At 42.4% G+C, this 72,089-nt stretch overlaps 2 protein-coding genes across 3 annotated transcripts in view; both read right to left on the bottom strand.

The window, feature by feature from the left end:
* Positions 1-2,121: 2,121 nt before the first annotated feature.
* Positions 2,122-46,959, bottom strand: ift22 (intraflagellar transport 22 homolog (Chlamydomonas)). 2 transcript variants are annotated; one of them, XM_069884918.1, is made up of 5 exons: positions 46,793-46,919; positions 42,138-42,220; positions 37,852-37,941; positions 19,189-19,391; positions 2,122-2,735 (listed from the first exon to the last, which is right to left on the bottom strand). In XM_069884918.1, exons 1-5 carry the CDS (start codon positions 46,829-46,831, stop codon positions 2,587-2,589), a joined length of 564 nt encoding a protein of 187 aa, XP_069741019.1. In that variant the 5' UTR covers positions 46,832-46,919; the 3' UTR covers positions 2,122-2,586. The 2 variants fall into 2 exon arrangements, with proteins under 2 accessions (XP_069741019.1, XP_069741018.1); XM_069884917.1 differs by lacking the exon at positions 42,138-42,220 and having other exon boundaries at positions 46,793-46,959.
* Positions 46,960-66,783: 19,824 nt separating this feature from the next.
* patl2 (PAT1 homolog 2) overlaps positions 66,784-72,089 on the bottom strand; it is a 39,666-nt gene continuing 34,360 nt past the window's right edge. The window contains exon 17 of the mRNA XM_069884913.1: positions 66,784-66,870. The gene's annotated coding sequence lies outside the window, so the exon portion shown is untranslated. The remainder of the gene's footprint in view (positions 66,871-72,089) is intronic.

Raw genomic sequence — 72,089 nt, forward strand, 5'->3', positions numbered from 1 at the left:
ATTTAGTCATAAATTTGGTTACGTTGTTCTTTCTGCTAGTCTTTTTTCCAGTTTTATCTATCTTTGAGTCCAAATTAAGGTTAAAGTCCCCTCCTATCAGTATATTCCCCTGTGTATCTGCAATCTTCAAAAAGATATCCTGCATAAATTTTTGATCCTCTTCATTAGGTGCATATACATTGAGCAAATTCCAAAATTCTGAATATATCTGACTCTTTATCATTACATACCGCCCTGCTGGATCTATTATTTCCTCCTCTATTTTGATTGGTACATTTTTATTGATTAATAAGCTACTCATCTGGCTTTTGAATTATATGATGCTGCCATTGTGCCCCACCCAGTCTCTCCTTAATTTCTTGTGTTCCACTTCAGTTAGATGTGTTTCTTGCACGAATGCTATTTCAATTTTTTCTTTCTTCAGTAAATTTAACAGCCTCTTCCTTTTGATTTGGTTATGTATTCCGTTAATATATATATAGTTCAACATGGCCATTTCATACTTTGTTTACCTTTCCTTTCCGTTTCCTCATCACCACCTTTCCCCCATATCCATTTCTGTTTTCTTTTTTTGAACACACTGTAAGACAACACTTCTAAAACATAAAATATTTCCACTATTCCCACATCTTATTCCCTTTACCCCAATTGTCCCCCCCCCCTCTTTGAGCTGCCCCTTGACCCTTGCCGGGCAACCACAACTCCCCTCTCCATTTGGATTGTGAACCCGCTCACAAGCGTCAACTGATTTCCCAGTGACTGTTATTCTCTCCCACCCAACCCCCTCCAGAAAAGACTTTTATCTTCACATATAACAAAGCTCACCCTCTTTATTCCCCCTTCCTTCCTTTCTTCCCCTCCTTAGTTCTTACTTATACATTATTTACCTTCATTATATGAAGTTTGTCGTCATTCTTTGTTCTTGTTAAATCTCTTCATCTCTTTCTGTCTTGCAGGGATTCTGCAAATTCTCGTGCTTTCTCTGGATCCGAGAACAGTCTGTTTTGCTGCCCTGGGATAACTGTTTTAAGCACCGCTGGATATTTTAACATAAATTTATAGCCTTTCTTCCATAGGATCGATTTTGCTGCATTAAACTCCTTCCTCTTCTTCAGGAGCTCAAAACTTGTGTCTGGGTATAAAAAATTTTTTTGACCTTTGTATTCCAGTGGTTTTTGGTCTTTCATTTTTTTCATTGCCTTCTCCAATATATTTTCTATTGTTGTATATCTCAGGAATGATTCTTGGTTTTTGTTGTGGCTGTGGTTTCGGGGCTAATGTTCTGTGTGCCCTTTCTATTTCCATCCCTTCCTGCATTTCTGGCATTCCCAGGACCTTGCGGATCCATTCTTTTATAAATTCTTTCATATCTTTGCCTTCTTCATCTTCCTTAAGGGCCACTATCTTTGTATTGTTTCTCCTATTATAGTTTTCCATTATATCCATCTTCTGAGCTAACAACTCCTGTGTTTCTTTAACTTTTTAAATCAGTTTCTTCCAATTTTCTTTTTAAGTCGTTCATTTCCATTTCTACGGCTATTTCTTGTTCTTCCACCTTGTCTAATCTTTTCCCTATTTCTGTTATGACCAGCTCTATTCTACTCACTTTTTCTTCTGTACTTTTCATTTTTCTTTTTATTTCACTAAATTCTTGTATCAGCCATTCTTTTAATACTTCCATATATTCTTGAAAAATTTTTTATCTATGTCCTGTCCATTCACTTTAGGAGACCACACTTCTTGACGCTGGGACAAGTGATTCTTCTGATGGGTTTTGAGAGGGAGAGTTTGAAAGAAAAGTCAATAGGGAAAGGTAAAAAAAAAAGATAGAGAAAGGGAGGGAGTTACCCGAAAGAGGACAAGCATCATTCTAATTTCGAGTGAATTTTTTTTCAACCTGTGAGGTCAGTTCGGCTCCTAAAAAATTTCAGATAAATGAGTATTTTCTGATTTGTTTTGGATATCCTCACTTATCCGAAAGATAAATGAGGATTTTTGGAGAATCTGATTTCGGATAATTGGAGTTGTATTTTATGTTTGGTTTAGTAGGCTATTACCTGGCTATTGTCAGTTAAAATAAATCTTCAAAGAAACATGCAAATTCAAAGATAAGACAGACAGTTTAAACAGTTGGAAGAGGGTACGGATCATTTATTCTGTCATCAACACTACATTTCACTTCAATCATCCAGCAGTTTGGACAATCACATTCAATCTGAATACATGAGAGACTGCAGATGTTGGAATCTGCACTAAACCACACCTGCTGGAAAAGGCTTCAATCTGAATCTGTTCAGGATCTCCATACTTTGCATCTTGGGCTTTGAAATTCAGAATAGGTATAAAATGTATTCCTTGCATGTCCAATTTATTGCCTACCCATCATGGAAAGTATGCAAGTGTTTGGAATCACTTTTCTTGGCCATTCAGACAGCTGCAGGCAAAAGAGAATGGGCTGCAGATGATTCTGCTAATTCCCCTGTGTGAGCTAATGAAGGGGAACAGAGCTGGAAATATGCCCATAAAGCTTGGATTTGAATTGAAACTATCCCATTCAGAATCATTGGAAATCCCTCAGCGGTTTTCTCAAGTGATGATTGACATCTCTTCTTTGTCTCTGCTTTCAGACAAAGAGCTGACAATTGTTCCCAGATACTGACGGAAAGCTGCACGAACTTCTTCTGGGTCCTCTTCTAGGTTTGAATGGATTAAATTCAGCTTGTTTAGATGGTGAGCTAATGGAGAAAAGGCAAAACTTGTTATGAGCAGAAACCAAATTCCCATTACAAGTCAGTGATACATTCATCAAGACCCAATCATCTCGGCACTTCCCTGACCATCAAGTCAAACAGCATGAAATGGGCCCTTCAGCCCAACTTGTTCTTGCTGACTAAGTTGCCATTCTGGGCTTGTCCCAATTGATGGCATTTGGTCCATCCCTTACCTATCCATAAATCTGTAAACCATTGTATCTTAACCTTTCAGTCTATATAAAAAAAATGTGGCTTTGTCATTCTAATTCTTCAATATGTGAAATTTAAGACAGACAGGATCAGCTTTGTCACCATCTGGGGATAGATTCTCACAAGTGATTTCAATTTATTCAATGAAATTCATTGTAGATGAATCCCCTTATTTTCTGGACAGTCCGGTAAAAATGTGGCTCTTAAACAGCAGTAGATGGCAGAGACAGAAGAAGATGGAGAACAACAGAGGGCTTAGCTGTTCAACCTCTGGTCAGCTGCATGCCACATTTTGAAGGCAAGACACAAGGGATACTTTTGGAGCAGCAAAGAGCATGTGATGCAATGACAGACACTCCAGGTCCTCTACACTTGGCTGTAAAGGGAGTGGAGTCCAAAGATTGGAGTACAGCTTAGTCGTGAGCAACTTGGTTGGTTGTCTTGGTGGTGATCTCCATGCATGGAAAGTATGGCCATCGACACTAAAAGATAACCATGTAAACATATGCACCCAGGGTCTTACCACAAGAATGCCAATGTGAACCATATGACAACCGCATGGTTAGAGTAGCGGTGAGCACAAGTATAGCTGGGACCCAAATGGGTACCTATTGCCACCCTTTTGATTACAGTACTAGCAACTAGGGTTCAAATCTGCTTCTATGTTCTCCCCATGACCTTGTGGGTTTCCTCTGGGTGCCCTGGATTCCTCCCACGTCCCAAGGATGTCTGAGATTAGGAGGTTAAATCGGGTGTATTTGGGCATTGTGGGCTCATGGGCTCTAAATTTATGAACAGTATCAAATGTTCTGACATACCACAATAGCTCACTGCTAGTGTGGAACTCTGGGCGGGGGGTGGAACAGGGGGTAGATGAGAAGGCTGATGGTGAGAAGGACATGGAAGAAAATTCTGATCAAAGACACGACACAGCCTGCCCCCGCCCTATCACACTTCGCCAATCTGGATGCTCCTCTTGTTCTGATAGACACATCAAGTGACATCAATGGCATGGAGCTCATAGGCTCCAAAACCCACAACTTTGACCAATAACCTCATCTCAGCAGGCATCTAAACAGTTCTATCTCAGATGAAGCCACAGGGCTGCACCATATACAAGCTTCAAGCAATGAAGATTTGCATTTGTATTAAGAACAAGTTTTTCCTATTATAAGATTACATCACACAACTTTCTGGCTGGTCTTGCAATGACTGGCACTCAACGTCCCATTAGTTTATTGGCTGGGACTTCAGGAGGTCAGATGACTCTGGTCCTTGCCCAAGGAGCATGATAATTCCACGATTTGGCAGTCTCTCTGAGCAGGCAGCAGTGGTGATGACAGCATCCTGTGTTCACCAGCAGAAGCACGTTGATGGAACGAGTGCACTTGCAGTTAATGAGACATTCTGAGTGGTCCAGATTTGCAGACTGCCATAAACGTACACATGCCAATGTTCAGCACGGATGGAAAGCCATTCAGAGCCACAATCCCAGGGTTCTTCATTCCCACAGCCTCTTATCACAAGCAAAGTTGAAATAATTGTCCACCTACAGAATGCAGGGCCATGATCATGATTGGACCAATGGTAGATGCAACCAAAATGTATGCTGCAGCACACCCGGAGAGATAAAATATAGACTGCTCAATGCAGCTCAGAGTTGTTCCTCACAGAGAGGAACATGCTAGTCCACCAGGTTGAAACAAAAGATCTCTGAAAATGACTGTCTTCAGCCTTATGGTTTTATGATTATATTCAACTATTCCTGATTAACGAGGAGGAAAAACATATCTCATAGCCATTACTTACTCAAATACAAAATGATCACACTGAAAAATAGGCAAGTTTGAGGAATAGAGCTGTCACACATATTGGGGCCTGATGCATCAATTGTGATCTGGTCAAATGCCAGTTTAAGGGCTATGACCAGTCACAGTCAAACTGATCCTCATTAATCAGGCTATGGATCTTGGCCATATTGGCAATCAGGGATTGTGGTTAGCCTTAAGGTCCCAATGTTACCCCTTTACCCTTACCCCAGCCTGTTGACTCTCTCATCTCACCCCTAACTACCCTCTGACCCCCCTCAGTCCACCTCCCGCCTCTGATTCCCAAACCCTCCACTCCTCCCTCTGACTCCCCAACTCACCATCTCCTCTCTGACCTCCCCAACCTTCCACCTCTCCCCTCTGATCCTCCCAGCCTTCTCCCCGACACCCTCCACCTCACTGACCCCTCTCTAACCCCTGCCACAGTCTTTATTATCCCTCTGGTCTTCCCCTCTGAGACACAAAGCTCTGTCCTCAGTAGAGGCCTCACCTTCATCCCAATTCGCCCACACCTCAACGAGTTCCACAGATGCTACAATTCCAAACTCCTCTTCTGTCTATCTCAGTGCTGGCTTCCCCTAGGATTCTCCACACGCTGCCTCCCCACCTCCATCTTGAAGACCCCTTCCCCGCATTAAGCTTTCTTCCTGCTCTTGGACACCTTGTTCTGGTCTTTTACCTGCTCAGGATCTTTATATTTTCATCAATTGCTGAGACATCAACCATCTCGAATTCACCACCTCCCTCTCTTATTCCAATCTCACCCTCTCAGAACACTCTGCCTTCCACTTTCTTCACACCAATCCCAACCTCACCATCAAACCTGCAGACAAGGGCGGTGTTGTAGTCTGTTGCACTGACTTCTATCTTGCCGAGGCTAAATGGCACCTCTCAGACACCTCCTCCAATTTACGCCTTGAACAGGATCTCACCGAAAAACATTAAGCCATCATTTTTGACCTCATCACTTCCAGTTGTCTCCCTCCCACAGCCTCATTGTTTCACAACCCCTGCACAGCCTGGTTCTACATTCTACCCGAGATCCACAAACCCAATTGTCCCAGGAGACCTATTGTTTCTATATACTCCTGCTCCAGTGAACTGGTACCATCTTACCTTGATTCCATTTTATGCCCTCTGGCCTAGTCCCTTCCTCACTCCATCCATGATAGGCCCTCCACCACTAAAGCTCCCCTTCCCTTTATTGGCTACAACTAATTCGTCAAAGGCAAAATTTAAACAAGTCCATCACTTCAACAACTCCTAATTCCCTGGACTTGACTGCCTCATTTTCACCATGGACTGCCAATCTCTATACACCTGAATGCCATTCCTCCTACATTTCTTTCTCAACAACAGGGTGACACAGTTGGTGTAGCAATTAGCGCAATGCTTTTCAGTGCCAGTGATTGGGATTGGGGTTCAAATCCCGCATTGTCTGTAAGGAGTTTGTACGTTCTCCCCACGTCTATGTGGGATTTCCCCAGGGACTCTGGTTTCTTCCCTCCGTTTGAATGCACTGGGGGTGTAAATTAGGCAGCACGGACTCATGGTCCGAAATGGCCTGTTACTGTGCTGTATTCTAAAAAAAGTTTTTTAATTAAAATTTTGTTAAAATTTTAAAACTGACCCCCTCCCCCACTATCCTCCTCTGGCTGGCTGAACCTATTCTCACCCTCAATAACTTCTCCTTTGATTCATCCACATTCTCCGAATCAAAAGGGTGGCAATAGGTACCCATTTGGGTCCCAGCTATGCCCACCTTTTTGTTTTGGCTTCATGGCCAATCCATACTACAATTCTGTACAGGCAAGGCTCCGAACACTTCCTCTGCTACAATGAGGACTACATTGGTGTTGCCTTCTTCAACCATGCTGAGCTTGTCACTTTATCCACTTTACTGCTAACTTTCACCCCGACCTCAAATTCACTTGGTCTATTGCTGGCAACACTCTCTCCTTGTTAGATCTATCTCCAACCAATCAACTCCCAGTTATCGACGAAACCTCTTCACACCCTGTAAATTCTATTCCTCTCTCTCAATTTCTCTGCCTCCCAGGGTGAGGCCTTCCATTCCAGAACATCCCAAATGTCCTCCTTCTTCAAACAATATGACTTCCCCCTCTACTGTTATCAACTCAGCCTTAACCGCTTCTCCTCTAGTTCCTGCACATCTTCTCTAGTCCCCTCTATCCTAAGATGCAACAAAGACAAGATTCCCCTTGTTCTCACCACCATCATATTGTGGCGGCACACATCTCTGTGAGCAAACCGGCCCTGTTTGTACCGCTGCTTTTGTGGGGCAGCTTCAGAAATGGCCCCGTCAGGGCTTACTCACTGCCTCATGGCTTAGGCCACTGCTCGCGCCCTGGGCCACGTGATGACGTCACTGCTGCACGGAGCGGAACTCCCGTTGGCTTTAAAGGGGCGCGCGCAAAATTCAAATAAACAGTTATACTGGAAACCCTACCGAGCCTAGTGGTGTTTTCTGTATGTAGCAGCCACTACATTGGTGACCTTGATGAGTCCAGACGATATGTGGACTCCAATCATGGACTCTTTGGCAATCAGTACTGTTTCAGTGAAGCTCCCTCCCTTCTGGACCCACTTGCCCCGCACGTGGGTCAGGCAGGCGGAGGCTCAGTTTCGACTCGGAAGATCACCTCAGACTCCACCATGTTCTACCACATGGTGAGTGTCAGCTCCCTTCCTTCTGGACCCACCTGCCCCGCATGTGGTTCAGGCAAGCAGATGCTCAGTTTCGACTCCGGCAGATCACCTTGGACTCCACCATGTTCTACCACGTGGTGAATGTCATCGATGAAGAGACAGAAGCCAGAGTGGACGACCTGATCCATGATGCCCCCTGAGGAGGGCAAGTACATCACCTTCAAAACTCTCCTCAGCACCTTCAGGCTCTCCCGTTGGCAGCGCGCGGCCAGGCTGATGCACCTCAATGGCATGGGGGACAGAGCCCCGTCTGCATTGATGGATGAGATGCTCGTACTGGCAGAAGGTCTCAAGCCCTGTCTGATATTTGACCAAACCTTCCTCAAACAAATGCCAGAAGACATCCAGCTCCTGCTAGCGGACGAGGACTTAGGTTGCAGCCTGCGCCGACATGTTGTGGCAGATGAAGAGGGAGAGCAAAGCTACCATGAACCAGGTCACCTGTCCTTCACCCAGCCGACCACAGCCTGCCCCAGAGTGAAGATCGAGGAGCACCAGTTGACCTGGTGTTTCTATCACCAATGCTGGGGAGCACTAGCTCGCAAATGCCGCCAACCCTGCTCGTAGCAGGGAAACGACCGGGCCAGCCACCGCTGATGGCTGCGACGGCTGGCCATATGAACAACCTTCTTCACGTGGTAGTCAAAACCAACGGTTGGCATTTCCTGGTGGACACCGGGGCAGAGTTGAGCGTGCTGCCCCCGACCGCCCTTGAGACCCGCACGAGGCCCGACCCTGCACTGATATCAAGACCTTTGGCACACGGACTGTTCAAGTACACCTCGGGCAGGACAAATACTGTTGGAAGTTCCAACTGGCCACCGTGAGAACTGCATTGTTAGGGGCCGACTTCCTTCGGGCGCACAGCCTGCTGGTCGACTTGAAGGGCAAGTGGCTCGTGCATGCCCGCACCTTCCAGACCCTCCAAATTGAGCCATCCAACGCGCACAGGTCAGGGATAGCAAACATCTGCACACCCAAGGACGAGTACTCCCATATCCTTGACGAGTTCCCCGCCATCTCACGGCCACAGTTCACCGCCTCCATGCCGCAACACGGCATCCGGCACATAGGGCCCTCCGCTCCACGCCAAGGCCAGACGACTGCTACCCAAGAAGCTGCAGTTGGCGAAAGAGGAGTTCTCCTGCCTCCAAGAGTTCAGCATCGTCCGCAGGTCGGACTGCCCCGGGCATCTCCCGTGCACATGGTCCCCAAGACATCTGGGGGTTGGCACCCGTGCGGGGACTACTGCTGGCTCAACGATGCGACTATGCCCGATCGCTACACCATCCCCCACATCCAAGACTTCACGGCCAACTTGCAAGGCGCCAAGGTGTTCTCCAAGGTCGACTTAGTGAGGGGCTACCATCAGATCCCCGAAAAACCTGATGATATTGGCAAGACCGCCATCATCACCCCATTTGGCCTGTTTGAATTCCTTAGGATGCCATTTGGCCTGAAAAATGCAGCCCAAACCTTCCGGCGGCTGATGGACGCTGTGAGCAGAGACTTGAACTTTGTGTTCATCTATCTCGATAACATCCTCATTGCCAGTCGAGATCACTATGAGCACAAGACCCACCTCTGCACACTCTTCGCCCGCTTTGTGGAATTTGGCCTCACCATCAACGTGGCCAAAAAGTCGCTACAATTTTTGGGCCATACCATCACCGTGGATGGGGCAGCACCGTCGCAGGACAAAATCAGGGCCATACAGCAGTTCCCCACACCGGACACCCGCAAGGGCCTGCAAGAGTTCACCGGAATGGCCAACTTCCACCACTGTTTCATCCCGGGGGCTGCATGTAGGGAGAGGAGAGGAGAGGAGAGGAGAGAGGAGAAGGACAGAAAAGAAGAGTCTGGGGCAGGTAAGAAAACTTTTTTAAAAGTCTCTTACCAGGGTCTGCGGGGAGGAGTCGGCGTCAGAGGCGGCCATTGGTCGAGCGAGCGTACAGGAGAGTGTGACGGGAAGGTAAGGTCTTTTTAAAGACTCTTACTGGGGACAGAGCCTAGCAGTAAGAGGAGAGGAGAGGAGAGGAGAGAGGAGAAGGACAGAAAAGTAAAGAGTCCGGGGCAGGTAAGAAAACTTTTTTTAAAAGTCTCTTACCAGGGTCTGCGGGGAGGAGTCGGCGTCGGAGGTGGCCATTGGTCGAGCGAGCGTACAGGAGAGTGTGTAGGGGTTAATTGGTAAAAGGCCAATAAATAAGAGGGACAGCAAGCGGCCCAGCGAGTGAGTGGCCCAGTGAAGGAGTGGGACTTCCTGGCTTTGGCTCATCAGGCTTCGGCGAAAGCAGGCGGAGAGAAAGCTAAGATAGTCTTTATTACTACTTCATTGGGGTAAGGGATGAGTGTTAAGGCTGTGTGTTGTCGGGAGTGCCGGATGTGGGAGGTCCTGGAGTCTTCCAGACTCCCGGATGTCCATATCTGCACTAGGTGTGTCGAGCTGCAGATTGTCAGGGACCGTGTTAGGGAACTAGAGCTGCAGCTCGATGACCTCAGGCTAGTTAGGGAAACAGAGGTACTCATAGACAGGAGTTACAGCCAGGTGGTCACGCCAGGGCCACGGGAGGATGAAAGGTGGGTAACTGTTAGGAGAGGGACAAAAGAACGTAAGGTGCCAGAGACGAGCCCTGTGAATGTAACCCTCAGCAATAAGTACGCCTCTTTGAGCACTGTTGAGGGCGACATCAAGGTTGGGGGGAGTGACAGTGGCTGTGCCTCCGGCACGAGGTCGGCCCCTGTAGCTCAGAAAGGGAGGGAAAGGAAGAGGAGGGCAATTGTGGTAGGAGACTCCATAGTTAAGAGGACGGATAGGGGATTCTGCGGACACAGCAAGGAGAACCGGATGGTGGTTTGCCTCCCTGGTGCCAGGGTCCGGGATGTTGCTGCTCGTGTCCCGGATATCCTAAAGTGGGAGGGACAGGAGCCAGAGGTTGTGGTACATGTAGGTACCAATGACATAGGGAGAATTAGAGAAGAGGTCCTAAAAAGTGAGTACAGGCAGTTAGGTAGGGAGTTAAAAAGAAGGGCCGCAAAGGGGGTAATCTCTGGATTACTCCCTGTGCCACGTGACAGTGTGAATAGAAATAGAATGAGGTGGAGGATTAACACGTGGCTGAAGGGGTGGAGTAAGGGGCAGGGTTTTAAGTTTCTGGATAACTGGGACCATTTTGGGGGGAGATGTGACCTGTACAGTAAGGACGGGTTGCACTTAAATCCCAGGGGGACCAGAATCCTGGCAGAGGTATTTGCTAGGGCTACTCAGGATCCTTTAAACTAGAATGGTTGGGGGGAGGGAACAAAATAGTACAGAGCAGTAAGGAGAAGGTTAGAATGCAAACAAAGAAAGTTTGTAGTAAGTATTTGAATATGGATGGGCAGGTGATAGAGAAGGGAAATGCTCTGGAAGAAGATGAAGGGCAATTGGCAGGAAAAGTAAATAATGTTGTTATTAAAGATGAGGGAAAACAGGGATTAAAAATTGGGAAATCTCTGAAATTCATATATTTTAATGCCAGGAGTATTGTAAAAAAGGTGGATGAGCTGAAGGTGTGGATTGATACTTGGAAGTATGATGTGGTAGCGATTAGTGAGACATGGTTGCAGGAGGGATGTGATTGGCAACTGAATATCCCTGGGTTTCGTTGTTTTAGGTGTGATAGAGTCGGAGGGGCAAGAGGAGGTGGGGTTGCATTGCTTGTCAGGGAAAATATTACAGCGGTGCCTAGGAAGGATATATTAGAGGGCACATCCACGGAGGCTATTTGGGTGGAACTGAGGAGTAGGAAAGGAGAGGTTACACTTGTAGGGGTGTATTATAGACCACCCGGAGGGAACCGAGACCTAGAGGAGCAAATCTGTAGGGAGATAGTAGATATTTGTGATAAGCACAGGGTTGTAATTATGGGAGATTTTAATTTTCCACATATAGATTGGGAAACACATTCTGTGAAAAGACTGGATAGGTTAGAGTTTGTGAAATGTGTGCAAGATAGTTTTTTACAACAATATGTAGAGGTGCCGACCAGAGAAGGAGCAGTGTTAGATCTACTGTTGGCAAATGGGATGGGTCAAGTGACGGAGGTTAGTGTTGGCGAGCACTTCGGGTCCAGTGATCATAATGCCATCAGCTTCAATGTCATTATGGAAAGAGAGAAATCAGGGCCAAGGATTGAGGTTTTTGATTGGGGAAAAGCTAGATTTGAGGAGATGCGAAAGGACTTGCAGGGTGTGCATTGGGACAATTTGTTTTATGGGCAGGATGTAGTAGAGAGATGGAAGTCTTTTAAAGATCAGATTTTGAGAGTGCAAAAGCTTTATGTTCCTGTTAGGTTAAAAGGAGGGGCAAAAGGTTTGAGAGAGCCGTGGTTTTCAAGGAATATTGGAAACTTGGTTCGAAGAAAAAGGGAGGCGTACATTAGATATAAGAAGCATGGAGTTAAGGAGATGTTTGAAAGGTACATTGAATGTAAGAGGAATCTTAAGAAAGGAATTAGGAAAGCTAAAAGAAGGTACGAGAAAACTATGGCAAGCAGGGTGAAAACTAATCCAAAAGAGTTCTACAAATATGTTAATGGTAAGAGGAAAGCTAGAGACAAAATTGGTCCCTTAGAAAATCAGAGCGGAAAACTGTGTGTGGCGCCTAGAGAAATGGGGGAGATATTGAACAGTTTCTTTTCTTCGGTATTCACTAAGGAGAAGGATATTGGGAGATGTGAGATAAAAAAAGCAAATTGGGTAAATATGGGGAATATAGAGATTACAAAAGGTGTAGTTTTAAGGCTTTTGAAGAATATAAAGGTGGATAAGTCTCCGGGACCAGACGGGATCTTCCCCAAGACATTGAGAGAAGTGAAGGAGGAAATAGCAGAGGCTCTGGCGGTAATTTTCCAAATGTCATTAGATATGGGGATAGTGCCGGAGGATTGGTGCATTGCGCATGTGGTTCCGTTATTTAAAAAGGGTTCAAGGAGGAAGCCTGGCAACTATCGGCCTGTAAGTTTGACGTCTGTGGTAGGTAAATTAATGGAGAAAATTCTTAGAGATAGTACTTATAAACATCTGGATAGACAGGGTCTGATCAGGAGCACTCAACATGGATTTGTGGGAGGAAGGTCATGTTTGACCAATCTGATTGAATTTTTTGAAGAGGTGACTAGGAATGTGGATGAGGGTAGCGCAGTGGATGTTGTCTATATGGACTTCAGTAAGGCCTTCGATAAGGTACCACATGGAAGGTTAGTTAGGAAGGTGCAGTCTTTAGGTATAAATTTTAAGATAGTCAAATGGATTGAACATTGGCTGAAAGGGAGAGGCCAGAGAGTGGTAGTGGATAATTGTCTGTCAGGTTGGAGGCCGGTGACCAGTGGTGTGCCTCAAGGATCTGTATTGGGCCCATTGTTGTTCGTTATATACATTAATGATCTAGATGATGGGGTGGTGAATTGGATTAGTAAATATGCAGACGATACTAAGATAGGTGGAATAGTGGATAATGAAGAAGGTTTTCAAGGATTGCAGAGGGATTTGGGCTGCTTAGAAAAGTGGGCTGAAAAATGGCAGATGGAATTTAATGCTGATAAGTGTGAGGTGCTTCATTTTGGTAAGAAGAATCAGAATAGGACATACGTGGTAAATGGGAGAGCATTGAGGAATACAGAAGAGCAGAAAGATTTAGGAGTAACGGTACATCGTTCCCTGAAGGTAGAAACTCACGTGAATAGGGTGGTGAAGAAGGCTTTTAGTATGTTGGCCTTTATCAATCATTGCATGGAATATAGGAGTTGGGAGGTGATGTTGAGATTGTATAAGACGTTGGTGCGGCCTAATTTGGAGTTCTGTGTGCAGTTCTGGTCGCCTAATTATAGGAAGGATATAAACAGAGTGGAGAGAGTGCAGAGAAGGTTTACCAGAATGTTACCTGGGTTTCAGCATCTAGAGTATAGGGAGAGATTGGACAGATTAGGTCTTTATTCTTTGGAGCGTAGAAGGTTGAGAGGGGATTTGATAGAAGTATTTAAGATTATGAAAGGGATAGACAGAGTGGATGTGGATAGACTATTTCTGTTAAGAGGAGGAAAGATTAAAACAAGAGGACATGAGTTAAGAATTAAGGGGCAGAGGTTTAGAGGTAACATGAGGGGGAACTTCTTTACTCAGAGAGTGGTAGCCGTGTGGAATGATCTTCCGGGAGAAATAGTGGCGGCGGAGTCAATTGTATTATTTAAGAAAAGGTTGGACAGGTATATGGATGAGAAGAAGATGGAGGGTTATGGGCATTGTGCAGGGAGGTGGGACTAGAAAGGGGTGTTTGGTTCGGTGCGGACTAGAAGGGCCTAATGGCCTGTTTCCGTGCTGTAATTGTTATGTTATGTTATGTTATGTTTAATGCATCCACTGTTTGCCCTGATTGCCTCTAAACAAGACACTCGAGTGGTCGAAAGAGGCCGAGACAGCCTTTGCCCAGATCAAGGCCGCTATCACAAGCGCCACCTTTACTGCACTCTCCGTGGACGCATCCGCCACGGCCATCTGAGGCATCCTCGAGCAAGAGGTCGACGGGTAGCGGCACTCCCCTGGCATTCTTCAGCCAGCACTTCTGACCACCCAAGCTGGAAGTACAGCGCATTCGACCGAGAACTCCTGGCCTTGTACCTCGCTATCAGGCTTCTTCCTGGAGGGTAGACCATTATCCGCTTTCACAGACCACAAACCACTTGCTCAGGCCCTTGCCATGGCTAAAGCATGTGCCTCTTTAAGGCCAACGGGAGTTCTGCCCCACTCAGCAGTGACGTCATCACGTGGCCTGGGGCGGGAACAGTGGCTTAAGCCATGAGGCAGAGACTAAGCCCTGACAGCGCCGTCTTCTGCAGCTTCCCCGCCAGCATGGCGGTAGAAACGGGGCCAGTTCACTCACAGAGATGTGCGCCGCCACACAATCCCTGGTCAGCATGTCAGCAATGGCACCTTTCCCTATATCTTGGAGTTCACCTCCGACACCGGGCGAGTAAGGACAATGTTGTTGCCGACATGCTCTCCAGACTGACCATCCACAATTTTTCCCCCTGCCCTGAACTACGCCCAATTAGCTCAGGCCCAAAGGGACGACGAAGAGATGCAGGCACTCAGAACCGCCATCACCGGCCTGCATCTAGAGGACCTACAGTTGCCGGGCAACCACAACACGGTCTTATGTGACATCTCCACAGGCTCGTCAGGACCGGTAGTGCCCTCACAGTGGAGGCAGGAGGGATTCTGGGTGATCCATGACCTGGCCCATCCCTCAGTCAAGACAACGGTGTACAGGGTGGTGGAATGCTTCGTCTGGCACGGGTTGAAAAAAACAAGTGGTCCAGATGGGGAGGAACTGCACACATTGCCAAGCATCCAAGGGACAGTGCCATGTTAGAGCCCCGATACAGCATTTCAACCCACTGGCCAGGAGATTTGACCATATTCTCGTCAACATAGTGGGTCCCCTACCGGTGTCCAGGGATGCCCGCTATATCCTGACCGTGGTTGACCAGACAACGAGGTGGCTGGAAGCCATCCCCCTCAGGGACACTTCCGCTGAGTCCTGCGCCAGAGCCTTGCTTGCGAACTGGGTTGCACATTTTGGCATCCCAGCCCACATTACTAGCTACAGGGGTGCTCAGTTCACCTCCGCCCTTTGGGGGCATCTGGCGAACTACTTGGGGGATAAAGCTCCATCACCCCACGGCCTATCATCCCCAAGCGAACGGACTCGTAGAACGTTTCCACCAACACCTCAAGGTGGCTCTCATGGCGCGACTGAGAGGACCCAACTGGGTAGTTGAACTGCCATGGGTCCTGCTTGGCATCCGAACGGCATGTCTACGGTGCACTGCTGTCGTTGCCAGGGGAGTATCTTGGAACAGATGCCGGGCCGGAAGGTGAGACCCTGACGCTTCTCGTGGACTTCCACAGCAAGCTCGCCTCGTTAACTCCCCCACTGCCAACCTACCACAGCAAGCACCTGGCGAATGTCCCCAAAAAGCTGGATTCAGAGGAGTTAGTTTTTGTCCAGCATGGCCAGTACCCAGCCCCCCTGCAACGCCCATACGAGGGCCTGTACAAGGTCCTCCAGCGATTGGGCAAAGCCTTTACTCTGGACATTGGGGGCAGGGAGAAACTTTTCACTGTCGACCAGTTAAAGATGGTGCACGTGCAAATGGCGCAACTGAAATGGAGGGGTTGACTGCCAAAGCAGCGTGACACGCAAGCCGGTTCTGGGTGGGGGGGGGGGGTTGTGTGGCGGCGCACATCTCTGTGAGTGAACTGGCCCCGTTTCTACCGCCGTGCTGGCGGGGAAGCTGCAGAAGACGGCACTGTCAGGGCTTAGTCTCTGCCTCATGGCTTAAGCCACTGTTCCCGCCCCAGGCCACGTGATGACGTCACTGCTGAGTGGGGCAGAACTCCCGTTGGCCTTAAAGAGGCACATGCAAAATTCAAATAAACAGTTCTACTGGAAACCCCACCGAGTTTAGTGGTGTTTTCTGTGTGTAACAGCCGCTACAATATTATCTATCCTCCACAATTTCCGCCAGAACAGTTCCAATAGAACTATTTAGATGCCTGCTGAGATTAGAAATCAAAATTTCCACTAGGCCCCTCCCCCATCTCTCTCTCCCTATCCCCGTATCTTTTTTCCTCCAGCTTCCCATCCCCTTTGCTTCCCATCCCCTTTCTTCCCCATCCCCTTTCTTCCCCATCCCCTTCTACCCATATTAGCCTACGACTTCTTGCCTTTTGGACTATGCTCCTCCTCCTGCCCCTTCCTCCCTTCTTCTTCTCCCCCACCTTTTCATTCAGGTGCCTGCCTGCTTTTTGCTTATACCTGATGAAGGGCTCAGGCCCGAAACATTCCTTTACTTCCTATGGTTTCTCCAGCATACTTGCGTGTTGCACCACAATCATAGACTTTACCGTTGAGCACCTATTTCCATACTCTGATCTAATCTCTTTTTTGCAGGACAATCTCTCATGACATCCTTTCACATGCCAAGAAGTGACATGCCAAGAAGTGACTGCTGCTATTAACTTAGAAGTCTATATCTTGTGGCTTACCATGCAGTGGTCAATCTGATAAAAAAAATCCCCGAAGAATGAAGTGGGCACTTCCCTCATACTTTCTGGGATTCCTATTGTGCAAAGGGTTTGGATGGGGTAGGATGTCTTAAGTATGTCCAAAATATTTAAGAGGGCCCTATTAGAGAGGTCACAATGCTGGACCTTCTCTTGGGGAATGAGGTAGGGTAAGTGATTGAGGTGTCAGAGGAGGAGCTCTTTGAGACCAGTGACCATAACTCTATTAGTTTTAAAAGTTATGGGAAAAAATGTTCTACAACATCTGGTCCACAAGTTAAAGTCCTACATTGGGGGAAGGCTCATTTTAATGGCATTAGGCAGGAACTTGCAAAGATTCAGCTCTAGGGAGAGGTAGCGCAGGATATGGCTTTATTCTTGAAGCGCAGGAGGATGAGGCGTGATCTCATAAATCATGAGAGGAATAATCAGTTGAACACAAGAGTCTTTTGCCCTGAGTGAGGGAAATCAGTAACCCGAGGATGTAGGTTTAAGGTGAGAGAGCAGAAATTTAGCAGGAACAAGCTGCAGGGGGAGACATTTAAGACAGGTACTATAGATATTTGGATAGGATTGTGAGGCTAGTCTGGGGCATTTTGGTTGGAATGAGCAACTAGAGCTGAAGGGCCTGTTCTCACGCTGCAAACTGATTAGGATTGGATGAGGCAAGAGGAGGCTTTTAAGAGAGCTAAGGAGAGTTCAGGGCGGCATGTCCCAGTTAGGGTGAAAGACAAGGCTGGTAGAATTAGGTGAGCAGTAGATATTGAGACTCTCATGAAGGAAAAAAGAGTCAGATGTCAGGTATAGGCAGCAGAGATTAAGTGAATCCCTATGATGAGTAAGGGTGTGTAAGAGTTCTCTTAAAAGGAAACAAGGAGTACCAAGAGGGGATAAGCCCTAACTTTGGTAGATAAAATTAAGGAGAATCAGTAAGCAAAGGAGTAACTAGGGAAAGAATAGTGTTCCTTAAAGATTATATTTTAATTAAAAAAAACTATTTACAGCATGGTAGAAGCCAATTCCTGCCATTTAAACCCATACCATCCAATTTCACCCAAATTAACCTACAACTCCATACGCTTTGGAGGTAGGATAAAACCAGAGCCCCTGGGGAACACCCACACAAACATGGAGAAAGTACAAAAACCTTACAGACAGCGCCAGATTTGAACCCCAGTTGCTGGCTCTGTAATAGCTTTGCACTAACAAGGTCATCCACGTGGAGAAAAGAGAGGTGAGCGAGATGATTAACGAGTATTGTTCATCTGTATATGCGGTGAAGAAAGATGTGGGAGCTAGGGAGCTCAGGGATGTGAATAATGAAGTCTTAAAACAGAAGTTGATGTGACAGACATTTTAAATTGCATAAATATGGATAATTCACTTGGACATTGTGGAAAGCTAGGGAAAACATTTCTGGAGCTCTGGCAGAGATATTTGTATTATCATTAGTCTCATGTGAGGTGGCAGGAGACTGGAAGATAATCTTGTGCCTTTGTTTAAGAAAGGCAGGAATGAGAAGTCTGAGAATGACAGATTGATAAGCCTAACAGTAGAGGTGAGCAAGTTGCCGAAAGGGATTCTGAGTGACAGAAGATAGTGTCTCATGATCTTGATTTAGTTGTTTCTGATGAATGACGAAAAAGATTGGTGAGGTTGAGGTATCCAGGTATATAGTTCCCTGAAAAGGGTTATGTAGGTAGATAGGGTGGTGAAGATGGCATGCCCCTTCATCTTCAGGGCTTTGAGTTCAGGAGTTGGGTTGTCATGTTACCACTGGCAAAGATGTTGGTGAGGCCACACTTAGGAATATTGCATGAAGCCCTGGTTGCCTTGCTATATCAAGAATGTCATTAAATTGGAAAGGATGCAAAAAAGATTCATGAAGATGTTACTGGAACACGAAAGCTTGTGTTACAAGGATACTTGAGGAACAAAAGGTCTTTATTATACAAAGTGCACCCATCTCTGGATACATGCCCACTATTTGCAAAACGTGGTTTTCCTTAGTGTTATTATCCTCTTCACCATCTCAATGGAGCAGCTGGATAAGCTGGAACTGTTCACTGTGAAGCGTAGGAGACTAGTTAAGGTAAAAGGTTTATAATATGAAGAGTGGCATAGCAAAGGTGGGTGGTGACAGTCTGTTTCCCAGGACAGAGGACAACACAGGTGGACGGCAAGTTGGAGAGATTTAAAAAGAACCCAAAAGTTGACTTTTTTATCCCCTACCCAGGATAGTGGGTGATTGTGTACTTCATACAGTGACTAGTTTAGATGGGCAACACTTGGCATGGAGGAGTTGAACCCAAAGGCCTGTATCTGTGTGGTACAGCTCTGTGTCTCTTAGCACATCAGTTAGCGCTGCTGCTACACGGCTCCAAAGACCTGGGTTCCAACCTGATCCAAGTTCCACACAACAAGCAGTATGTAGTTAAAAACATTTCATGCAAAATGCATTTACCAAAAAAGGCTCTTGCACAATTTATTCAGTGGTTTGGTCTATTATCAGACTTTGATCGGAAATTGTTGGACAATTGATTGGATTGCACATCACTTACCCAGACCTGGCTGACCTCTGCCAGTCGCTGAGCTTGGTTTGTGGTGAGCAATGAGAAGACATTGAGAGTCTTGTAATCGTTGTTGCTGAACAAAGTGGGAATAGAAGGTCTCAATCTCTTTCAGGTGGCTGGGTACATCCACATTAAACACAATGATAACTCCATTGGAATCTTTCATCAAAGCAGGCCAACAAGTTTCAAACCTTCAGAATCAAAGAGAAATGTGTGAAACTTAATTTTGACAAGGTCTGAAAGAGAGCAAAAAGCAAGCTTCAATAATATCCAAACAGATTTCCAATGAAATGTTACAGAATAACATAACTAATAAAATGGAATACAGGGAATCGCCAAATTAGAAATGAGATATGTTCCTGCAATTGTCTTTAAGTCAAATTTGTAGGTAAGTCAGAGCAGATATATACGGTTCTTATTTAGCGACAGTTTGTCTTACTGCTGTAAAAAAATAGTTTGGATAGAAAAAAAGAAAAAGAGATCATGATTAAAAGTTAACACTTACTCTCATTCCATTGATGTCTTGAATTTTTTCTCTTCTTCTTTTTTGGCTTGGCTTCGCGGACGAAGATTTATGGAGGGGGTAAAAAGTCCACGTCAGCTGCAGGCTCGTTTGTGGCTGACCAGTCCGATGCGGGACAGGCAGACACGATTGCAGCGGTTGCAAGGGAAAATTGGTTGGTTGGGGTTGGGTGTTGCGTTTTTCCTCCTTTGCCTTTTGTCAGTGAGGTGGGCTCTGCGGTCTTCTTCAAAGGAGGCTGCTGCCCGCCAAACTGTGAGGCGCCAAGATGCACGATTTGAGGCGTTATCAGCCCACTGGCGGTGGTCAATGTGGCAGGCACCAAGAGATTTCTTTAGGCAGTCCTTGTACCTTTTCTTTGGTGCACCTCTGTCACGGTGGCCAGTGGAGAGCTCGCCATATAATACGATCTTGGGAAGGCGATGGTCCTCCATTCTGGAGACGTGACCCATCCAGCGCAGCTGGATCTTCAGCAGCGTGGACTCGATGCTGTCGACCTCTGCCATCTCGAGTACCTCGACGTTAGGGGTGTGAGCGCTCCAATGGATGTTGAGGATGGAGCGGAGACAACGCTGGTGGAAGCGTTCTAGGAGCCGTAGGTGGTGCCGGTAGAGGACCCATGATTCGGAGCCGAACAGGAGTGTGGGTATGACAACAGCTCTGTATACGCTTACCTTTGTGAGGTTTTTCAGTTGGTTGTTTTTCCAGACTCTTCAGACAGCTCCAAGAAAAGTGCAGAGAACAAAACAAAGGACTCTACATCACCTTTGTTGACCTCACCAAAGCCTTCGACACCGTGAGCAGGAAAGGGCTTTGGCAAATACTAGAGCGCATCGGATGTCCCCCAAAGTTCCTCAACATGATTATCCAACTGCACGAAAACCAACAAGGTCGGGTCAGATACAGCAATGAGCTCTCTGAACCCTTCTCCATTAACAATGGCGTGAAGCAAGGCTGTGTTCTCGCACCAACCCTCTTTTCAATCTTCTTCAGCATGATGCTGAACCAAGCCATGAAAGACCCCAACAATGAAGACGCTGTTTACATCCGGTACCGCACGGATGGCAGTCTCTTCAATCTGAGGCGCCTGCAAGCTCACACCAAGACACAAGAGAAACTTGTCCGTGAACTACTCTTTGCAGATGATGCCGCTTTAGTTGCCCATTCAGAGCCAGCTCTTCAGCGCTTGACGTCCTGCTTTGCGGAAACTGCCAAAATGTTTGGCCTGGAAGTCAGCCTGAAGAAAACTGAGGTCCTCCATCAGCCAGCTCCCCACCATGACTACCAGCCCCCCCACATCTCCATCGGGCACACAAAACTCAAAACGATGTCTTGAATACCGCAGGGGCATTCGTGAGGTAACATTATGTGCATGCGCTAATTGGGGCATTTAGTGTCAATGCCACCTCAAGGAATTCAAGTTTATTAACATCTGATTGTACAAATACAAGTGTTCTCTGGTCCTCTGTGCAAAAACATGCAAACACAAACACACATACAGACAAACAATACATATGCAGTGTTTATACACATACATAAAAATATATAAATACTGTGAAATAAATAGTCTTGGAGGGTTTTTATGCACAGTACATCAGTCATTCAGCAGTATATCACTGCCCGTGGGAAGAAGCTATTTCTCAGCCTGGTGGTTCTGATACTCCTCTATCTCTTTCCTGATGGGAGTAGCTGAAGGATGCTGTGTGCGGGGTGGAAGGGATTTTCAACGATTATGCAAGTGCTCTCAGTAGATCACGTTGATTGTGTGTAGTGGGGGGGGGGGGGGGGTGAAAAGGAGGCAGACCCCAGTGATTCTCTTGCTTATGATCCCGTGGGTTGACCTTCTGATCCAATGATCTACAGCAACCACACCGCCTGTGATGCAGCCGGCCAATGCGCTCTCAGTAGAGTTCCTATAGAAAGTTGACAGGATGGTAGTAGGTAGCCTTACCCACCTCAGTCCTCATAGAAAGTGCAGTCTAGATGTTTTAGATGTTGTGAGTTGAGGATAAGTCACTATAGACGACACTTACAGGTTCTTGTATTTCCTAATTTCAAAATGTGTCATCTTCAAGGAAACGTGAGGACGATATTCCGAATTACTATCTTATTAATCCAATAAACCAAACTTTGTAGATGCAGCTTCATGTGGGATTAATTTGTTGATAAAATGGATAAACATTTTGCATAACTTTGCATTAAGATTTTCATAACAAAGCATTCAGCGATATTTAAAGAAATAATGATATTCAACTTTAAAGAGATATACAAGAAGAAATAAATCAAAATAAGATGAATTCAAAGAAAATTATCTCAACCTCATGTCTCTTTCATAATTTATCGGAGAATGAAATGCAAGCTCTTAGTCTGCGCGGATATTATGACATATTACATCATAGTCACTATGGTAACACTACAAACAATACTTTTTCTTAAAGAGATGGGCACAAAATTAACTACAAATCAAAAAACACAAGATTTTAACCTTTACATTCCGACCCCTAATTATTATAATAGACATTAATGACTAATATATAATAATTACTATTACAGATACAAAAATAAATATGCTAAGTATAAGATTAGATATCAAAATTTTCTGCTTCTTGTAAAAGACAGATTTTAGTAATAGGTCGATTTAAGTAACCAGTCTTAGTTTTAATCTGCATTTGCCGAACAAAACCTTCCTTGTCCGGAACTGTTTCCATGATTTTCCCCAGCAACCAAGAATTTCTTGGTGCAGAATCGTCCATGATAATTACAATGTCTCCACATACAAAATTGTGATTAGCTTTAGACCATTTTTGTCTCTCTTTTAATAATGAAAGATATTCTTTAATCCATCTTTTCCAAAATAAATCCACAATAAACTGTACTTGTTTCCACCTGTGTCTCACATAAATATCTTCTTTCGGAAATTTACCTGAACGCATTAAAGGTTTAGATTTAAGAGGTAAGAGATGATTTGATGTAAGTGCCTCGATGTCATTTCAATTAACAGAAATTTTAGTTATTGGATGCATATTTAAAATAGCTTCGATTTCACACAATACTGTCTGAAGATTGTCATCATTCAGTATTTGACTATTCAAAATGGAATTAGGAATTTTCTTGATTGATCTAATCATTTTTTCCCCACACACCCTCCATGCTGTGATCCTGTGGGTGGGTTAAATATCCAACTAAGTTCTTTGTGAAGTAATGCATCATGAATTTGATGTTGATTCCAATTTTGAATTGCTTTTCATAACTCTAGTTGAGCTCCTGTAAAGTTAGACCCATTATCAGAATGTAATTCCTTTACTTGACCAAATCTGGTGATAAAACGTCGAAGAACATTGATAAAAGAGTCTGTATCAAGCAATGACGCTACTTCAATATGAATTGCTCTCGTCGTCATACAGGTAAAAATAGCTCTGTATCATTTTTCCACACTTTTTCGTTTTACTTGCAAAGGACCAAAATAATCAACTCCCATATATGTAAATGCGAGTTCATCAGGTGAAACTGTCTTGTGGCAAATCCGCCATTGTAGATGTCCAGGTTTAGCGTTTGTTCATCGACAATTAACACATTTTGATATAATTCTTTTGATCAATGTTGAAGCACCAAGTATCCAATATTTCTGGCGTAATTCTGTTATTACCACCACCATGACCTGTTTTATCATATCTCTATTGATTAGTATGTGAAACCTTCTCAGTCTCATTAATTCTGTAAGTCACAAAGGTACAAAGTCTCATGGTTTTGTTATTAATGTATTTAAGCAGTGATGTACCATCAGTCCAAAACATAGAATCTGCTAACTCCATCTGTAATTCTTCTTAACACTGTTCATTTTGCTCGCCATCGTAGCGGCAGTCAATTCCATTCGAGGTATGGTGACTGACTTTAATGGAGCCATTCTGGCTTTTCCCATTACAAATCCACAATGTACTCCGATGCTGTTGGTTTGTAGATAACACTTCCCAGCTTCTAATATTTCCCAATCTTCCAAGACAAGTAAGCATCGATATTCCGAATTGCATCTTAATCATCCAAATAAATCAAACTTCATAATTGCAGCTGTGAATAGCTTTAATTTTCCGTTGATAAAAGCAAATAAACATTTTCATAGCTTTGCACTTCATAACGATGAGTAAAACAAAGCATATTGTAAATGATAACGATACTCAACTTCAAACAAATATAAATGATTAATAATGATAAATTCAAAGAAAAGTTTCTTCAAAGCTCATGCCTCTTCCAAGGTCATTCCAAGAATGAAAAGAGAACTCCTGATCTGCTCAGATATTATGACATATGATGTCATAGGAACTATGATAACTATACAAAAACAATTAATCCTTAAAGGAAAAGTACAAAAAAAACAACCATAAATCATAAACACAAGGTTTTAACCTCTACATGGTTATTTTGTAGAGGAACTAAACAGAGGAACTACTGGCATGGTCTTTGCCCTCAGACAGCTCCAAGAAAAGTGCAGAGAACAGAACAAAGGACTCTACATCACGTTTGTTGACCTCACCAAAGCCTTCGACACCGTGAGCAGGAAAGGGCTTTGGTAAATACTAGAGCGCCTCGGATGCCCCCCAAAGTTCCTCAACATGGTTATCCAACGGCACGAAAAGCAACAAGGTCGGGTCAGATACAGCAATGAGCTCTCTGAACCCTTCTCCATTAATCCATTAACAATGGCGTGAAGCAAGGCTGCGTTCTCGCACCAACCCTCTTTTCAATCTTCTTCACCATGATGCTGAAACAAGCCATGAAAGACCTCAACAATGAAGACGCTGTTTACATCCGGTACCGCACGGATGGCAGTCTCTTCAATCTGAGGCGCCTGCAAGCTCACACCAAGACACAAGAGCAACTTGTCCGTGAACTACTCTTTGCAGATGATGCCGCTTTAGTTGCCCATTCGGAGCCAGCTCTTCAGCGCTTGACGTCCTGTTTTGCGGAAACTGCCAAAATGTTTGGCCTGGAAGTCAGCCTGAAGAAAACTGAGGTCCTCCATCAGCCAGCTCCCCACCATGACTACCAGCCCCCCCACATCTCCATCGGGCACACAAAACTCAAAACAGTCAACCAGTTTACCTATCTCGGCTGCACCATTTCATCGGATGCAAGGATTGACAACGAGATAGACAACAGACTCGCCAAGGCAAATAGCGCCTTTGGAAGACTACACAAAAGAGTCTGGAAAAACAACCAACTGAAAAACCTCACAAAGATTAGCTTATACAGAGCCGTTGTCATACCCACACTCCTGTTCGGCTCCGAATCATGGGTCCTCTACCGGCATCAACTACGGCTCCTAGAACGCTTCCACCAGCGTTGTCTCCGCTCCATCCTCAACATTAATTGGAGCAACTTCATCCCTAACATCAGAGTACTCGAGATGGCAGAGGCCGACAGCATCGAATCCACGCTGCTGGAGATCCAACTGCGCTGGGTAGGTCACGTCTCCAGAATGGAGGACTATTGCCTTCCCAAAATCGTGTTATATGGCGAGCTCTCCATTGGCCACCGAGACAGAGGTGCACCAAAGAAGAGGTACAAGGACTGCCTAAAGAAATCTCTTGGTGCCTGCCACATTGATCACCACCAGTGGGCTGATATCGCCTCAAACCGTGCATCTTGGCGCCTCACAGTTCGGCGGGCAGCAACCTCCTTTGAAGAAGACCGCAGAGCCCACCTCACTGACAAAAGGCAAAGGAGGAAAAACCCAACACCCAACCCCAATCAACCAATTTTCCCTTGCAACCGTGTCTGCCTGTCCCGCATCGAACTTGTCAGCCACAAACAAGCCTGCAGCTGACGTGGACATTACCCCTCCATAAATCTTCATCCACGAAGCCAAGCCAAAGAAGAAAAATACCAGACAGTACCAAAACCACCTTCACTTACGTCAGCAAAATGGTGTAACTGAGCAAATGTGTTTTAAAACATCTGTTGACTTCAAAACTTTCTAACATTTTAAGACTCTCAATCAAATTCATCCAATCTTGTGTGATGGAATCTGGTATAGTTTCATCTCCTCACCTCAGCCACAACTGTGCTGGGGGCCCGTACGTCAGGGAGACATGGAGCTTTCATCAGTGTCAACCTGTTCTTGTCAAACCCTGCATAGAAAATGTTCAGTCTGTCCGGAATAGTGGCATCGTTGTCTTTGATTTGCAAGGTTGTTTGTGGTCTATTATTTAAATATAGGCATACTGCACGGTAACAGGTCCTTCAGCCCATGAGTCCGTGCTGCCCAAATACCCCAATTAACCTACAACTGCTGTACATTTTGAAGGGTGGGAGGAAACTGGAGCACCCGGAGGAAACCCATACAGACACAGGGAGAACATACAAACTCCTTACAGACAGCACCAGATTCGAACCCAGGTCACTGGCGGTGTAATCCTTGTGTCGCACTGCTGTCTATGTATCTTCTGGGTGAACCCATGATTTGCTTTCCGGATTACATAGGAGAGTTCAGCCCTGGCTGATCTTAGTATCATCTTGTCTCCTGTCCTGAAGGCAGCATCATGAGAAATGCATGGACCTCTGCATGGTTCCTGGCTGTGAAGCATTTGATCTCAATGACATCAACACTCTTGCTGATATAGCTTGTGTACTCCTCGACCATTGTAGTGACCACCTCCCCGAAACAGCTGCAGTCTGTGGTCTCAAAGCAGTATTTTAGCATTGCTATGCCCCCACCACCCCCCACCCCCCATTCAGAACATCGCATGAGTCGGGAAGGTTTGAACTGAATTGTCAAGGGATGAGTATCAGCATGCAAACAGAACTGATTGTGCTGTGTAAAAGTGTGAGAGCATTGATTGAATGTGGAGCAGTCCAGCCCACAATGTGTGTGCTGAACATGATGGGAAATTAAACTACGTCCCTTCTTAGAGTATGTGATCCAAATCCCTCTATTCCCTGCACATTCATCTATCTGGACACTTCCATTGTGTCTGCTTCCTTCACTAACCCGGCAGCCCATTCCGTGGTTTACATATCTCATTTTAATTCCCCCCTCCATTCACCTTAAACGCACTTCAGTATTTGACATTTTTTATGCTGGGATGATGATTTGGAAGGCCTACCCTATCTATGCCCCTCAACCTCCCATGCTCTTAGAAAAAAAAATAACTCAAGTTTGTCCAACCTCTTACAGTTATTCCCACTATTCCAGGCAGCATCCTAGTAAATCTCTCTGTTCCCTTTCCAATTGCTCAACATCCTTCATGTAATGGGCAACCAGAATTGCACAAAATACTCCAAGTGCAGCCTGACCAATGTTTTACATGGCTGCAACATAACCTCCTTCCTTTTGTACACCATGTCATATCCAGTGAAGGCAAGCATACCATGCTCCTTCTTTACCACCCTATCTACTTGTGTGGCACCTGTTCTATGGATGCCCAGATCCTTATGTTCATCAATGTTATCAAGAATCCTGCCATAAACTGCTCTTACACCTAGAACCATAGAACATTATAGTACTGAAACAGACCCTTCTATATGCCAAACTATTATTCTGCCTAGTCCCTCTGACCTACACCCAGAACATAGCCCTCCATAACACTCCCATCCATTTACCTGCCTGAATTGATTTTTAAATGTATTTGTCCAGATTAAACCCCATCTGCCATTTCTCTGCCCATATAAATTTAGACATACAGCACAGTAACAGGCCATTTCAGTTCACGAGTCCGTGTCACCCAATTTACACCTAATTAACCTACATCGCTGGTAGATTTTGAACAGTGGGAGGAAACCGGAGCCTCTGGGGAAAACCCACACAGACATGGGGAAAATGTACAAACTTCTTGCACACAGCGTGCAATTTGAACCCCGGTCCCGATTCCTGGAGCTGTATAGGCATTGTGCTAACCACTACGCCAGCCATGCCACCCTGTAATTGATCTATATCCTTTTGTATTCTTTGACCATCAACTGTTCACAACTCCACCAATCTTTGTATCATCTGCAAACTTGTTGACCCATTCATCTTTTTTTCTTCATCCACCTACATGTTTTCATACAAACCATTTATGCATATCACAAACAACAGGGGTTCCAGCACAAATCCCAGAAGAACAGTGGTCATGGATATTGTTAGGTAAAACATCATGAGATGGGAATGTACGGGGCAGTAACAAGATGTGAATGCATCCTTGTACTTACAAGATAAGAGAGACATTGATGGATTGAGAGGCAGGAAGCTAGCAGGGAAAGGATAGCAACAGTTTTAGTCATTGGACAAGTAATGATATGATGATGTTCTAAGCACATATCCAAGGGTATAAAAAATCACCATTTTGCTGATAATGGCAGAATGCATTCTCCGACTAACCTGGTTGGTCGCAAGTGTTACAATCCGGTAATAAAGAACAAAGAACCCTGATTTCGACTCAGCCTGGTGTTTGTCTCACTCATTCTTGAACAAAGCAGACCTAACAATATCCAGCCAGAATAACACCCCTCAAGTTTATTACCACCTGAGTCACGTGATGGAGTAGTGGCCGGTAGGGGAACTCCAGCCCTCTCCAGAAAAGTTAAAAAAAAGATAGAGAAAAATCAAAGGCACAAACATAAAAACCAAAACAAAGTGAAAGTAAAAGTGTGGAGAAAATGGCAGCGAAGAAAGAAAAACCAAAAACAACGGGAAGAAAATAAGAAGGAAAGACATCGGAAGAAGAAGGTGAAGGCCTTACCTGTACGAGGAGGCCTGCAATGGAGAGAGAAGCCCACTCTCTGAGGTCAGTCGAAGCCTCGAACTCGGGACTACAAAAATGGCTCACGGAGCCAAACAAAAGTGCGCAACCGCGCATACGCGAGGATTCGCAAGACAAAAATAACACGGACGGGAGGGAGAACTAGCTGAGGAGTAGATCTCTGCAACTGAAACAGACAACTACAACACAACAGCAAGAGGAAAACAGAAAATAACGAGAGCAAGAAAGAAGAGAGTAAAAATAAGAAATCAAAGAAACAACAGATGACCAACCCAGAGGAAGAAGCCCAACATCAAGACACTTCTAATAAAAATAAGAAGACCAAAAATACCCAACAAAATAAAACAAACAACCCAACAAGAAAACCAGAAGAGACAGAGGTAAAGTACACAGATCCTGGAATGGACTCAGAAGAAGAGGAAGAACACAGAGAAATGGAAGATGAAGGGAAGGGCAAGTACATGGATATATATTTTTTTAAAGAATATATGGAAACAATAAAAGAATGGCAGTCACAAGGATTTAGTGAAATAAAAAGAAGAAAAAGTACAGAAGAAAAAGTGAATAGATTAGAGATGATCATGACAGATATAGGAAAAAGAGTAGACAAGGTGGAAGAACGAGAAACAGCCATCAAAATGGAAGTAGATGACTTAAAAAAGAAATTAGAAGAATCTGATAAAAAAGTTAAAGAGACACAAGAGCTGTTAGCTCAGAAGATAGATATAATGGAAAATTATAATAGAAGAAACAATAGAAAGATAGTGGGCCTTAAGGAAGATGAAGAAGGCAAAAATATGAAAGAATTTATAAAAGAATGGATCCCCAGGGTCCTAGGAATGCCAGAATTACAGGAAGGAATGGAAATAGAAAGGGCACACAGAACATTAGCCCCTAAAGTACAACCACAACAAAAACCAAGATCCATTCTAGTAAAATTCCTAAGATATACAACAAGAGAAAATATATTGGAGAAGGCAATGAGGAAAATAAGAGAAGACAAAAAACCACTGGAATACAAGGGTCAAAATTTTTTTTTCTATCCAGATATAAGTTTTGAACTCCTGAAGAAGAGGAAGGAGTTTAATGCAGCAAAAACGACCCTATGGAAAAAAGGTTATAAATTTATGTTAAAATACCCAGCAGTACTTAAAATAGTTATTCCGGGGCAGCAAAACAGACTATTCTCGGATCCGGAAGAAGCACGAAAATTTGCAGAACAACTACAAAACGGACCGAGAGATGAAGAGATATAACAAGAACAAAAATGACAATTTATGTGTCTATGTAGACATACACACATACATATAGTTTGTTGTCATTTTTGTTCTTGTTACATCTCTTCATCTGTTTTGTAATTGTTCTGCAAATATATATATATATATATATATATGTATATGTGTGTATGTATATATATATAAAAAATAGATTATCGGTAAGAACTAAGATGGGAAAGAAAGGGAAGAAAGGAAGTAAGGAGGGAATTAAGAGAGTGACCTTTGTTATATATGAAGATTAAAATCTTTTCTGGGGGGACTGGGTGGGGAAGAAATACAGTCACTGCGAAATCAGTTGACGCTTGCAAGCAAATTCGCAAATTCAAATGGAGAGGGGAGATGTGGTTGCCCGACAAGGTACAAAGGGCAACTCAGGAAGGGGAGGGGATAGTGGGGTTAAAGGAATTTTAGATAGGAGAATAATGGAAATATTTTATGTTTTAGAAATGTTGTCTTATAAAGTGTTCAAAAAAAGAAAGCAGAAATGGATAAGAAGGAAAGGTGATGATGAGGAAAGGAAAGATAAACAAAGTATGAAATGGCTATGTTGAACTATATGACTTTAAATATTAATGGAATACATAACCAAATCAAAAGGAAGAAACTGTTAAATTTACTGAAAAAAGAAAAAAATTGATATAGCATTCGTACAAGAAACACATCTAACTGAAGTGGAACACAAGAAATTAAAGAGAGATTGGATAGGACATGTAACAGCAGCATCATATAATTCAAAAGCCAGAGGAGTAGCTATATTAATCAATAAAAATGTACCAATCAAAATAGTAGAGGAAATAATAGATCCAGCAGGGAGATATGTAATGATAAAATATCAGATATATTCAGAATTTTGGAATTTACTCAATGTATATTCACCTAATGAAGAAGATCAAAAATTTATGCAAGATATCTTTTTGAAGATGGCAGACACGCAAGGGAACATACTAATAGGAGGGGATTTTAACCTTAATTTGGACTCAAACATGGATAAAACTGGAAAAAAAACTAACAGAAATTACAAAGTAACCAAATTTATAATTAAATCGATGCAAGAAATGCAACTTTTGGATATATGGAGGAAACAACACCCAAAGGAAAAGGAATATTCATATTATTCAGGTAGACATAAAACATACTCAAGGATAGACCTATTCATGTTATCAGCCCACATTCAAGGGAGAGTTAGGAAAACGGAATATAAAGCTAGACTATTATCGGACCACTCACCCTGTTATTGGCAATAGAGCTAGAGGACATCCCACCAAGAATGTATAGATGGAGATTAAATTCCATGCTACTTAAAAGACAGGATTTTAGAGAATTAATTGAACGACAAATTAAAATGTACTTTGAAATAAATATGGAATCAGTGAAAGATAAGTTTATACTATGGGACGCAATGAAAGCGTTCATCAGAGGGCAAATAATAAGTTATGTAACTAAGATGAAGAAGGACTACAATCGGGCAACAGAACAGTTGGAAAGGGAAATAACAAATATAGAAAAAGAATTAGCAATAAAGGAAGATACAACTAAAAGAAAAGAATTGGCAGATAAAAAAATAAAATATGAAACACTACAAACATATAAGGTGGAGAAGAATATAATGAAGACAAAACAGAAATATTATGAGCTAGGAGAAAAAAACGCACAAAATTCTAGCGTGGCAGCTTAAGACAGAACAAACTAAAAGAATGGTATTGGCATTAAGGAAAAAGGACAAACAAATTACATATAATTACATAGATCAATGAAAACTTCAGGGAATTCTACGAGCAACTATATCAAACTGAAAACGAAGGAAAAGAAGACAAAATAGATGAATTTCTAACTAAAATTGAACTACCGAAATTACAAACAGAGGAGCAAAATAAATTAATAAAACCATTTGAAATAGAAGAATTACAGGAGATATTAAAAAAACTATCGAACAATAAAACACCAGGAGAGGATGGATTCCCAATAGAATTCTATAAAACATTTAAAGACTTATTAATTCCTCCCTTTCTGGAAGTAATCAACCAGATTGATAAAACACAAAGCATACCAGATTCATGCAAAACAGCAATAATTACAGTAATATCAAAGACAGGGAAAGATCCACTTGTACCAGCGTCATATAGACCAATATCTTTACTTAACACAGATTATAAGATAATAGCTAAACTATTAGCAAACAGATTAGCCGACTATGTACCAAAAATAGTAAATCTAGACCAAACTGGATTTATTAAAAAAAGACGAACAACAGACAATATCTGTAAATTTATTAATTTAATTCATGCAGTAGAAGGAAATAAAACTCCAACAGTAGCGATTGCTTTAGACGCAGAGAAGGCCTTTGACAGAGTAGAATGGAATTATTTATTCAAAGTACTACAAAAATTCAGCCTACCAGAGAAATATATTAATTGGATTAAAGCATTATATAAGGGACCATTGGCAAAAGTGACAGTAAATGGATATATATCAAAACAATTTAACTTAAGCAGATCAACAAGGCAGGGATGTCCACTATCTCCCTCACTGTTCGCGTTGGCTATAGAACCACTAGCAGAACTGATAAGAACAGAAAATAAAAGGGATAAAAATAAAAGAGAAGGAATATAAAATCAGTCTATTTGCAGATGACGTTATAATATACTTAACAGAACCAGAAATATCAATAAAAGAATTACATAGGAAATTGAAGGAATATGGAGAAGTGTCGGGGTACAAGATCAATGCAAATAAAAGTGAAGCAATGCCAATGAATAATGCGGATTTCTCAAAGTTTAAGAAAGAATCGCCATTTATATGGCAAATGCAAGCAATGCGATACCTAGGTATACAACTAAATAAAAACCTCGGCCATCTATATAAACTCAATTATCATCCATTAATGAAAAAATTACAAGACGACTTAGAGCATTGGAAAGACTTACCACTAACACTGATAGGAAGGATAAACTGTATTAAAATGAACATTTTCCCAAGGATACAATATTTATTTCAGACATTACCAATACAATTAACAGAGAAATTCTTCAAGGAGTTAAAGAAAATAATAAGGAAATTTTTATGGAAAGGGGGGAAACCGAGGATAGCACTAGATAAATTAACAGAATGGTACAAACAAGGAGGCAAACAACTACCAAACTTTAAAAATTATTATAGCGCCGCACAATTAAGATACCTATCAGATTTTTATCAAACAAGGGAAAAGCCAGATTGGACCAGATTAGAACTAGATAAAATAGGGGAGAAGATACCTGAACTTATACTATATAAATGGGATGAAAAATTGGTACAACGTAGGAATTCACTGGTATTGCATCATCTGCTCAACATTTGGAAGAAGATTCATGTAGAAAGTAATAAAACAAATTACCAACTACCAAAACTAATACTGATGCAAAATCAGCTAATCCCTTTTACAATAGATAACCTTTCCTTTAGAGAATGGGAGAGAAAAGGGATCAAAACAATAGAAAATTGTTTTTCCGGGAAATAAATTATTATCCTTTGAACAAATGAAGGATAAATATAATATAACTCACGATACAATGTTTGCATACCACCAACTGAAAACCTACTTGAAGGGCAAATTGGGAAACAGTCTGAGGTTACCAGAAGGAAGCAATTTTGAATATGTGATTATAGACACAATGATAATTAAAAAATTTGTAACAAACATGTACATCAAACTGGAAGAAAAGGAGAACGAGGAAACAAATGGTAAACCTAAACAAAAATGGGAACAAGATCTAAACATAAAGATAAAGAATGAAACATGGGAGAAGCTATGCTCTGAAACTATGAGAAATACAATAAACACGAGGTTACACATGATACAATATAATTGGTTACTCAGGCTATACACCACACCCCAAAAGTTAAATAAATGGGACCTAACAGTATCAGACAGATGTTTTCGCTGTAAAAAGGAAATGGGAACAACAATTCATTCAATTTGGACATGTGAGAAAGTGGAAAGATTTTGGGAAGATCTAAACCAGATATTAAATAAAATCACAAAAAGCAATATACCAAAAAACCCAGAGATCTTCCTCCTAAGTAATATAAGAAACAAAGAATTTGGACTTGATTTGGATGGAGCACAAAAAAGATTTGTTATGATAGCCCTAGCTGTAGGAAAAAAATGTATTATGTCAACCTGGAAATTAGAGCCATACACGAAACACAATAGAGAAATCCTACCGTGGACTTCCACCACCTAAAATGACAGAAGGAGAAGATAATGAAAAGAACTGACTCAGTAAAATTTCTTGTTTATTTTTATTAAGTGACAACATTGTTTAACGGGTTTAATGTATCTTATAGATTTAACTTTAAATAAATGGGAAAGGGAGTGAGGGAGGGAGGGAAGGGAGGGGGGAAAAGGGGGAGAAAACGACACTGTATATATTTAAGAAGAAAAATGTCTGTATGTATCTTGGTCAATATGGTTTATTGTGTGAAAAATAAAAAAAATTAAAAAAAAAAGTTTATTACCACCTGACAGTACAGATACAACCCAATGAAACAGCGTTTCACGGACTAAAGTGCGCATCCCCACACACACACACACACACACACACACACACACACACAAGGCATGGTATATAAAGATAGAATTTAAAATAAATATAAATAATTTGGGATGAGTGACTCTCATCTTCAATTTCACAGCCTGTGGGAAGAAGTTATTTTCCAGCCTGACAGTCCTGATTTTGATGGTCCTGAACCTGTAGTGGGTCAAGGATTCTGGGTAGAAAAGGTCCTCTGTAATTCTTTGCGCCCTATTAAAGCAATGTTCACAGTAAATGTATGTCACTAGAGGAAAGGAGACCCCGTGATCTTCTTGGCCATTTTGATGATCCTCTGTATTAACTCCTGGTCCGATGCTTTACAGTTACCACATCACACACAGGGAGACAGGACACTCTGAATTGTGCTCCTGTAACAAGATGTGGGTCCAGGATAGGTTGCCCTTTATATCCACACCAAGGAACTTTGTGCTCTCCTCAATGGAACCATTGATGTCAGGTTGTTGTTCTCGCACCATTTTACGAGCCTTCCAACCTCCTCTCTGTAAACCAACTCATTGTTGCCAATGAGGGAAATTACTGTTGCATCATTCACAAACTTGATTCTGTTAGAACTGAATGTGGCAGTACCGTCGTGAGTCAGCAGCATAAACAGAAGAGGGCTGCACTCACAGCCCTGAGGTGGCCAGTGCTCAGTGTGATGGAACCTGTGGTTTTGCTATCAACCCAGACTGACTGTGGTCTTTTGGCCAAGAAATCCAGAATCCAGTGGCAAAGAGGGGTGTTGAGTCCTAGTGAGGACCGTTATCTACCAGCCTCTGAGGCATAATTGTATTTGAATGCCAAGCTGAAGTCAATGAACAGCAAGCAGCCTGGCGAACGAGGCATCAATCTCTCGGTGGGTCAGGTCAGAGTGAATGGTCAAGGCTGCAGCATCATCTTTGAGTTATCAGCCAATTTTGAATCCAAGCTATCAGTTCACTGTGGGTTTCATGGATCTATAACTTCTGGATCAGGTGCTATCTCTGACACTATCTGTGACACTATCCAACTGAAGAGGCACATGAACAAGTAGGGGATGGTAGGATCCGTTTAAGTTGCCATCGTGACATTGTGCCAATCATGAACCGTCCTCACACTTGTCTGGATTAAAAATGCCTGTTCCTGTGCTGTACTGTTCTATGTAGATTTGCAGATTGTGAGGAATTCAAATACAACTTAGGAATGCTTGTATGTGAATAAGGTGGTAAAACCTCCAGCACAAACAGCTGTGTGCCAATAATGGAAATGTCTAGAAAATTTATAAATTTTAAAATGTAACTTTATTTAAGAATGAGCGAATGGACTGAGAGAGCTCATATAATGTTACAGAGAAAGAATGCTCTTCCAACAGGATCTAAATGAACAAGGAATTTAACTCCACAAGTGTGAGCTGTTTTTCTTTGATAAAAATAAGGCAGACATCCACAGGTCAAATTTGAAGGGAGAAAACTATGTTACTGGGAGGACTGTGGACGAACCGAGAGATCTTTGGAGTTCTTGTCGATTGGACACTCAAAGCTGCTGCACATGTGGATAGTGTTTTTAAGAAGGTGTATCTTGTCTTTCAGATTTATTGTCATAGAGTATGTACGTCATCACACACAACCCTTGAGATTTTTTTCCTGCGGGTGAGGTAGAATTACCACTTATTGGTAGTATGAAAAAAAAATCCATGGAATTGAGTTTAAAGAGTTGCAAGGTAAGGTTACAGCTATACAAAACCTTGGCTAGACCCCACTTGGAATATTGTGTTCAGTTCTGGTCACCTCATTACAGGAAATATGTGGATGCTACAGAGAGGGTGTAGAAGAGATTTACAAGTGTTGCTTGGACTGGAGAATATGTCTTATGAAGCAAGGTCAACAGAGCTAGGGCTTATGAGGATAGGTTGAGTGAACTTGGTCTTTCTCCTTTGAATGATGGAGGATGAGGGATGACCTGAGAGAGATGTACAAGATGAAAAGAGGCATTGATTGTGTATGGCCAGAGGCTTTTTCCCAGGGCTAAAATGGCTAACTTTGGGGGGTGGGTGGGAGAGGGGAAAGAGCATACAATATGACCTTGGTAACAGGACCTTCTGGCCTACAAGTGCATGCCCTCCAAATACACCAATTAAACTATAATCCCTGTTCATTTTGAAGGATGGGAGGAAACCAGGGGATCCAGAGGCAACCCACACAAACATGAGAAAACATACAAACTCCGTACTGACAGCGCCAGATTTGAACCCAGGTGGCTGGTTCTATAATAGCATTACACTAACTGCTATGCTAATCATGGCAGTAGACAGGGTGGTGAAGAAAGCATTTGGCACATGCCATCATTGGTCAGGGCACTAAGTACAGGAGCTGGGGTATCATGATACAACTGGACAAGATGTTGGTGAGAGCACACATGAGTACTGTCTGCAGTCCTGGTCATCCAGCTACTGGAAGGATGTCATTAAGGGTGCAGAAAAGATTCAGAGGAATGTCACTGGGTCTGGAGAGTTTGACAGCTAGATAGACTAGGACATTTTTGTGTAGGAGGCTAAGGCGTGAATGTGTATCATGAGGGATGTAGATAAGGTAAATATTCATAGCCTTTGCCCCCAAGGTAGGGGAGTGTGAAACGAGTGGATGTAAATTTAAGACGAGATGGGAAAGATTTAATAGGCACATGAAAGGCACTTTTTTCCATACAAAGGGTGTTGGATGTTTGGAACAAGCTGCCAAGTGGTAGAGGAGGGGCCAATAACAATGTTTGAAAGATATTTAAATAGATATATGGATGAAAATGGCTCAGGATATGGGGTGAGTGAAGGTAAATGGGACTAGCTTAGGTAGTCAACTTGGTCAGCATGGACAAATTGGGACAAAGGGCCTCTGTTTCATTGCGATAAATCTCTGTGACTCTATTGAGGGATAAGAACAGAATTCATTTGGTTGCAGATGAGATATACTGTAGGTTTCCAAAGAGTGAGAGATAGAGGAGCACATCTGCAGGAAAATTACAGAAATGTGCAAGACATGTACCATAGGGACACCACTACTAGTCAAATATCATTGAAATAAAGTTAGAGTACAAGAAAGAGAATTTTTACCCTACGATCCCTCTCATTTTTTAAAGGCTACTGTCGGACCACCACTCAGTGTTCTCTGTTCCAACGAAAAGTGCCTCAAACTCTTCAATCTGTCCCAATGAGGTCCCTTTCAGGTCAGGTCATCCTTGTAAATCATCATTACATTTAAATTTGATAGGAACATTAAAATTATGCCCCAATTCCAAATGTAATTTTGGTCAAGTTTAACTCTGCAATTAAACTCTAACAATTCCAAATCATCTCAATGGTTTCCTTTCACATTTTACCACTCTAATGGCCGTTACTTTAGAAGGCAATTCCCCTGAAGGTCCGTCCCATCTCAAGCACGGTTCAGATCTGCACTGTCTGGACCTGGGCTCTTGCCTGATTTCTGGGTAAATTTTATTTTCATCCATTGTTGGTGCTTGAGGGACCAAACTAGTGCCTGCTATAATGAACAAATTTATTAAATCTGCTGTTTTCTTACTTCTGATCACCAGAGCAGTCCCAGAGTTCCACTTCACATCCAACATTTTTACCGCCAGCATTCACATTTAGACATTCGAATTCCAGGACTCTAGAAAACAAAACGTTTTTTTTTAAATCATCATTAACACAAAAACCTGTGTGAACAAAATTCAAAAGCTGACACACTGCTGAAGCACAGCAGGTAGGATCAAATGTAGACCAGGAAAATACAGACTCTTCAGATGTGGACAGTTCAATGATAAGGTATGAAATGTAACATTGCTAAATGAGATCTGTGACGTGAGTGAGAATGGGAATAAACAATAAAATTGGAGGGCATAATTCTAAAAGTAGGAGACAGGGAGTCTGAGGCTGTAGTATATTGAGAATGCCTGGGTTGGTTGACAAAGTAGTTAAAATGCAAAAAGGATCCATTCTGTACAGAATATAGAGCAAGGAAGTCATAATGAACCTTTGCTCTGAACTGCTTAGCCATAAATGCAAGTGTGTCCAGTTCTGCAAATCACTCAGAAGCAAAAATGTAGACTTTGGAGAGTGCTGAAGAGATTGAGATTTAATTTTTAATTTAATTTAGATATACAACATGGCAATAGACCCTTTCGACCTATGAGCTTGTGCCACCAAAATGCACCCTTACTAAATGCAAAACTTACTAATCTCATATGACTTTAGAATGTGGGAGAAAACCAGGGCACCCAGTGGAAGCCAGTGCAGACACTGGGAAAGGGCACAATCTCCTTACAGACAATGCCGGATTAGAATCTGATTTGCTGGTACTGTAATTAGCATTGTACTAACCACTACACTGTTCCATCCATTTACAAAAGTTATTCCTGAAATGAATGACTTCAGTTCTGCAGATGGACTGGAAATCTAGAGTTATCTTGTGTAGAACACAGATCGTCAGCAGGGATACTTGAAATCGTGTCGGATAATGAACTGCTCCGATCAAGGCTACAGGAAACTGCAGAAGGTTGCGAACATGGTAAAGTCCATCACACACACCCTCCCTTTCGTTGACTCATCTACAATTCCCCCTACCTTGCCACATTAAAGGACTCATCTCACCCTGGCCACACTCTCTTCACCAACCTTACCCCATTCCAAATAGGAAGAAAATTCAAGAGCCTGAGATCACACACCACCAAATTCAAGGACTGGTTCTTTCTTGATATTATCAGACTCCTGAAATAACCCCAAAACAGTCCGTAGTGGAGAGGGTCAAGAATTCCTGGGATCCAAGAATCTGTCCTGGAGCGTCCATGTTGATACAATCACAAAGAAGGCTTGCCAGCGGCTATACTTTGTGAGGTGTCTGAGGAGATTTGGTATGCCACCAAAGATTCTTGTAAACTTGTACAGGTGTACCATGGGGAGAATTCTGGCTGGTTGCATCATTGCCTGGTATGGAGATGCCAACTCTCAGGACAAGAATAAACTCCAGAGTGTTGGTGAGGTTGACCTCACCAAAGCCTTCGACACCGTGAGCAGGAAAGGGCTTTGGCAAATACTAGAGCGCATCGGATGTCCCCCAAAGTTCCTCAACATGATTATCCAACTGCACGAAAACCAACAAGGTCGGGTCAGATACAGCAATGAGCTCTCTGAACCCTTCTCCATTAACAATGGCGTGAAGCAAGGCTGTGTTCTCGCACCAACCATCTTTTCAATCTTCTTCAGCATGATGCTGAACCAAGCCATGAAAGACCCCAACAATGAAGATGCTGTTTACATCCGGTACCGCACGGATGGCAGTCTCTTCGATCTGAGGCGCCTGCAAGCTCACACCAAGCCTGCGACATCACACGCACCACACTTCACTCCATCAAGGACAACTACATGAAATGGTGTCTTAAAAAAGCAGCCTCTATCCTCAAAGACCCCACCATCGAGGCCATGCCCTCTTCACTCTGCTACCATTGGGGAAAAGGTAAAGGAGCCTAAAGACGAGCACTCAACGGCACAAGGACAGTTTCTTCCCCGCTGCCATCAGATTCCAAAATCCAATAAACAAAGCTATCCATGTATATATGCATACCCAAAGTCCATATTTGTCCCAATCACTCCCCCTCGCCCACCCCACCCACCACAGGGAATACTTTTCAAAAACATATCTCAATCCCACTCATCACGGGGCACACGACCTCTAATAAAAAAAATAAATCACAATGGCAATGTCATTCAAAGAAAACACTAAAAAGAAAGAAACTCAAAAGAAAAAGAAAACTAAGGACCTGAAAAGAAAAGAGCAGGTGCATTGTCTGCACCAAGTCCTATTTCCGTAATCACACCTCTGACCTTACTGGGATAATTTAACCTTATCCCTATTTAAAAGGGGGAGGGGAGGGGGAATCAATCTATTTGAGAACCAATGTACTGCAAGTAAGGTTGCCACACTCTACTGAATGTGTCATGTTTCCTCTATAGATTATATGTGATTTTTTTTCCAGTGAAATGCAACTCTGCATGTCCATATTCCATCGTGTGGCATTTAGCTGGGAGTCGGACGTGCACGAAACCACTATACACTTCCTGGCTGCCGACAAGGTGACCTTCAGAAACAAAATTTGGAATTTAGTCATTCTAAACTGCACTTCTCCAATATCCCCCAAGAGGATAAGCTCTGGGTCCTGTGGAAAATCCACGCTTGTAATTTTTTTTTAAGAATATCCCCTAGGTCTTCCCAAAAAGGTCTCACCTTTGAGAACAGCCAGGTAGAGTAGGTGAAAGTTCCCACCTCCACACCTCATCTAAAACTTATTTCTGAAATCTCTGACTTTGATCTGTGTCGTTTCTGAGGTGTAAGGTACAACTGGTACAGGAAGATATATTGCACCATCCTGTATCTGGCATTGACAATCCCCGTCACACTGTCCAGACACAGTTCCTACCCCATTCTTCATTAACTGTCGGACCCAAGTCCGATTCCCATCTCTCCCTCTGTGTACTATTATTTTCATAGTAATGTCGTAATATGGTTATAATATGAATGTTTGCTCTATGACACTGCCACAAAACATCAAATTTCATGACTTGTTCATGTCAATAAATTCTGATTCTGAAATAGTAAAATTCTGTTGCCTTTGCTCTGTCCCAACTGATCTCTTTCGGTAACTCTGCACCCTTATTCTGCGCCACACTTGTATGATGTATGAGATGTTCAACTAGTATGAAAATAATCTTGATCACTGCATCTTGATACATATGACAATAAACAAAAGATATAATTAGGCATAAACTATTCTCTGTGGAGGAATCACAGAATTATGATGATTGCCAAGGGAACACAAATTAACATGAAAAATTTTGTTTCATCAACAAAAGGATGGAAGGGATCACCAACATTCTTATCAAGTGGCATTTACTCACCAATGGGTTTCCCAAGGACCATTACAGTCTTAATCACAGCCTTGGTCCAAAGACAGATCAGGGCTGAATTCCAGAGAGTGACTGCCTCTGATGTTAAGACAGCACGTGACAACACCTAGCAAAACTCAAGTTAATGGATATGACAGGGGAAATACTCCCCTGGTTGAAGTGTCATACCTTAGACTTTCAGCCCAGGATATCACTGCACTATTTTCCCCATGAGATGGTGCCATCTAGTAATCCTATACAGAGGCAGAGCGGGGTGCTGAGTCCCAGTGAGGACAGTTTATCCACTAGCATTTAAGTACGATCATGTTGAGCAACGAACAGCAACCTTGTGCGTGAGGTATCATTCTCTAGGTGGGTCAGGACACAGTGGCGGGTAACGCCTATTGCATCATCAGTGGACCAACGAAAGCTGCTGTGACAGTTTGATTGCGCTGATTGTTTGCCAGTTTGGTTATTAGCCAGATTGATAGTTCTCATTTGAAGTTGTTCCCCAATGGCAAACAATTTGAAACTGTAATCTCCTCTTCTTTTCTTAAAGTTCAACCAGATAAAGTCGCAGTATCACCATCAACCGTGCGCGCAAACACACACAAAGGTTGACTGTGATTACAATGTGAGACTGTGGTGTGGAGTCAGGATGAGGTCTACCCTGAGCAGCAACAACATGAACACATGCTAACCAGATGGCACCCAGGAATGGGGCAGATGTTGAATGAGTTTTCTTGCTCTTTACCCTGAGGCCACCACTTGTACTGTGATTATAGCAAATGCAAGTAATCACACAGCACATTAACCTCAGCTGGGCACGAGTTTTAGGAAATATCAAAAGTTCGTATGCTATGGCCACTCTGTCATCTTCATTTGTAAGAGGCAAGTTTTTAAATAAATCATAAGATGTTCATGTACCTGACTCCCTGAGTAGGGCTATAGTCACCACCAATGGCTTCGATTGCATCAGAAAGAAAATTTGCCAGAACAGTTTTTCCACTCTAAAATGACAAATCCAAGAACATATTAATTCAAGAGGAACCAGCACAATATAATTAAGATTTAGATGTAGATTTATATACTCTAAAGAAATGCAACATGCAAGCCTTCCTGAGAAGTTCCCATGACAATATTCTTAGTTTCCACCCAAATGAGAGGAGAATTCAGGAATGAAGGGCAAGGCTGACCAGAGATATTGAGTTTTGGTTGAGAAAACAAAAGTGGCATATGCCAATTAAATACAGGTGAAATCAAGTGGATCCTTTGCAGAGTACTGAGAGGGAAATCAGAAGGACAAAGAGAGGGTATGAAATAGTTCTGGCACACAAGGTGACGGAGAATCCTCAATCTTGGTAATGATCATTCAGGAGTCAGTAGAATCTGACATGGCCCTGGAGGACTGTAAAATCATAAATGTCACCCCACAATTCAAGACGTGGGGGTATGGGGAGGCAGCAGTAAGGAAATTATAGACCGGTTAGGCCTGACGTCTGTTGCAACCAATTATAAAGGATGAGGTCACGGGTTATTTGGAGAAACATGACAGCATAGGCCAATGCCAGCATGGTTTCCTTAAGGGAAAATCTTGCATGACAAACCTATAGGAACTCTTTGAAAAGTGACAAGCAGGCTGGATAAGGGAGATGGTATTTGGATTTTCAGATGGCATTTGACAAGGTGCCTCACATGAGGCTTTTTAAGATAACAGCCAATGGTACAACAGGAAACATACTAGCCTGGGTAGAGCATTGGTTGACTGGCAGGAAGAAGAGTTGGAATACAAGAATCATATCCTGGTTGGCTGCCAGTTGCTAGTGGTGTTCTACAGGGGTTGGTGTTGGGGCCGCTTCTGTTGTATATTAATGATTTGAATTATAAGAATGAGGACGGCACGGTTGAATCCTAAGCTGTCTGTAAGGAGTTTGTATGCTCCCCCCATGCCTGTGTAGGTTTTCCCTGGGGGCTCCGGTTTCCTCCCACCGTTTGAAATGTTCTGGGGTGTAGGTTTTTTTGGTCTAATTGGGCGGCACAAACTTGTGGCCTGAAGTGTCCTGTTACCGTGCTGTACGTCTAAATTTAAATTTAAACATAAGAAATAGGAGTAGGAGCAGGCCATCCCACCCATCGAGCCTGCTCCACTATTCAATCAGCTCATGGCTGATCTGATGATAGGCTCACTTCCACCTACCTGCCTTTTCCCCATATTCATTAATTCCCCAGCTCTGTAAAAATCTATCCAACCATGTGGATTTCAGAATGAATGGCTTTATAGCCAATATGATACAAAGGTAGGTGGAGGAGCAGGTAGTGTTGAGGAAACAGGGAGGCTGTAGAAGGACTTAAACTGATTAGGAGAATTGGGCAGAGAACTGGCAAATGAAATATATCGTAAAGTGTATGGTCACACACTATGGTAGAAAAAGTAAACAAGCATTTAAAAAATAGAGAAAACTGAAAATACCCAGATGCAAAGGGACCTGGGAGTTCTTGTGCAGGAGAGCCTGAAGGTAAACTTGCATGTTGAGACAGTGGTGAAGAAGCCAAATGTAATGCTGGTATTCACTTCAAGAGGAATAAAATATAAGAACAGGCATGTGATGTTGATGCTCTATATGGCACTGGTGAGATGTCATTTGGAGTATTATGAGCGGTTTTGAGCTCCTCATTTAAGAAACTATGTACTGACGTTGGAGAGGGTACAAAGGAGGTTCACCAGGATGATTCTGGGAATGAAAGGGTTAGCATACGAGGAGCATTTGACAGCTCTTGACCTGTATTCATTGGAATTTATAAGAATGAGAGGGGGGATCTCATTGAAACATTTTGAATGTCGAAAGGCAGAGTAGATATTGAAAGGTTGTTCCCCATGGTGGGTGTGTCTAGGAAAAGAGGGCACAACTTCAGGATTAAAGGGCATCTGCTTAGAACAGAGATATGTGTAGGTCGTGGAGGTCAGGTCATTGAGTATATTTAAGGCAGAGATTGGTAGGTTCTTGATTAGCCAGGGCATCAAAGTTATGGGGAGAAGGCTGGGCATTGGGGGTGACTGTGAAAATGGATCAGCTCATGATTGAATGACAGGGCAGACTTAATGCACTGATACCTTATTTCTGCTCCCATGTCTTAAGGTCAATCATTCTATGAGTATATTAAGGGCAATGAATAATTAAGAAGAGAATAGAGCCACTTAACGATAAACAAGGTCATTAACATGGAGGCATTGGAGATGAGCAAGATCCTAAATGAGTATTTTGCCTTGGATTTTACCATTGAGAAAGACTAGGGTATCCTGAGAAGTAAATGGTCATGGCTTGAATAGAATCCATATTATGCAAGAGGGGGCGCTGGAGGTCTTATAAAGCAAAAAGTAGATAAATCCCTGGGGCCTGGTCAGGATACAGGAAGCTGGGAAGAACTGGAGACCTGCAGAAATATATGTACCATTGTTGAGCACAAATGAGTGCCAGGAGACTAGAAGGTGGCTAATGTTTTGTCATATCTAAAGAAGGATGAAAGGATAAAATAGAACTATAGGCTTAATTGTGAATAAGAGTCTGCTGGGGATTCTGAGGGACAGGATCAACATGCATTTGGAAAGGCAAGGATGGGGTAGGGAGAGTCAGTGTAGCTTTGTGAGTGGGAAGTCATGTCTCACAAATTTGCCCTTTTTTTGATGAGGTAACCAAGATGGAAGAGGGAAGGGTGATAGACCTTATTTACATGGACTTTACCAAGGCTATTGACAAGGTCCTGCATGGTAGGATGGTCTGGAAGATCAGATCACATTGGATCCAGCGTGAGCTGGCCAAATGGATACAGAATAGTTCTGATGATAAGAAAGTGAAATGTAGAGGTGAGTTGGATGCTTCCGACTAGTGATGTCCTGCAAATATCAGTGTTGTTTGTCATCCACATTAACAATTTGGATGTTAATGTAGTCAGCGTGATTAGTTAGCTTGTGGATGATACCAAAACTTGTGGAATAGCAGACAGTGAAGAAGGTTATCTGAGGTTACAACAAGATCCAAATGAAATGGGGAAGTGGACCATGGCAGGTGGAAATTAATTCAGAGAAGTGCAAGGTGTTACACTTTTCAAGACTTGCACAGTGACTGGTAAGGCCCTGGAGAGTAATTCAGAAAAAGGGTGCAGATACATAGTTCCCTGAAAATGACAACACAGGTCGATAGGGTGCAGGGCTGGCACTACCATTAGGCTAGCTGGGCAGCCACCTAGGGCGCAGTCCTCAGAGGGGCACTGTTGAAGGGAGATTCCAACAGCTTCGGCACCTCTGAATCATGAATGATGTGGTTCTGACTAACACGCTACAAGCAAGCATATCAATCTGGTAAGGCAGAGAGAGGAAGTAGTACTGCACACATCGAACATCACGTCAGGTATTGCACCCACCACTCAGCCTAGTCACCATTCACCCTGCACTCAGCCCGGCCTAGGGCACAAAATAGTCTGGCACTGGCCCTGACTGGGTGATGAAAGCAGGGTTTGGCACACTTGACTTCATTGGTAAAGGCACTGAGTTCAGAAGCAGGGATGTCATGTTGCAATTGTACAAGATATTGGTGAGACCACACTTGGAATATTGTGCACAGCTACAGAAATATATCATTAATCTGGAAAGAGTGCAGTGATGATATAAGTAAATCATGTTTACAATCGTTTTTTTCCCGAGAGTAGAGGAATCTAAAACTAGAGGGTAAAGATTGAAGGTGAGAGGAGAAAAATTGAAAATCGACTTGAGCGGCACCTTTCCAGGCGGAGGGTGGTGGGTATATAGAATGGGTTGCTTAAGGAGGTGGTAAAGGTAGGTATAATTGTAACATCAGTAAGACATTTAGAAAGTGCATTACATTTTAAATTTAAATTCCATTTAAATGTGAAATTTACACAGAGTAACAAGCCCTCCCGGCCCACAAGCCCATGCTGCCCAAATACCCCAATTAATCAACAAACTTCATATGCTTTGGAGGGTTGGAAGGACACCAGAACACACCCAGAGGAAACCTGCACAGGTCATGGGGTGAATGTACACAATTCTTACCGACAGTGGGGGGGGGGGGGGAAATTCCAATCCAGATCACTGGATTGACCAAAGGCTTGCAAAAGGGAATAATGTAGGTGGACAAAGAGGTCAGCATGGAGGTGATGGGCCTGCTTTTGTGCTGTCTGACTATGCATACGAGTAAAGGTCCATGAATAGGAAAGGTTTAAAGCCAAACACAACAAGAAATAGGACAACTTGGGTGGACAGAGACCGAGCAGAGACCAATTGGGTCAATGAGCCTGTTTCCATCCTGTAAAAATAAATCTATGACTTAATGAGATCCAAGATAGTGGTAATTAACAAAGAGTTACTATTCCAATTTTTTTGTCCATTCTATATCACACCATCTCACTGCCGTCGCCCCCGTCCCCGTCCACCATCATTCCCATCCGCCCCCCATCACCCACGTCTCCCCCAACATTCCGGTCCGCCCCATCCCCATCTAATCCCTCTCTCCGTGCCGCTCCTGCCCTATGTGAGCACACGCCATTGCCTTGCCGCCCGCACTCACCTCTCTCGGGCCCACGACCAGCAGCTTGGCGTTAAACATGGCGCCGCTACCGTCACCATGGACACCGCAGGAGCACGGACCTCACTTCCGGCTGCGCCAAGGCTTCCGGGCCGCCGCCACTTGCCATTGGTCCACGCGGGGCCCTCCCCAGCCCACGACTGTGACCTGTCCGTGACTGTGACGGCCCCGTGACAGTGACAATCCCATAACAATGAGTCCCGTGACAGTGATTGTGACCACCCCATGACAGTGACAGTAACGGCCCCATGTTAGTGTCCGCCCCATGATAGTGAGAGTGACTGCCCTTTCACAGTGACCACCCCTTGACAGTGACAATGGACGCCCAACTACCACCCACACCTGGACAGTGGACCAGTAGTGTTTATTGTCATATACACAAGTACTGTGCACCGACATTCCTGATTACAGCAGCCACAGGAAAGTAAAACACCAACAATAAATACACATTAAATCGCCACAAAAAATGCTAGTCACGATTCCTTTTCTAAATATTACAGAACATGTGATATTACATCAAATTTCCTTCTGCCTGGAGAGCAGCAGCAATCATGAAGGATCCACACCACCAGCACACGCCCTGTTCTCGCTGCTGCCATCAGGAAAGGTCTAGGGGTCACAAGACTCACAGCACCAGGTTCAGGAACAGCTGCTCCCCCTCCACCATCAGACTCCTCAACAACAAACTCAATTAGAGATTTATTTAAAGACTCTTACTTGCGCTCTTTACTTATTAATGTATATTTATTTTTTCTGTATTGAACCATCAGTTTGTTTACATTTCTCTCTTTTGTACATGTATTTTTTTTTGAGTACAGTTTACACACTGAAAAGTAGAAATTCTGCCTGGCCCACAAGAAAAAGAATCTCAGGTTTGAATGTCACGTCATCTATGTACTCTGACAATAAATTTGAACTTGAACCTTCAGCTCCATTGCTATCCAAGTATCGGTCCAAAGGGCAGCTTATTCCATCATGTGGCGTGATCAACGACCACTCACAGACATGAAGTAGTCAAAGGCTTTATTAACCAGAAAACCTCTACCCACTGCTGGCTCGCATCCAAGACAGGTATGGAGGGAGGAGACTAGGGGCATCAGTCTTTATTCAGGATCACACAGTGGGGAGTTACAGGAATGGAAGGCGGCCTAGCCTGCCCAGTCTAGCAAGGACATGTCTGCAGAGCCGCATTCCACCACACATCCACCCATCACTCACTGTGACAAAGTGTAGTCACTGGTGGGGGGCCCAGACTGAGTGTGGAAATGCAAGTGTCGATTGCATACTGCAGCTACACTATTAAGGTTTGGGTGACCTTGCTTCCCCTCTGTTGTCCTGTAAGCTGAACAGCTTCTGACAATTTGCCCTACTCTGTGAAGTTTTGTTAGAGGCAGGATGCCACATATGGCAAGAAAGCAGAGTTGGAACAATGATTCAGGGAGGTCGATCCTCTCATCGACTAGTGGGGTAATATTTTGGCCCACGTGCTGCTGTGAGCATGCACAAGATGGAGAGGTGGAGCCATTTCCTCGTAGTTGATGAAGTTGATGAGACCAAAGGCAGCCATGTTTTTGGCAGCTGCTGCTTCTAGATCTTTCTTGAACTTGGTGAGCAATTGAAAAGGATCCTGTCAAGTTCAGGGGCCAGATTCAAGGGCAGCTTCTTTCCATGTGCCAAAACTTTTCTGATAAGTAAAAGATGATCTCAATCTCACACCCCTCCCTGATGATGGGCCGTGAAGTTTTAACTGCCCTTTTCTCTATTCTGCACAACCTGCTGGATGAACTGACTTGCCTGATAGCACACCAAAAAAGGGTTTTTGTTACGATTCAGTGCTTGTTTTTAAATTTACTCATTCAGCACGACTATTTCAGTCCACGAGTCCATACCACCCAATTTACACCCCATTAACCTACACCCCAGAACATTTTGAATGGTGGGAGGAAACCGGAGCCCCTGGGGAAAACCCACACAGACATGGGAAGAATGTACACACTCCTTACAGTCATCACAGGATTCGAACCCAGATCCTGATCACTGGTGCTGTAAAGGCATTGCACTAACCACTACGACAACTGTTCTGCCCCAATTTTTTTTCCATCTCGTTCATTCATTACAAAAAATAAATAATTCAACTCCCTGCCCAGAGAGCAAGCAGACATGGTCCCTTCTTGAAGAACACGTCTGTAGAGGAGGAGTTACGTGATGGAGTAGTGGCCGGACGGTGAACTCCAGCCCTCTCCAGAAAAGTCAGAAAAAACAAAGCAAAACACAAAGGCACAAAAATAAAAATCAAAGTAAAGTGAATATAAAGGTGGAAAGAAGATGGCGACGAAAAAAGAAAAGTCGAAACCAACGGTAAGAAGAGAGGAAGAGAAGACAATGGAAGATGAAGGAAAAGGCCTTACCTGTTCGAAGAGGCCCACGGTGGAGAGAGAAACCCGCTCCCTCAGGTCGGTAGAAAGTGGACTACAAAAATGGCTCGCTGAGCCGAGTAAAAGTGCCGAGGAGTCGCGCATGCGCGATGCGCATGAAAAAAACACACCGACGGGAGGGGTGACCAGCTGGGGAGTCGATCTCCGCAGCCGGCAATGACAGCTGCAGAACACCTGCAGCAAGAGGAGAACATAGAAGACAACGAAAACAAGAAAGAAGAGAAGAAAAGGGCAACAAAGAAACAACAGATGGCCAACCCAGAGGAAGAAGAAGAGGAAGAGGAAGAGTACAGTGAAATAGAAGAAGAAGGGAAAGGCAAGATAAAGGATATACTTTCTCTTATTGAAGAATACATGGAGTCATTTAAAGAATGGCAAGCGCAAGAATTTAATGATTTAAGAAGAAGAATAAACAATACAGAAGAGAAAATGAATAATAGATATGACCTTATCAGAAATGGGAAAAAGAATGGACAAGGTGCAAGAACGAGAAGCAGCAGTAGAAATGGAGGTAGAGGACTTAAAAAAGAAATTAGAGGAATCTAATAAAAAAGTTAAAGAGACACAAGAACTGTTAGCTCAGAAAATAGATATAATGGAAAATTATAACAGAAGAAATAACATAAAGATAGTGGGCCTTAAGGAAGATGAAGAAGGCAAGAATATGAGAGAATTTATAAAAGATTGGATCCCTAGGATCCTAGAATGTCCAGAACTACAGCAAGAAATGGAAATAGAAAGGGCACATAGAGCATTGGCCTTTAAACCACAATCACAACAAAAGCCAAGATCTGTTTTAGTAAAATTCCTAAGATATACTACAAGAGAAAAGGTACTGGAGAAAACAATGGAAAAAGTAAGAGAGGACAATAAGCCACTGGAGTACAAAGGGCAAAAAATCTTCATTTATCCAGATATAAGTTTTGAACTCCTGAAGAAGAGAAAGGAGTTCAATACAGCAAAGGCGATTTTATGGAAGAAAGGGTATAAATTTATACTAAAGCATCCAGCGGTATTGAAAATATTTATTCCAGGACAACAAAACAGACTATTCTCGGATCCAGAGGAAGCACGAAAATTTGCAGAACAATTACAAAATAGGCTGAGAGATGAAGACGTGTAACAAGAGTACAAAAGACTGCAAACTAAAAAGACACAAGATTTGAACTCCTGAAGAAGAGGAAGGAGTTCAAAACATCGAAAACGATCTTATGGAAAAAAACTATTCTCGGATCCAGAGGAAGCAAGGAAATTTGCAGAACAACTACAAAACAAAGAGAGATGAAGACATGTAATAAGAGTAAAAATGACCACGATTTATATGTATGTGGGTAAAGAGGTATATGTGTGTATATGTATAATGTGCATACATGAATGTATCCGTATTTAGAGGAAAATATAGATAGTATAGACAAGAATTAATAAGGGAAGGAAAAGGAATAGAGGGAATAAGGAGGGAATTAAAAGAGTGACCTTTGTCACATATGAAAAGTGAAATCTTTTCTGGGGGGGGCTGGGTGGGGGGGTGTTACGGTCACTGCAAAATCAGCTGACACTTGCGAGTGAATTTGCAAATCCAAATGGAGAGGGGAGATGTGGTTGTCCGACAAGTGATAAAGGACAACTCAGGAGGGGAAGGGGGGATTGGGGCTAAAGAAGTTTTAAATAGGAGATAAGGAAAATGTTTTTTTTTTGATTTTTTATTTTTCACACCATAAATCACGTTAGCCATGATATACACTTTTTCTTTTTCACACATATACAGTGACTTTTTCTCCCCCCCCTCCCTCCTCCCAAGCCACCCCCCCCTCATCCATTTTAGGTATACAATCTAGGTTGCATTAAGCCAGTCAGACAATGTTGTCATTCAACAAAAATACACCAGAAATTCGACTGAGTCCATTCTTTTCTTCTCTTCTCCTTCCATCAACTTAGGTAATGTTTGTTCCCAGTAGATTTTCGCTATTGTATTTAATGTAAGGCTCCCATACTTGTTCGAATATTTCAATATTATTTCTTAAACTATATGTTATTTTTTCTAATGGAATACATTTATTCATTTCTATATACCATTGTTGTATTTTCAAATTATCTTCCAATTTCCAGGTTGACATAATACATTTTTTTGCTACGGCTAGGGCTATCTTAACAAATCTTTTTTGTGCATCCTCCAAGTCAATTCCAAATTCTTTATTTTTTATGTTACTTAGGAGAAAGATCTCTGAATTCTTTGGTATATTGTTTTCTGTTATTTTATTTAATATCTGATTGAGATCATCCCAAAATTTTTCTACTCTCTCACATGTCCAGATTGCATGAATTGTTGTTCCCCTTTCTTTTTTACATCAGATACTGTTGGGTCCCATTTATTTAACTTTTGCGGTGTAATGTATAGTCTGTGTAACCAATTATATTGTATCATACGTAGCCTCGTATTTATTGTATTTCTCATCGTTCCAGAACATAATTTCTCCCATGTTTCCTTTTTTATCTTTATATTTAAATCTTGTTCCCATTTTTGTTTAGTTTTACCATTTGTTTCCTTATTCTCCTTTTCTTGCAGTTTAATATACATATTTGTTATAAATCTTTTGATTAACATTGTATCTGTAATCACATATTCAAGGTTACTTCCCTCTGGTAAACTCAAATTGCTTCCTAATTTATCTTTCAAGTAGGATCTCAGTTGGTAATATGCCAGCGCTGTATCTCCAGTTATATTGTACTTATCTCTCATTTGTTCAAAGGATAAGAATCTACTTCCTGAAAAACAATTTTCTATTCTTTTAATCCCTTTTTTTTCCCATTTTCTAAAGGAAAGGTTGTCTATTGTAAAAGGGAGTAGCTTATCTTGCGTCAATATTAGTTTTGGTAATTGATAATTTGTTTTATTTCTTTCTACATGAATCTTTTTCCAAATATTGAGGAGATGGTGTAATACTGGAGAAGTTCTATGTTGTACCAATTTTTCGTCCCATTTATATAATATGTGTTCAGGTATCTTTTCCCCTATTTTATCTAATTCTAATCTCGTCCAGTCTGGTTTTTCCCTTGTTTGATAAAAATCTGATAGGTATCTTAATTGTGCGGCTCTATAATAATTTTTGAAGTTTGGCAATTGTAAGCCTCCTTGTTTATACCATTCTGTTAATTTATCTAGTGCTATCCTCGGTTTCCCCCCTCTCCATAAAAATTTCCTTATTATTTTCTTTAACTCTTTGAAGAATTTTTCTGTCAGTTGTATTGGCAATGCCTGAAATAAGTATAGTATCCTTGGAAAAATGTTCATTTTAATACAGTTTATCCTTCCTATCAGTGTTAGTGGTAGCTCTTTCCAATGCTCTAAATCGTCCTGTAATTTTTTCATTAGTGGATTGTAATTGAGTTTATATAATTGGCCTAGATTTTTGTTTATTTGTACACCTAGGTATCTTATTGCCTACATTTGCCATCTGAATGGAGATTCCTTCTTAAATTTTGAGAAATCCGCATTATTCATAGGCATTGCTTCACTTTTATTTACGTTTATCTTGTATCCCGACACTTCTCCATATTCCTTCAATTTCTTATATAATTCTTTTATTGATAGTTCTGGTTCTGTTAAGTACACTATCACATCATCCGCAAATAGACTGATTTTATATTCCCTGTCTTTTATTTTTATTCCTTTTATATTATTATCTATTCTTATCAATTCTGCTAGTGGTTCTATAGCTAGCGCAAACAATAACGGTGATAGTGGGCATCCCTGCCGCGTTGACCTGCTTAAGTTAAATTGCTTTGATACATGTCCATTTACTGTCACTTTCGCTAACGGTCCCTTATATAATGCTTTAATCCAATTAATATACTTCTCCGGTAAACTGAATTTTTGCAATACTTTGAACAAATAATTCCATTCTACTCTGTCGAAGGCCTTCTCTGCGTCTAAAGCAACTGCTACTGCAGGTGCTTTATTTCCTTCTACTGCATGAATTAAGTTAATAAATTTACAAATATTGTCTGTTGTGCGTCTTTTTTTGATAAATCCAGTTTGGTCTAAATTTACCATTTTCGGTACCTGTTCTGCTAATCTGTTTGCTAATAGTTTAGCTATTATCTTATAATCTGTGTTTAGCAAAGATATTGGTCTATATGACGCTGGTGAGAGTGGATCTTTCCCTTGTTTTAGTATCACTGTAATTATTGCTGTTTTACATGAATCTGGTAAGTTTTGTGTCTCATCAATCTGGTTAATTACATCCAGGAGGGGCGGTATTAATAGGTCTTTAAATGATTTGTAGAATTCTATTGGGAGTCCATCCTCTCGTGGTGTCTTATTATTTGGTAATTTTTTTATTATCTCTTGTATTTCTACTGTTCCAAATGGTTCTGTGAATTTATTTTGTTCCTCTATTTGCAGTTTTGGTAGTTCAATTTTAGTCAAAAATTCATCTATTTTCCCTTCTTTCCCTTCGTTTTCAGTTCGGTATAAATGTTCATAGAATTCTCTGAAGTTTTCCTTAATTTCTTTCGGATTATATGTAATTTGTTTGTCTTTTTTCCTTGTTGCCAATACCATTTTCTTAGTTTGCTCTGTCTTAAGCTGCCATGCTAAGATTTTGTGTGTTTTTTCACCTAGTTCATAATATTTCTGTTTTGTCTTCATTATATTCTTCTCCACCTTATATGTTTGTAATGTTTCATATTTTATTTTTTTATCCGCCAATTCTCTTCTTTTAGTTGTATCTTCCTTCATTGCTAATTTTTTTTCTATGTTTACTATTTCCCTTTCCAACTGCTCTGTTTCCTGATTGTAGTCCTTCTTCATCTTGGTTACATAACTTATTATTTGCCCTCTAATGAATGCTTTCATTGCGTCCCATAGTATAAACTTATCTTCCACTGATTCCGTATTTACTTCAAAATACATTTTTAATTGTTTTTCAATTGAGTTTTTCAAGCTTTGTTGGGACCAAGGTAAACTGCCTCAGGATCTTCGTGATGCCACCATCATCACCCTGTACAAAAACAAAGGCGAGAAATCAGACTGCTCAAACTACAGGGGAATCACGTTGCTCTCCATTGCAGGCAAAATCTTCGCTAGGATTCTACTAAATAGAATAATACCTAGTGTCGCCGAGAATATTCTCCCAGAATCACAGTGCGGCTTTCGCGCAAACAGAGGAACTACTGACATGGTCTTTGCCCTCAGACAGCTTCAAGAAAAGTGCAGAGAACAAAGGACTCTACATCACCTTTGTTGACCTCACCAAAGCCTTCGACACCGTGAGCAGGAAAGGGCTTTGGCAAATACTAGAGCGCATCGGATGTCCCCCAAAGTTCCTCAACATGATTATCCAACTGCACGAAAACCAACAAGGTCGGGTCAGATACAGCAATGAGCTCTCTGAACCCTTCTCCATTAACAATGGCGTGAAGCAAGGCTGTGTTCTCGCACCAACCCTCTTTTCAATCTTCTTCAGCATGATGCTGAACCAAGCCATGAAAGACCCCAACAATGAAGACGCTGTTTACATCCGGTACCGCACGGATGGCAGTCTCTTCAATCTGAGGCGCCTGCAAGCTCACACCAAGACACAAGAGAAACTTGTCCATGAACTACTCTTTGCAGACGATGCCGCTTTAGTTGCCCATTCAGAGCCAGCTCTTCAGCGCTTGACGTCCTGCTTTGCGGAAACTGCCAAAATGTTTGGCCTGGAAGTCAGCCTGAAGAAAACTGAGGTCCTCCATCAGCCAGCTCCCCACCATGATTACCAGCCCCCCCACATCTCCATCGGGCACACAAAACTCAAAACGGTCAACCAGTTTACCTATCTCGGCTGCACCATTTCATTAGATGCAAGGATCGACAATGAGATAGACAACAGACTCGCCAAGGCAAATAGCGCCTTTGGAAGACTACACAAAAGAGTCTGGAAAAACAACCAACTGAAAAATCTCACAAAGATAAGCGTATACAGAGCCGTTGTCATACCCACACTCCTGTTCGGCTCCGAATCATGGGTCCTCTACCGGCACCACCTACGGCTCCTAGAACGCTTCCACCAGCGTTGTCTCCGCTCCATCCTCAACATCCATTGGAGTGCTTACATTCCTAACGTCGAAGTACTCGAGATGGCAGAGGTCGACAGCATCGAGTCCACGCTGCTGAAGATCCAGCTGCGCTGGATGGGTCACGTCTCCAGAATGGAGGACCATCGCCTTCCCAAGATCCTGTTATATGGCGAGCTCTCCACTGGCCACCGTGACAGAGGTGCACCAAAGAAAAGGTACAAGGACTGCCTAAAGAAATCTCTTGGTGCCTGCCACATTGACCACCGCCAGTGGGCTGATAACGCCTCAAACCGTGCATCTTGGCGCCTCACAGTTTGGCGGGCAGCAACCTCCTTTGAAGAAGACCGCAGAGCCCACCTCACTGACAAAAGGCAAAGGAGGAAAAACCCAACACCCAACCCCAACCAACCAATTTTCCCCTGCAACCGCTGCAATCGTGTCTGCCTGTCCCGCATCGGACTTGTCAGCCACAAACGAGCCTGCAGCTGACGTGGACTTTTTACCCCCTCCATAAATCTTCGTCCGCGAAGCCAAGCCAAAGAAGAAGATACATTCTTGGAGGGATGTCCTCTAGCTTTACTGTCAGTATTAAGGGTGAATGGTCCGATAGCATTCTTGCTTTATATTCTGTTTTTCTTACTCTATCCTGCATACTAGCTGATAACAAAAATAGGTCTATTCTTAAGTATGTTTTATGTCTAGTCGAGTAGTATGAGTATTCCTTTTCTTTTGGGGTTTGTTTCCTCCATATGTCCACAAGTTTCATTTCTTGCATTGATTTAATTATAAATTTGGTTACTTTGTTCTTCCTGTTAATTTTTTTCCCCGTTTTATCCATATTTGGATCCAAATTCAGATTGAAATCTCCTCCTATTAGTATGTTCCCTTGCGTATTAGCTACCTTCAAAAAGATATCTTGCATAAACTTTTGATCTTCTTCGTTAGGTGAATATATATTAAGTAGATTCCAATGCTCCGAATATATCCGACATTTTATCATAACATATCTCCCTGCTGGATCTATTATTTCCTCTTCTATTTTAAATGGCACATTTTTGCTAATTAATATAGCCACTCCTCTTGCTTTTGAATTATACGATGCTGCTGTTACATGTCCTACCCAATCTCTCTTTAATTTCTTGTGCTCCAATTCAGTTAAGTGTGTTTCTTGGACAAATGCTATATCTATTTTTTCCTTTTTCAGTAAATTTAGTAGTTTCTTCCTTTTAATTTGGTTATGTATTCCATTAATATTTGAAGTCATATAGTTCAGCGTAGCCATTTTATATTTTGTTTATCTTCTCTTTCCGTTTTTCCATCATTACCTTTCCTCCTTTTCCATTTCTGTTTTCTTATTTTCAACTCTTTACAAGACAACATTCCTACAACATCCAACATTTTCCTTATTCTCCTATTTCTATCTTCTTTATTCCCAATCTCCCCTTCCCCTCCTGAGTTGTCCTTTATCCCTTGTCGGACAACCACATCTCCCCTCTCCATTTGGATTTGCGAATCCACTCGCAAGCGTCAACTGATCTTGCAGTGACCGCTATTTTCCCCCACCCAGCCCCCCCAGAAAAGATTTCACTTTTCATATGTCACAAAGGTCACTCTTTTAATTCCCTCCTTATTCTCTCTATTCCATTACCTTCCCTTATTAATTCTTGTCTATACTATCTATATTTTCCTCTAATTACAGATACATTCACGTATGCACATTGTCTCTATTCACTCTTATACCTCTTTACCCGCATACATATCCATCGTGGTCATTTTTACCCTCATTACCCGTCTTCATCCCTCAGTCTATTTTTGTTTTTACCCACATACATATCAATCGTGATCATTTTTACTCTCATTACCCGTCTTCATCCCTCAGTCTATTTTTGTAATTGTTCTGCAAATTTTCGTGCTTCTTCTGGATCCGAGAATAGTCTGTTTTGTTGTCCTGGAATAAATATTTTCAATACCGCAGGATGCTTCAGTATAAATTTATACCCTTTCTTCCATAAAATCGCCTTTGCTGTATTGAACTCTTTTCTCTTCTTTAGGAGTTCAAAACTTATATCTGGATAAATGAAGATTTTTTTGCCCTTTGTATTCCAGTGGTTTGTTGCCCTCTCTTACTTTTTCCATTGTCTTCTCCAGTACCTTTTCTCTTGTAGTATATCTTAGGAATTTTACTACAATAGATCTTGGTTTTTGTTGCGGTTGTGGTTGAGAGGCCAATGCTCTATGTGCCCTTTCTATTTCCATTTCTTGCTGTAGTTCTGGACATCCTAGGGTCTTAGGGATCCACTCTTTTATAAACTCCCTCATATTCTTGCCTTCTTCATCTTCCTTAAGGCCCACTATCTTTATGTTATTTCTTCTGTTATAATTTTCCATTATATCTATTTTTTGAGCTAGTAGTTCTTGTGTCTCTTTAGTTTTTTTATTAGATTCCTCCAATTTCTTTTTTAAGTCTTCTACCTCCATTTCTGCTGCTACTGCCCGTTCTTCCATCTTGTCCATTTTTTTCCCCATTTCTGTTAAGGTCATATCTATTTTATTCACTTTCTCTTCTGTGTTGTTTATTCTTCTTCTTAAATCATTGAATTCCTGTGTTTGCCATTCTTTAAATGACTCCATGTATCCTCTAACAAGAGAAAGTATATCCTTTACCTTGCCTTTCCCTTCATCTATTTCACTGTATTCTTCCTCTTCTTCTTCCTCTGGGTTGGCCATCTGTTATTTCTTTGTTGCCCTTTCCTTCTCTTCTTTCTTGTTTCTATTGTCTTCTGTGGTCTCTTCTTGCTGCAGGTGTTCTGCAGCTGTCGTTGCCGTCTGTGGAGATCGACTCCCCAGCTGGTCCCCCTCCCGTCGGTGTGTTTTTTTTCATGCGCAGTTGTGCACTTTTACTCGGCTCTGCGAGCCATTGTTGTAGTTCTTTTTCCACCGACCTGAGGATGCAGGCTCCTCTCTCCACAGCGGGCCTCTTCGGACAGGTAAGGCTTTCACCTTTTTCCTCCGTTGTCTTCTCTTCCTCTCTTCTTTCCGTTGATTTTGATTTTTCTTTTTTTGTCTCCATCTTCTTTCCACCTTTATACTCACTTTTCTTTAACTTTTATTTCTGTGCCTTTATATTTTCTCTTGTTTTTCCCGACTTTTCTGGAGAGGGCTGGAGTTCTCCGTCCGGCCACTACTCCATCACGTGACTCCCCCTCGAAAATATTTGATGTTTTAGGAATGTTGTCTTATAAAGGATTCAAAACAAGAAAACAGAAATGGATAAGAAGGAAAGGTAATGATGGAGAAACGGAAAGGGAAGATAAACAAAGTATAAAATGGCTACGTTGAACTATATGACTTTAAATATTAATGGAATACATAACCAAATTAAAAGGAAGAAACTGCTAAATTTACTGAAAAAAGAAAAAACTGATATAGCATTTGTGCAAGAAACACATTTAACTGAATTGGAGCATAAGAAATTAAAGTGAGATTGGGTAGGACACGTAACAGCAGCATCGTATAATTCAAAAGCAAGAGTAGTAGCTATATTAATTAGTAAAAATGTGCCATTTAAAATAGAAGAGGAAATAATAGATCCAGCAGGGAGATATGTAATGATAAAATGTCAGATATATTCGGAGTTTTGGAATCTACTCAATGTATATTCACCTAACGAAGAAGATCAAACGTTTATGCAAGATATCTTTTTGAAGATAGCAGATACGCAAGGGAACATATTAGTAGGAGGGGATTTCAACCTGAATTTGGATTCAAAATGGACAAAACTGGGAAAAAAATTAACAGAAAGAACAAAGTAACCAAATTTATAATTAAATCGATGGAAGAAATGCAACTTTTGGATATATGGAGGAAACAACACCCAAAGGAAAAGGAATATTCATATTACTCGGCTAGACATAAAACATACTCAAGAATAGACCTATTTTTGTTATCAGCTCGTATGCAAGATAGAGTATAAAAAAAACAGAATATAAAGCTAGAATACTATCGGACCATTCACCCTTCATATTGACAGTAAAGTTAGAGGACATCCCTCCAAGAATGTATAGATGGAGATTAAACCCCATGTTACTTAAAAGGCAGGATTTTAGAGAATTTATTGAAAAACAAATTAAAATGTATTTTGAAATAAATATGGAATCAGTGGAAGATAAGTTTATACTATGGGATGCAATGAAAGCATTCATTAGAGGGCAAATAATAAGTTATGTAACCAAGATGAAGAAGGACTATAATCAGGAAACAGAGCAGTTGGAAAAGGAAATAGTAAATATAGAAAAAGAATTAGTAATGAAGGAAGATATCACTAAAAGAAGAGAATTGGCGGATAAAAAAATAAAATATGAAACACTACAAACATATAAGGTGGAGAAAAATATAATGAAGACAAAACAGAAATATTATGAACTAGGTGAAAAAACACACAAAATCCTAGCATGGCATCTTAAGACAGAACAAGCTAAGAAAATGGTATTGGCATCAAGGAAAAAAGACAAACAAATTACATATAATCCAAAAAAAATTAAGGAAAACTTTAGAGAATTCTATGAACAATTATACCGAACTGAAAACGAAGGGAAAGAAGGGAAAATAGATGAATTTCTAACTAAAATTGAACTACCAAAACTACAAATAGAGGAACAAAATAAATTAACAGAGCCATTTGGAATAGTAGAAATACAAGAGATAATAAAAAAATTACCAAATAATAAGACACCAGGAGAGGATGGATTCCCAATAGAATTCTATAAAACATTTAAAGACTTATTAATTCCGCCCCTCCTGGAAGTAATCAACCAGATTGATAAAACGCAAAGCTTACCAGATTCATGTAAAACAGCAATAATTACAGTAATACTAAAGCAAGGGAAAGATCCACTCACATCAGCGTCATATAGACCAATATCTTTACTTAACACAGATTATAAGATAATAGCTAAATTATTAGCAAACAGATCAGCAGAGTATGTACCAAAAATGGTAAATCTAGACCAAACTGGATTTATCAAAAAAAGACGCACAACAGACAATATTTGTAAATTTATTAACTTAATTCATGCAGTAGAAGGGAATAAAGCACCAACAGTAGCAGTTGCTTTAGACGCAGAGAAGGCCTTTGACAGAGTAGAATGGAATTATTTGTTCAAAGTATTGCAGAAATTCAGTTTACCGGAGAAGTATATTAATTGGATTAAAGCATTATATAAGGGACCATTAGTGAAAGTGACAGTAAATGGACATGTATGAAAGCAATTTAACTTAAGCAGGTCGACACGACAGGGATGCCCACTATCACCTTTATTGTTTGCAATAGCTATAGAACCACTAGCAGAATTGATAAGAACAGAAAATAATATAAAAGGGATAAAAATAAAAGACAAGGAATATAAAATCAGTTTATTTGCGGATGATGTTATAATATACTTAACAGAACCAGAACTATCAATAAAAGAATTATATAAGAAATTGAAGGAATATGGAGAAGTGTCGGGTTACAAGATCAACGTAAATAAAAGTGAAGCAATGCCTATGAATGATGCAGATTTCTCAAAATTTAAGAAAGAATCACCATTTAGATGGCAAATGCAAGCAATCAGATACCTAGGTGTACAAATAAACAAAAATCTCGGCCAACTATATAAACTCAATTATTATCCACTAATGAAAAAATTACAGGATGATTTAGAGCATTGGAAAGATTTACCATTAACACTAATAGGAAGGATAAACTGTATTAAAATGAACATTTTTCCAAGGATATTATACCTATTTCAGGCATTGCCAATACAACTGACAGAGAAATTCTTCAAGGAGTTAAAGAAAATAATAAGGAAATTTTTATGGAAAGGGGGGAAACCGAGGATAGCACTAGATAAATTAACAGAATGGTATAAACAAGGAGGCTTACAACTGCCAAACTTTAAAAATTATTATAGAGCCGCACAATTAAGATACCTATCAGATTTTTATCAAACAAAGGAAAAGCCAGATTGGACTAGATTAGAATTAGATAAAATAGGGGAAAAGACACCTGAACACATATTATATAAATGGGATGAAAAATTGGTACAACATAGAAGTTCTCCAGTATTACATCATCTACTCAATATTTGGAAGAAGATTCATGTAGAAAGAAATAAAACAAATTATCAATTACCAAAACTAATATTGACGCAAAACAAGTTACTCCCTTTTACAATAGATAACCTTTCCTTTAGAGAATGGGAGAAAAAAGGGATTAAAAGAATAGAAAATTGTTTTTCAGGAAATAGATTATTATCCTTTGAACAAATGAAAGATAAATACAACTCAAGATACAGCACTGGCATATTACCAATTGAGATCCTACTTGAAGGATAAATTAGGAAGCAGTTTGAGTTTGCCAGAAGAAAGTAACTTTGAATATGTGATTACAGATACAATGCTAATCAAAAGATTTATAACAAATATGTATATTAAACTGCAAGAAAAGGAGAATGAGGAAACGAATGGTAAAACTCAACAAAAATAGGAACAGGATTTAAATATAAAGATAAAAAAGGAAACATGGGAGAAGTTATGCTCTGGAACGATGAGAAATAAAATAAATACGAGGTTACGTATGATACAATATAACTGGATACACAGGCTATACATTACACCTCAAAAGTTAAATAAATGGGACCCAACAGTATCTGATAGATGTTTTCGATGTAAAAAAGAAATGGGAACAACAATTCATGCAATCTGGACATGTGAAAAAGTAGAAAAATTTTGGGAAGATCTCAATCAGATATTAAATAAAATAACAGAAAACAATATACCAAAGAATCCAGAGATCTTTCTCCTAAGTAACATAAAAAACAAAGAATTTGGAATTGATTTGGAGGATGCACATAAAAGGTTTGTTAAGATAGCTCTAGCCGTAGCAAAAATATGTATTATGTCAACCTGGAAATTGGAAGATAATTTGAAAATACAACAATGGTATATAGAAATGAATAAATGTATTCCATTAGAAAAAATAACATATAGTTTAAGAAATAATATTGAAATATTCGAACAAATATGGGAGCCTTATATTAAGCACAATAGCGAAAACCTACCGGGGACAATCACTACCTAAGTTAACGGAAGGAAAAGGAAATGAAAAGAATGGAATCAGTGGAATTTCTGGTGTATTTTTATTGAATGACAACATTGTCTGACTGGTTTTAAAATCCTAGATTTTATACCTTAAATGGACGGGAGGGGGGAGGTGGGGAGGGTGGGAGGGGAGGAGGGAGGGGGGGGTAGAAAATGACATTGTATACGTGTGAAAAGGAAAAAATGTGTATCATGGTTAATGTGATTTATGGTGTGAAAAATAAAAAAATTATAATAAAAAAAGAACACGTCTGTAGATATGTTAATATGTTAATGTTAATCCATCTGTCATGTTCTCTGCCCTAATTATTTTTATGAATTACAATAACACCATTGGTTAATTTACCTAGTATTTCATCAGTCAGTTTTGAAGATTTTGCTCCTTTTCTGGCTGGCTGCCAGCGACTGGTGGCGTTCCAAAGGGTTCACTCCCTTTTACGTTACTGCTCGAGACGACAGGATCGGCAGCCTTGTGGCCAAGTTTGTGGATGATAATGGAGGGCCGGGTAGCATTGAGGAAACAGGGAGACAGAGTGACTTGGACAGGTTGGGAGAATGAGCAGAAGTAACAGAGGGAATTCAGTGCGGAGAAGTGTATGGTCATGCAGTTTGGTAAAAGGGATAAGGGGGCTCAGGATCCCAGTGCAGGTTGAGTGGGTAGTAAAGAAGACATTATTTTAAGAGGATTCAAATATAAAGATGTAACATTGAGACATTTGGAGCATTGAGAGTGGTTTGGGAGTCGAATATCAAAAGGTGTGCTGGCTTTGGGGACGGTCCAGAGGCAACTTCTGATAATAATCCCAGGGAAAAGACGGTTAATGTACGAGGTGTTTTTAATGGCTCTGGACGCAAATGTGCTGGAGTTTTGAAGGATGATGAGGAGGGGGACTGAAATCTACTGAATATTGAAAAGCCTGAAAAGAGTGGGATGGGGATATTTCCAGTAGTCCAGGGGTCCTCAACCTTTTTCTTTCCACTCACATACCACTTTAAGCAATCCCTTGCCATAAGTGCTGGGATTGCTTAAGGTGGAATGTGAGTGGGAAGGGAAGATTGAGAACCACTGCTCCAGACCCAATTGTTGCTGAAATATTTTGTTTGAGAAAAATTGTCATTGCCCCGTTTCCTTTGGAGTTATGAAACTGTGCACATAACGAGTCGATGAGGGACAATTAAAACAGTGGTTTTCAATCTGTTTCTTCCCACTCACATACCACTTTAGGTAATCCCTTACTAATCACAGAGCACTGATGGTATAGGGAATACTTAAGGTGGAATGTGAGGGGAAAGAAACAGGTTGAGAACCACTGCAGGAGTAGGAATCTAGGATGAGAACACAGCCTCAGAATTTAAAGTACATAGATGACTGTAAAAGCTTTTATAGATACATTAAGAGAAAGAGATTAGTTAAGACAAATGTGGGTCTGTTGCAGACAGAAAAGGGTGAGTTGATCATGGGAAACAAGGGTAGGCAGACTGTTTGAATGATTATTTTAGTTCTGTCTTCATCAAGGAAGACATAACCTGACATCGGTAGTAGGGAAGGTGCTAGAATCGGTTATTAAAGATGCAATTGCAGTACATTTGGAAAGTAGTGGTATCATCGCACAGAGCCAGCATGGTTTTGTGAAGGGGAAATCATGTCTGACAAATGATAATAGAGTTTTTTGAGGATGTAACCAGTAGAGTGGATAGGGGAGAACCAGTGGATGTGGTATATCTGGAATTTAGTAAGGCATTTGATAAGGTTCTGCACAGAAGACTAGCGTATAAACTTAAAGAGCACAGTATTAGGAGGTATGGTATTAAGGTGGATAGAGAATTGGTTGAAGGACAGGAAGCAAAGAGTAGGAATAAACAGGTTCTTTTCAGAATGGCAGTTAGTGACTAGTGGGGTACCGCAGGGCTCAGTGCTGGGGCTGCAGTTGTTTACGATATACATCAACAACTTAGATGTGGGAATAGATAACAGCATCTAGAAATTTTCAGACAATAACGAAGTTGGGTGGCAGGGTTAGCTGTGTGGAGGATGCTAGGAGAGTGCAGGGTTATCCACTTTAGAGGTAAGAACAGGAAAGAGGAGCATTATCTAAATGGTATCTGTTTAGGAAAAGGGGAGATGCAGCGAGACTTGGGTGTTGTTGTGCATCAGTCGTTGAAAGTGGGCCTGCAGGTGCAGCAGGCGGTGAGGAGAGCGAATGGTATGTTGGTGTTCATAGTGTTAGGTAAAAACATCATGAGCTGGGAATGTAGAAGGAGTCACTCAGTGCTGGGCCGTAACAAGATGCAGTTGTGACCTTGTACTCTCAAGATAAGAGTGGGGATGACAAATTGATGTGCAGGAAACTAGCAGAGAAGGATAGCAACAGTTTATTAATTGGACAATGTCATGGTATGATAATTTACTAAGTACGTATCCTAAGGTATATAAAAAACACCACTTGCTGATAACGGCAGAATGCGCCTTCTCCAACTAACACTGTTAGTTGCAAGTGTTACAATCCGGCAATAAAGAACAAAGAACCTTGATTTCGACTCAGTCTGGTGTTTGACTCACTCATTCATGAACAAAGCAGACCTAACAATAGCGAGAGGATTTGAGTACAGGAGTAGGGAGATCCTGCTACAGCTGTACAGGGCCTTGGTGAGACCACACCTGGAGTACTGCGTGCAGTTTTGGTCACCTTATCTGAGGAAGGATACCCTTGCCTTAGAGGGGGTGCAGAGAAGGTTCACTAAACTGATACCGGGGATGGAGGGGCTCACATATGAAGAAAGGTTGGATAGACTAGGCTTGTACTCTCTGGAATTTAGAAGATTGAGGGGGGATCTTTTAGAAACTTATAAAATTCTTAAGGATTTAGACCGGCTAGATGCAGGAAGGTTGTTTCCAATGCTGGGAAAAACCAGAACCAGGGGCCATAGTTTAAGGATAAAGGGGAATTTTTTTAGGACTGAGATGAGGAAAAATTTCTTCTCTCAGAGAGTGGTAAATGTGTAGAATTCTTTGCCACAGGAAGTAGTTGAGGCCAGTTCCCTGTCAATATTTAAGTGTAGGTTAGATTTGGCCCTTGTGGCCAAGGGGATTAGTGGGTATGGGGAGAAGGCAGGAACCAGACACTGATCAGCCATGATCATAATGAATGGTGGTGTAGGCTTGAAGGGCTAAATGGCCTACTCCTGCACCCATTTTCTATGTTACTAGATGCAAAATCTCCTTCCAGAGTTGGGAATCTGTGGAATTCATTGCTACAAACAGCTGTGGGGGCCAAGATCAGTGGGGATACTGAAAATGGGGGTTGATGAGTGTCAAAGATTGTGGGGAGAAGGCAGGAGAATGAGGTCGAGAGGAAAAAAAAACATCAGCTATGGTTTGAATGGTAGAGCAGGCTCAATGGGCTGAACAGCCAAATTCCGCTCCAAATCTTGTGGTCCATCCCTTCTCGTCAATGAGTCTGAACCCCAGAAGTGCCAACTCAGGCAGTGGGGAATACCTTCCCAGAACAATTAGAAGTGAGGGCACACCTTTAGAGGTGGATAATAAACCCTGGCAGCGGAGCCCACATCCCATTCAAGAATCAGAAAGTAATTTAAATACCATGGTTCAATTGCAACATGCTGAATTACTGAACCTTTATTTAAATTGCTATCAATATAACCATATAACCATTTATGGAGGGGAAACAGATTGTAAGGCTTTTATGGAGAATTTAAGACTACGAGCCTCAGTGAATTCAGAACTCCTGATGCATGAGAATCCATCTATTCCAATATCCATTAACATTCAACAACTATCCACAATAAATTCCCCAGAAGTTGCTTTTGGCAACAGTGCAAGAAATTAAAACATAGGCTTTTTATCCCTCATTTTCTATTGAACTGTATTTTTACTTTTTAAATAGGAGAAAATATTCTATTAAATGTACAAGAATCTGTTGCTCTCCAGTGAAGTGTGGAACAACATGGCTTCTAAAGGAACAATACAGGGGGTAGAGGTGGTCAGACTATCCCCACCCCTTGTGGTGATACACAAGGCAGACATTGTGTGTGTTGGATACTACACCCCAGTTCCACATCAGGCAGATCCACTCACAGCAAGGCCAAGACCCCATCCCCTCCATGCCCCCCTACACCCACGTACCAAGAGGACGGAGTTAGAGAGAAGAACAAGCAGAGGGTGCAGAGAATCAGTCCTTTATTGTCGTGAGGTGCATGCTCAGACAAACAGCTCCCCCCATCCCCCACTTCACCTCCCACCCTCTCCTCCTCATTCACCTATCCCTCCTCCCAGTCCCAGCACCTCAACGGCCTCACTTCCCAGGAAGCTCCTCCCACCTGTCCCCAAATCACAGGGTGCCCTGCTCGAGAGGTGAAGCTGGTCCACTTTGTAGGTCCATGTCGGAATGCGAGCCGGATACTCCAGACCTGCGGGAAGGAGAGAGAGAGATAAAGAGACTTGGAATGTCCTGCAAATGCACACCCTCACCTCCACAGATCCCTCTCTTCCTCTGTAGCCCCCTCCAGACCCCACATCCACCCTATGATCTGGATGGAACAGGCTGCTGGAGAAGGTGGTGGTTGGAATGGATACATGGATAGGATGGGTTTAATAAAGTCATCTCTCATCCTTCTTTGCACCAAAGAGACAAGTCCGAGATCTGCTATCCTTACCTCATAAGACACATTTTCCAATCCAGGCAACATCCTGGTAAATCTCCTCTGTATCCTCCCCATAGCCCCTTTTCTCCTCTGCAATGAGGAGAAACTGTGCAATTATCCTCATTGCCTGCTCAAGTCCATGTACTGCATCCTTCCACCACCCCCACCCTTCCGTGAAAGTACGCAAAGACTCTTCCAGTCCCAGCAAATCTGGCAGAAACCAACGTGGTCATATTTAAGGCACCATAGGGAACCTCCAGGAAGGTCTAGGTGTCTTCTACTGTTGATGGAGGCTAATTCATCCCCCCGCCCCTCACCACGTTGGAGCTCACCTGGCTCCATCACAATCGCATCCCCCAACAGCAGTAGCAGAGAGGCTTCAATGGGCCAGCTAGGACTGGTGAGGGAAAGAAGGGAGGAACCTCTTCTGCTGCAGGGGTGGCTTTGGGTCTCCACCTGCCTGATAACAGAACATTGAACACCAACACAGTACAGGGCCTTCAGCCCTCGGTGTTCTGTTGACCCATATATTCCTTAACAAAAAAGTACTAACCAGTTGTTCTCAACCTTTTCTTTCCACTCACATCCCACCTTAAAAAATTCCTTACCAATCACAGAGCACCGATGGCATAGGTATTACTTAAGGTGGGATGTGAGTGGAAAGAAAAAGGTTGAGAACCACTGTAACCCTTCCCAATCCCATAACCCTCTATTTTTATTTCATCCGTGTGTCTAAGAGTCTCTTAAATGCCCCTAATGATTCAGCCTCCACCACCATCTCCAGCAAGGAATTCCAGGCACCCACAACTCTCTGTGCAAAAACACTCAACTCCAATGTCTCCCCTAAACTTCCCTCCCTTCATGGCTTCTATATCTCCCAATAATGAGGTGACCAGAACGGAATACAGTATCGCAAGTGTGGTCTCACCAGAGATTTATCAAATTGCAACATGACCTCTCTACTCCTGAACTCTATCCCCCTATTAATGAAGCCCAGCATTCCATAGGCCTTCTTAACTATCCTATCAACCTGTGTGGTGACTTTTAGGGATGTATAGATTTGGACCCCATTCACCCTGTACTCAGCCTTGACCTTCCAAAATGCATCACCTCACACTTATCCAGATTGAACTCCCTCTGCCACTTTTTTGCCCAACTCTGCATCTTGGATTACTCTTGTAATCTTGGACAACCTTCAGCTCTATCCACAACTCCTCCAGCCTTTGTATCATCCGCAAACTTACTCACCCGTCCTTCCACCTCTTCATCCAGGTCATTTATAAAAAAAATCACAAAGAGCAGGGGTCCCAGAACAGATCCTTGCAGCACTCCACTAGTCACCAACCTCCAGGCAAAATACTTTCCTTCCACTACTACTCTCTACTTTCTTCCTACAAGCCAATTTTTAAATCCACAGAGCCAAGGTTCCACTGATCCCATGCCACAAGATTTTCTGGATGAGACTCTTATGGGGGACATTGTTAAAATCCACATGGACCACATTTATCGCCCAACCCTCATCAATTTCTTTTGTTATTTTCTCAAATATCTCAATTAGGCTCATAAGGCATGAACTCCCCTTCCTAAAGCCATGCTGACTAACCTTGAGTAGACTGTACTTCTCCAAATGCTCATAATTCCTGTCCTTAAGAATCCTCTCCAATAGTTTGCACACCACTGATGTAAGACTCACCGGTCTATAATTCCCAGGATTCTCCCTATTTCCTTTTTTAAACAACGGGTCTACATTTCCTATTCTCCAATCCTCTGACACATCCTGAGGCCAAAGAGGACTCTAGGATCATAGCCAATGCCCTAGCTATCTCTTCCCTCCTTTCCCACAGCAGCCGAGGATATATCACGTCCAGCCCCGGGGACTTATTAATTTTAATGTTTTTAAGAAGATTCAACATTTCCTCTTCCTTAATCTTCACATTGTTCAGCACACAGACCTGTTCTATTCCAACCTCACCCTGATCCAGGTCTTTTTCTTTTGTGAATACTGAAGCAAAGTATTCATTTAGGACCTCCACAAGCTCCTTTGCCTCCTTTATCAGCCTCACCATTCTGTTCTTCACGTATAATAGAACGCCTTTGGAATTCTCCTTAATCCTACTTGCCAAGGCCTCATGCCCCCTTTGAGCTCTTCTAAGTCCTTTCATAAGCTCCTTCCTGGCTACCTTATGAGCCTGTGGTGATATGCCATTACACCATTAGGTCACCAGGGGCCACCACCTGACAACCCTGTATATAAAGCCAATCTGAGCTCATGTTCCTCCTTCTGACTTGGGCTTGGGGAGAGGCAAGACCTAGCTATATATATCACTCTATTAAAGCCTGTATTTAACCTTCACTCTGCTTCGTGTGGTTGATGTCGGTCGCAGAGGCCTTCCTGTATCCTGCTTCCGAAATCTAATATATGCTTCCTTCTTCCTCTTAACTAATCCCCTCACCCGTTTCATCAATCACGGTTCCCTTTTCTACCATCTTTTCACTTTTCCTAGTGGGTCAAACCTATTCTGAACCCAGCACAAGTGGTCCCTAAACTTCCTCCACGTTAATTCTGTGCTTTCACCCTTGAACATCTGTTTCCAATTTACTCTCGCTAGTTCCAGCCTCATCCCATCATAGTTAGCCCTTCCCCAATTATGCACTTTCCCATTCTGTCTGCTTTTATCCTCATCCATAGCTGTGCTAAAGCTCAGTAAGTTGTGGTCACTCTCACCAAAACTTTCCCCCTCCGAGAGGTCCGCCACCTGCCCAGGTTCATACCCCAGAACCAGATCCAGTGTGGTCTCTCCTCTCGTATCGTCGGTCAGTCCACATACTGTGCCAGGAATCCTTCTTCAACACACCAGACATAAATTCAGCCCCATCTATCCCTCTTGCAGTCAGGAGGTGCCAATCAATATTAGGGAAGTTGAAAACTCCCATAACTACAACTCTGTATTTCCCACCATTCCAAAGCCCTAACCCTCAGTGTCCTGAGGACTACTTGGAGGCCTACAGACTACTCCCAGCACAGTGATAGCTCTCTTCCTAGTCTCCCTCACACCATCAGCACTGACATGCTACTTATCCATTCTGGGCAGTCCCCCGAGGCCAGTATTGTTCCCTCATACCCAGTACATCTAAGCCTCACAGAGGGGGCACATCCACTGGGGACTAAAACTAACCCCTTAGATGGCCCCTGTTCCCCAGGGCCATCCTCTGACTGGGAAGGCAGATGCTTCCTCCTCCAAAATGCAGGGGTGCGGACAGGCTTGGGACCTTCATGACAGAGGAAGCCTCAGTAGCCCTCCCTTTTGTCTGCACCCCGCGCCCCCCCGGGCCATCATTGAACCTCAGGGCAGGAAGCCTTTGAGCTGGCCCCGCGAGGAGATACTTGTTCAGGCGACTGCCTTTCTCTTGATGGATAACCTTCCTACTTCTGCCCAGCATCCCCCACTGCTGGAGCTGGGTGAAGGGTGCCAGCAATGGTGCTGACTAACCAAGCTTGTGGCAGATCAAGTAGGGCACCGCAGAAGGGTTTTGGGAGGGGGAGGGAAAGAGACAGAGAATGCAGATGGGTGCTGAGCTGCCCCTAGCCTCCTCCCCTGTCATCTGCAAGATAGCTGGTACCGGAATGAGGGATCCTTTGAAACTTGGGGTCCTACAAAACTTGGGGTTTGGAACCAAGCAGGAGTGGGTGGTCTTCAGCGCAGCAGCCCAAGAAGATGCTAACGGGGGACGTGGTCACATGGGCGATAAAAGGAAGGAGAGGGTCAGCTGATCTGCTGTGGAGGTGGGGGCAGGGGACTTCAGCAGGTCCACTGCAGAGAGCCCACCTGCAGATCCCCTCACAAAGCAGGGCTTTCCCTTCCACTACAAGGCAGCTGCAATATTCAGTATACAAGCTCCATGCAGACCTCAGCATCCATGCGTGGGTATGAGCAATGTCACCCTGAGCACTGGATACTCGCCTTAGAAGAGCCAGCTGGAGACTCCTGGAGGCCTCTGGTCTTTCAGAAAACTGCCCCAAAATTAAACCTCAAGACAGTAAAATGACATCTGGACAAAGGGCAGGATGCTCCATGTTGAGAGCTCACCCCATCTGTGAGGTGCTGCCTCTAGGCTGCCAACATCATGAAGGACCCCCATCCCCCTGGTCACACCCTCTTCTCACTGCTACTTTTGGCAAAAGCCTGAAGACCAGCACCTCTAGGTTCCAGAACAGCTTCTTTCCAACAGCTATCAAGCTCTGGAACCTCCTCTTGTTCACCAATAAGGGTCTTGTCCGCACCAGAACAAGTGACATTTTTGCATGAGGATTTCTAGGAACATTTATAATCGATCGCATGGCTCTCAATTCAATTAATTTATTATCATTGCAAGCTACCTGTTCAAGTAAGCATTTTGTGTGTTGCACAATGTCTATGACAATAAACCCATCCTCTGCCACTCGTCCCTGTTTGGAACTAGTGAGGTCTGAAGGGAACAAGGGGAAGAGAGAGAGGGCAGGAGTGTGGGACTAAGGTCGTAACGATCAGCCATAATTGTGTTGAACAGTGGAGAAGGGCTGAACGGCTTCTCCTGCTCCTATTTTCTATGATTCGTTGAAGGGAATCAGAGATGTTACTGAAGGAAATTGGGTAGAGGAATGGGTGGCAAAAGGGAAACTCTGCAAGAGCAAAGTGGCAGCTAGAATCTGTGGGCAACATCTGCTCCTGGCAACCCATCAGCTTCCCCAGTGCCTTGGATGGGTCAGCCCAGGCCTCCAATTAACTTTTACCATCTGCACAGCAGCATGTTACTCGACACCCAGGAGAGGGCCGAGGCCGGATCCTGAAGTGACACTCAAACTGTGGAAGGAACTCAGCTGGTTGATCGTCTCCAGGGTACAACCCTTCATCATGATGCAAATCATTGCTGACACTCTAACCTGGCAGTACTTGAAAAAACATGGGAGGGTGGAGGGGGAAAGCGAGGGTGGGTGGGGAGAGGAG

Source organism: Narcine bancroftii, chromosome 6, assembly GCF_036971445.1.
Source record: "Narcine bancroftii isolate sNarBan1 chromosome 6, sNarBan1.hap1, whole genome shotgun sequence".
Lineage (NCBI taxonomy): Eukaryota > Metazoa > Chordata > Chondrichthyes > Torpediniformes > Narcinidae > Narcine > Narcine bancroftii.

Coding starts and splice junctions, on each gene's coding strand:
- ift22 (XM_069884918.1), bottom strand. CDS start 46,831: ATGTTTAACGCCAAGCTGCTGGTCGTGGGCCCGAGAGAG. Junction 42,221..46,792: donor TGGTCGTGGGCCCGAGAGAG/GTGAGTGCGGGC, acceptor TTGTCATTTTAG/AGTGGAAAAACTGTTCTGGC. Junction 37,942..42,137: donor AGCCCTACTCAGGGAGTCAG/GTACATGAACAT, acceptor TTTGTTTTCTAG/AGTCCTGGAATTCGAATGTC.